Here is a 72,089-nt window from a genome sequence, read left to right as displayed (position 1 = left end):
AACATCAATATAGACATTGCTATGAAATTTGATTTTAAGTGTGATTAGCATTTAAATCAGTAGACTTGATGTAAGCAGATTACAATCTGCTGTGTGAATGGGCCACATACAATCATTAATGAATGAAACAATGAAATCCTCTGAGTAAAAAGAGAGTTCTGTCTCCAGCATGCCTAGGGGCAAGAACTGCAATCAATATCAACTCTTCAGGTCTCACTACCCTGCACTTGCCAGGTCCTGTACTTACACAAGCCAATTTCTTAATCTCTCTCTCTCTCTACCTCTATCTGTCTGTCTCTTTCTCTCCATGTACATAATTAAATGTTTTCAGTTGATAAAATAAAGGCTACAGGTATTACCTAAGGGGAACTTCTTGGGCATATTGACAAATGATGTACTTGATCTTTTCATTATAAAGTAGATATTCTTTACCATTACTATAACCTTAAGATATTAATAATTATCTTTGTCAAGTAACTGCACGTGTGATATAAACTGTAATATGAGGTTCAGTGACCCAGTGAAGAATCTGATATTCCTACCATTAAGGACTTAATCAGACTGATGAATTCTGCTAAATAATTAGTAATAAATTCCTCAAATGACTGAGTCTTGTATCCATGCTACAAACTATCTTTCTCAGTATGGAGGCGAGGATGGCACAAATTACAGATTCTTCCCTTTAGAGTTAATATTTTCAAATGTAATGTCTAAAAAGAAACAAACAAAAGAACTGAAAAGCTTAAATGCTTAGAATAATATCTGATTAATTTGAAAGTTCTATAACTACTTAATAAATGACACAGCTTTGCTAACTCCAAACCACTCTTGAGTACAAATATAATCTACATATGTTTTTATATTCAAAAAATATACAGTAGAAGATGGTCTATGAAAGGCAGATAATAGTCTCCTTAGGGTTTTTAGAAGCAGTGAAAGAAAATACATATATTTTATCTTCAATATTTTTTTAAAAAGCCAGTATATGACAAAAATATTTCAATAAAAATATTTTTACAAAGAATCTTCTTAGCAATATGCTTTGGTTTTGCTGATTGCTTTTTTTCCACAGTACATGAACCAATGTAAGAAAGTAACACATAAAACAATGTAATTTTAAATAAATATTTCTCTGTAGTTGTACTACAAAGTAATTGGTACAATAAAACTTTAGAGAAATTGTCAGTTTACACATCAGAACATGAAAGGTATTTTCCCATTTATTTAATTATACAGGGAAACATTTTTTCTTTAGACCAGACAATGACATTTTCTCTATTTTTCATGTTCTAAATTTACAAATGAACTAGACAAGAAAAAGATTTTTTTTCTTGGTTCTGTCAATGCTTCTGGCTCTGTTAATATCCTGGAACTATTAATTATAATAATATCAAGAAGATAGACAGATAATGGGCAGTGGTTTCCTTGGTGAGAAGAGGAGGAAGAGGAGGGTGAGAAGGAGAGGAATCATGGAGAAGAATGATAATGAAGCAAGCTTAAATGCTAAGCCTGGAGCATGCTTTAAATGTTACATATATGGTAATATTCATAAAAGCTCTTTGAAAAAAATTTTTACAATTAAGGGTATTTAATTTGGTTCTTTTTCCTTTTTTAAAAAAGTTTTATTAGTTCTTTGAGAACTTTATGCAATGTGTTTGGATCATATTCATCCCCTTCCCCAACCCCTCCATGATCCACTCCTCTTCAGCATCCACCCATTTTTCTACTTTATTTTTCTTACTCATTAAGTACAATTTGTGCTGCCTTTTGTGTTCTTGGTTTTGTGACCATCCAATGGAATGTGGTTGACTTACCAAGGGCTATCTTTTTAAAAAAAGACTGACTCCCTCTCCTGCAGCTTTCAATTGCCAATATTTCACCAACTAGGGGTGGGACTTCATACCTACCTACCCTCTCCAAGCTGGGATTTGATTTGATTTGAGCGTGCATAGGTCTTGGGTATGCTATCACAACTGCTGTGAATCTCTATGTGCATCTGCACTTTTATGTCCATAAGATGCAATTTTCTTGTCATTATCCACTATCTGGATCTTACATCCATACTATCCCCCTTTCTTCAACCATTTCTGAGCATTTATAAGAGGACATGTGATAAAAAGTTCCATTTAGGGCTGTACCTTGACCAGGTGTCTCTGTGTTAATCACCATCTACTGCAAATCAAAGCTTCTCTTATATGGATTGAGAGATGCATTAATATAAGAAGGTAATGATAACTCATGAGAAGTCAGTTTAATATGTCCATTCAGTAGAACAATAGTAGTAGGTTGTCTCTTAGGACCTATGATCTGTTTAGCCACAGGTTCTTGGCCATGATAATAATATCTGATTCTTAAAACCCTTACAGATTTCAGAATATTTTTATACTTACCCAGAATTTGAGAAAATACTAGAGGCATTTCCATATAGCACCTGCCATGCTTTCTCAATTATTACCATTTTGCATTCATGAAGTGTGAAGTTAGAATTAATGGGTCAGTGATGCTGTTATTATTTATCACAGTCTAAAGCTTCCCTTTTATTCTGTGTCTTTATATTGATGTCTGTTTCTTATCTTGTTTCTATATGATGAAATTCCTAATATATGTATTTTATAATTTTCCAGAAAGACTTCCCATAGTTGCTGGATACTTGTATTTTTTCTATTTATCTAAACTGTATTCTAGTAGTTTGTATTGTTATGTTCTCAAGGTCAGAGCTTCTTTCATTGGTCATGGACAGTCCATAGTGAGGCTGTTGAAGGCATTCTCCATTTCTGTTATGAGTGAGTTGCTTTCCAGGTATCTCTTTATCTTCATTTGTTCCTTTTTTTCTTCCCTTTTCCTCCTCCTTTCCCACTACTTCTCCTTCTCTCTTTGATGGACTTTTTGAAAATAAGGTCTTATTAGCTTAGATTGACTTTGAACTCTCAGCCATCCTCTGGCTTCAGCTCCTTAAGTGCCAGAGATACAGGAATGAGTGAACACGTTGAGTTTAACATTTCTGCTTTATACTTAATTCAAGATTTTATCACCTTGATTACCTTATGCATCTATTCTAGCATGGTGTCTACTTTTCATTTTTAATGTAATATTTTATTAATTCTTTGAGAATTGTGTACATGCACACAATGTATTTTGATCATATTCAACCCCCTTTCCTCCCCCTAATTCCTCCCAGATTAATCATCACTTCCATCTCTCCCAAATTTTGTCCATTTTGTTTGTTTGTTCATAACCTACTGATTCTAATTTGCGCTATCCCTGTAAGCATAACTTTGGGAACAATCACTGGAGTATGGTCAACATACTGGGAGCCACACCCTTAAAGAAAACTTACTGTCTCTCTCCCAAAAGCCATCAACTATCAGTAGCTCCTCAATTAATGAAGGATTGTGAGCCATGCTACCCATGATGGAATGTGACTGACTTGATCTTGTACAGGTGATATATACAACTATTATGCAGACATCAGTGCAGCAGTCCTGTGATGACCCAAAGATTTTGTTCTGGTCCTTATGACCTCTGACTCTTACCATCTTCCCTCATCCTCTTCTGCAATGGTCCTTGAGTGTTTATACTTTGCTAATAAAACTTGCAATAACTTATTCTTAGTTATTTCAAAATCCCTATCTGGCAATTCCAATGTGTTTTAATCTCATTTTTGTGTACACTTTGCCTATTCATAGTGTGGTTTTCTTGTCTTTTGTTGTGACTTTTAGTTTTTTGTTGAAAACTGGATATAACAGAATAGATAAAAGAAAAGAACTGATTCGGTAGTTTTGTTTGAGTTTGTTTGTTTGTTTATTTGTAGTTTTTATTTTATGTTACCATTAAGTATTAGGTAATATTTATAATATTTTTAGTGTGAAAATCTTTGATTTTCTTTTCCTCATCTTGTTTTTGAGTGACTCAAATACTACTAGCTGCTCTCTCAATCATAACCCACTGTCATTATACTAACAATAATTGCTAATGGCATCTATTACTGCATGACAAAGCTATTTTGTTATAAGTAATCATTTTTCATGAATAATAACAAATATGTAGTTGATGGAATCAGAATTATAATTTAATCCTATGGGTAAATCTCATGATTTTAGTTCATGTGGTCTCTAGCATATGAGGTTCAGAAACATGACTATGTATTTCCTCCATTTGAGACAGCAGTGACAATGGGAGCTGGAATCAAACAACTGCCATGCCCCACCACTGTTAAGGCCCTAGTAAACTAGGTTTCTTTAGAAGGTGGCCCCTTGCCTTGGGGGCTTCTCCACAGTATTTCAGAAACACATGTAAATGCTGGAGATAAAATCATGAAAGCATAACAATGACCTAGGACTAATGTCTGGAAATTTTTGCCTTTCAAGCTAGTAGCCATTCCTGCCCTATCCATTATGAGTGATCATTTTAGGGTGGCTACTAATTCTCTATCCCATTAGGTTATCGAGTTTATTGTGGTTGTGACTTGCCATATTTAGCTGTTTGTTGTGATGGTAGTTTGTGCTTCAACCTCAATTCTTGATAGATATAAGAAAAGTCATCAATTTTCATTGTGTTCACCTTAAAAACTGGAAGAGGGAGGGATGGTGTTTAGCTTTTGGAAAGAAGCCGGGCGGTGGTGGCCCACGCCTTTAATCCCAGCACTCGGGAGGCAGAGCCAGGTGGATTTCTGTGAGTTTGAGGCCAGCCTGGTCTCCAAAGCGAGTTCCAGGAAAGGCGCAAAGCTACACAGAGAAACCCTGTCTCGAAAAACCAAAAAAAGAAAAAAAAAAAAAGATAAAGAAAAGCTTTTGGAAAGATAGAGCTGAAAAATTCAAGTCTTGGTAGATCCTACTTGCATTTCATATACTACAGCTGAGACGTGTAGGTTTCTAAATTTTCAAGGTTCCTTGCTTACAAGGTGCAAGATAGACGATGAACTCTGTGTAATCTTAAAAATGAGGCAGTTTCTGTCATTTTAAGTTCTTTTTATTATTTTTAATCATGTGTATGTGTATGCTCTATGTATTTGTTTGTTTAAGTGAGTACAGGTGCTCAAGGAGCTGTTGCTGTCAGATACGCCTGAAAGTGGAGTAAGAGGAGATTGTGAGCTCCCCAATATAAATGCTGGGAATCAAACACAGATCCTCTGTAAAAGCCATATGAGCACTTAATTGCTGAGCCATCTCTCTACCCAAAAGGGGCATTTTATCAATCATCCTATTTTGTTGTTTTTACTATGAAAAGAAAGCCTCAGATGGAATTACAGAGATAGATGAATCTTTCCAAGTGTGAGTCTCTCTTTCATCACCTCACTGTCTGTAATCTTAATCAACTTCTCAGATTTTCTAAGAGCATCAACAGGTGTAAGCTCTAAGAAAAAAACGTTCTAAAATAAAGATTCTGACTATGTACAGCAACAGAAACCTGGGCAACATGTATGAGAATGATGTCTAAGAATACTGGATAAAGGAGAAAGGAATATATTCAACAGGGATGCATTTATTAACATCAATATACTAGCATAGAATTGTGTTTTCTCTTGAATATCTGTGTATCTACCTACACTGTGGCCCCAGACACTGTCACTAAATAAGACTTGCTCTGCGTGTTACCCATGGGGGAATCGGAGGTGTTCCCTTGTCTAGGCACACAGAGTCTAATGGTGAGAGGAGAACCAGCTCTTTTCCATTCTGAGTGGAAGCTCTGATTCTGAGGAACACATAAATCCTGGGATTATGCAATCTAAGGGGTGATATTCAGTTGCCTAAGTACAGGTGGGAATGGATACCGTAACTAGAGTGCAGCCCAAGTCCTCATCAGAGTATACTGACATACAGGGACATCTAGCACTAGCAGAATTGGAGGAGGTCCTATGATGGAAATATGTGAGCAAATGGCCAGTCTGTGCTAACTCAACAAAATTATAATGCCAGATCGTCGTTATCAAACAGCAAGGATTATCTTTGTACTGGAAGCTCTTTCATGTTCAAGTGAATGTGACAATTCATACATCGTCAAAAGCTTGGCTGACTTTATATTATATGCCACAAAGAACACACTTCTTCAATAGGCATTCACTTCTCTCTTCATGGCCCCGATAATCATTGTGTGTCAAAGTTACTTTATTACCTATTCCTTAATATATTTGCAGGTAATTTTTAAGCTACATTTAATAAACTACCAATAATAGTCAAGGAAATGTTACACTCTTGGATATCATCATTATTTTATATAACAAATAATGAAGCAAGATTACTTACATTGTATTCTAAACCTTTGATATCCTTATCAACTCACAGAAAATACAATTTTAACATAATGACTATCAAGTTTCATGATACCACAGGTCATTTTATTAAAAAGGAGTGCTGAAAAAAGATACTGGTAAAAAATTACTCCAATTTCAAATTTGTTAGCTGGAAAATAGAAAAGTAGATTGAAGACATATGGAAGGAATGTTGATGAACTCACTTTAACATCTGTATAAACATATTGATGCTATTATATTCTGATTATAATTGTGCTTTACATTTGTCATAGCAGAAGAGATGCAGATGTCTTATAAATGCAGTGATTTATAATACTCATGAAAAATAGAATGGAACAAGAAATTACTTGAAAAATAAAAATAATAATTTGTACTTGGATCAGAAGAAAAATGATAACTGAGCCTCTGTACTCTGACAACATTTTAGAAGCAAGATTATTATTTAAAAAATTCAATGAATGGTATCACCCACATCAAGATTAAATTCACGAATTAGGGGACGACAAGATGGTTAGGTCAGTTGCCATGCAAGCACAAAGAGCTGAGTCTGTCAGATCCCAGTACTCACTCCCATAAAAAGCCAGTGTGTCTGAATTCCATTGCTGGGCAGGCAGAGACAAAAGGATCCCTAACACTTGACAGCTAGATAGTTTTCCAGAATCAGCAAGCTCCAGGTTTGGTGAAAAACCCTCTATCACAAAATTAGGATGTAGATTCAGATGGCAGGGGAAGAGGAAAGGAAGTAGGGGGAGTTGGGGCAGGGGAAACCATAATCAGAATACACTGTATGAAAAAACATCTATTTTCAATAAACTAAAAATCCTTAAAAGTAAAATGCAGACAAATTTAAATAATATATGACAAATGATAGAGAAAGATACCTGATCTCCACACTTATGTAAAACCACATGTATGGGCATGCACGCACAGACACAGCTGTGTACATATGCATAAACATATACACATATATGCACTTAAAACACATGTGCATACACACATTTAAACTATCAAATACCAAGAGATTCTCAGCGGTAAGGAATCTGTGCTCCCCTGCCCAGCTTGTGCTGGGAATAGTTTATCTTGAGCTGGCTCAGATTTTGTTTATGCTGCCACAATTACTGAAAATTCATATATGTAACTGGCCTGTTGTGTCAAGAAAAATAGTGTGTACTTAAGGTTATCTGTCCCCTTTTCTATGAAAATCCCTAAACCTTGGGGGTGGGGAGGATGTGATAACAGTATCTTGTTTAGTGTTAAGCACTCTACAACTATGACTAAATGTTTTTAAGATTTACAAAAGTTTCCACTAAAAATCATGAGACCAGTGACTTTCTAATTTTAAGGAAGTTATTTGAAAAGGTTACTAATATGAAATCAATGGTTTAAACATTAACCTTCAAACATCTAAACTTGAGGTAAACCACAATGGAAATTTCAACTACTCATATAGTCTCAAATATGGACTCAACCATGGGTACCACAATCTTAGAAGTGATTCCTTAAAACTTGCTATTAGCATCCTTCAAGACATCTTGTCAAATAAAACCACCTGTCTATGGAATGTTTGTGTAAGAAGCAAGATTGGTGGTCTGGAGTGCAGGTCAATGGTAGAGTAAGCCCTTAGCATTTGGTAGGCCCTGGGCTTGATCCCCACCACTGACACCAAAACAAAGAAATGAATGAAATGGGGTTTTATTTGGTAACCTACACCTTTAATCTATTATCCCATTCTTTCAATTAATGGAACTGGGTACTTAGGGAAATACATTGGCCCTGATCCCATCTGTGAAATATCAAATATGCTCCTGATAGCTAGAGGAGTAAACTAAGGCAAATTTTTACCAGGACCCTACCTAGCACTGACAAGTCTAGAAATTCTCTATTTCTTTTCAGTATGTTTTTCTCTTTCCTATCTTTTAAATGCATTGCTTTCCTATGTGTCTGATGAATAATTAATGTTTACACTTAACATATATTTAACATCCCTTTACACAGCACAGTGAGAAACAACCATTTTTACCACCTAATAAGCAAATAATTTACAGTGATATGATGTCCTTTATAAAAAAAAATCTTTATCCACAGATAGAAAGTCAAACAGAAATAACCCATTCTGTTTAATCTCTCCTATCCTAAACCACTAGAAAGCCAGCCTTCGTTCCCTTCAAAAGGTTCAGCTCTGGGAGAAAGACCAGCCTCTTTGTTTAGACATAGTTTGGATCATTAAAGCCTACTAAACAGTGATTGGAAGTGCTTAGAATCTTTGGGGTTTTTTGTGGGGAAAAATAAGAAATAAATATGAATAAACATTTAAAAATAAAAAATAAATATAAACCTACAAAAACCGAAACAAAATATGAAAAAGCTGTTTGCTTGCTGTGGATGTTTTTCTGTATGCTATGAATATGTGTTGCTCTGATTAGTTGATAAATAAAGCTGTTTGGCCTATGGCAAGGCAGAGAGACATGAAGAGGAAAGAAAGAGAAAACAGAGGAGAAGCTGATAGCCACTGCCAAGAGAAGCAAAATGTAAAGGTATCAGTAAGCCACAAGCCATGTGGCAAAGTATGGATTTACAGAAATGAGTTAATTTAAGATATAAGAGCTAGTCAGTTATAAGCCTGAGCTAATGGCCATACAGCTCATAAATAATATAAGCCTTTGTGAGTTTACTTGGTGGGAGAGATTTGTCCTGACTGCTGGCCAGTGGGGATACAGGAAAACTTCCAACTACAGTTGCTTTATAGGCAGATTGTTAAAAATCATAGTGGCCAGATATGTCTTCATAGGGCAGAAGTCTCAATATGTAATGTGCTGTGGCCACATATCTAGAAGCTTGTATAAGTCTTTTGTCACCAGAACTGCAAGTAAACACTTCAACTCTTTATAAACTGAAAGATAAAACACAACTCACATTCAAGTGGAATAGTGAGGCTCTCTCAGGTATACTGCTGAGAATTGAAAGCCATATGTTATAGATACCAAGAACTCTGAGTATTTTTGAATATCCTATAAAGAGGAAAATCTGAATTCCTCCCACTACCATGTCATGATTACCATGTCAGTTATATTTCATATGTGTAGGAAGTCAATCTTAGATGTTTGAGTCTATTGAAATCTTACAGCTTTTAAATTTTTGTTGCAATGTAAGTCATAACTCCAAATGAAACTTAATTCTCTTACTCTCAATTACTACCCAACCATTTACCTGCTTCTGGAATAATTTGTGTTGGACATACCTTATAGTATCCATAATGCCTGCATAAAGTAAACAACAACTATCTCAAGAAACATCAAGGCTCCCAATTTTTCCTAAAAGAATTATTCTCTGGATTCAAATACATCTAGAACAAATGTAAATAGCCAAGTATTCGTACATTTCTGGAGTACATAAGTCTAGGTTAACTCAAGTTCCAAGTAGAATGATGCCAGGACAGGCTCACAAGGGAAGTGAGACTTCTACCACATTTGGAGAGGAAGGCAGTATCTCCATTACTTTCTTGTGGTGTTGTTAAATACTCAGACTGACCAACCTCAGAGAGAAAAGGCTTACTTTAACTCACAGTTCAAGGATGCAGTCCATCATGACCAGGAAGGCTCACCTAGTTTCACAATCCAAGAAAAGAAAAAAAAGAAGAAGAAATAAAGAAAGTGCTACTTTTAATTAGGAAGCTCTTAAGTCCTTTGCATTTATTAAAAAAATAAGTTCACTAATAGAATTATAAATGCTGGTCTATGATCATTCCCTAAATTGTGAAGCAATTACTGCTGGATGGAGGTGGTCCCTCAGGAAACATGAAATGCGCAGTTCACTTGCATTTAACTGATTTAAGGGAAAGAAAATAATAAAATGTTATCTATTAACAACTGAAAAAATAAATGTCCTTTACTGTTTGAGAGGACGTAACTCAGAATTCTTGATTTTGTTGTTGTGTTCCTCATCATCCGCTGCATCGTCCAGTCAGCCTGCTGTAACTAAAAGAGGTCAAGAACAGTGAGTACTGTGATACTGGAAGTAGAAGTCTCTGAGAAGTGTTCCTTCTCTCCTACAGTGAACAGATCAGGAACTGAGGAAGAGAATGAGAAGTCAGGCAGATAGCAGCAGGTCAAAGTCACTCTACCTAGTGAAGTTCAACATCACCATTGCCCTACTTAGGCCTGGATATGATAAACACCATGACTGAAAGCCACTTAGGGATATAAGGTTCATTTCAGCTTATAACTCCTCCTAAAGGGGAGTCAGGGCAGGAATTCAGGGAAAGAAGCTGGAGACAGCAACTGAAGCAGAAACTGTAGAGAAATGCTCTTTGCTGGCTTGCAACCCATGGCTTATTCAGCCTGCTTTCTTATATAGTTCAGGACCAAACGCCTAGGGTTGGCACCACCCAGAGAGGGCAGGGCTTTCCCATGTTAATAGTATTTAAGAAAATGACCCCATAGACTTGTTTAAAGACAGTTTCTCAATTGAAGTTCTCTCTTCCCAGATGACTCTAGTTTATGTCAAGTTAACAAAATAACTAGCTGCCACAACCACATTGAAATCGGCATGTGAAAGTCTGTTCTGCTCTTCCTTCCTCTACTTTATTCACCCCACTGCCACTATCCCTTCTCTCTCCTCTCTCCTCTCTCCTCTCTCTTCTCTCTCTCTCTCTCTCTCTCTCTCTCTCTCTCTCTCTCTCTCTCTCTCTCTCTCTCTTCCTCCCTCCCTCCCTCTCCTCTTCGTCTTCTGACATCCTTTGTTTCATTACACAAAAGAGTAAAAGTAGGAGAGAAGAGAAAAGAGAATGGAAGAACTAGATGACTAGATGGGTAAGAACTTGAGAGGAACAAACTGAGATGGGAAAGAACTAGATTGAAGGGCTAGAAAAGAGTACTGGAGATACGAGATGGAAGATGAGGAATAGTCAGATGGGAAAGCCCTACCTGGGTAAGAACGAGGTGAAAAGGACCTAGATAAGGCAGAATTAAGACGAGAGAATTAAGATAAAACTTAAGATGGAACAGTAGATAAACAGAGAGAAATCAGGCAAGAAAGGAGCTTGGCATGAGAACAGAACTGAAGCTGTGTATGTGTGGATGTTATGCCAGAGGAATTAAAGCAAGTGGACTATAAAAAAAAAAAAGAGTAAAAGTATAAAATGATGACATTTATAACATAGCTCTTCAGAGCAACTTTGGAGACAGTCTCACACATCGTTGCCAGCTACCAAACAACAAAGCAGTGATTCTTCTAGAGAATCTAAGGAAAACAGTCATGAATGAATATGCAAGGCAATAAAGAAAAGAAACTCATCCACAATTATAAGATATTGGCAACCTTCACAGTGTCTTACATCCTTTTCAGCCTAGTATCTTTTGTCTACAGCCACTCAACTTTGTGTGAAATAGCTGACCAATGTATCATCACCTGAAATTCAAGGGTGTCCCTGTAATTATTTTATTTTTATAATTTGTGGTCCTTTGGTTAAGAGCACTGGCTGGTTGCTTCTGCTTGTCACATGTGAACATGATGCCACTGTTTCTACCTGGCAGCCACGTAGATCACTCGTTGTACGTGAGCTTCAGTTTCCATGGAGATAGCTGCACAGCTTTGTCATTGTGCTTCCCCCAGTTTCCCATAAGATGAGCTTCCTCAGCTACAGCACGGCCTCTCTAGCCATCGGCACTCAAGGATCATTTTATCTTATTTCCAGACCATCACACCTTTTGATAGTTGGTCTGTTCTATGTGACTTATATGCACTCATGTCATATATGCCCAGCCATGATAACTGTCCTGCTTTCTTTGTTCAGTATCTGAGTCAATTAATCAAATAATCTCGGCTGCAATAAAGTCTAACCACTAACAAAGTACCTAAAAAATAGTTTCTGTTTTTGTAGTTTCCTTATTAGTGGCCATTGAAATGGAGTTTGTTTCCTAGCTACAGATTTCTAACTATACTTTAATTTATATTAATTACTTAATTCACATCTAATTCACAGGACCTGTATTATTGTTCTCTCTCTCTCTCTCTCTCTCTCTCTCTCTCTCTCTCTCTCTCTCTCATACACACACACACACACACACACACACACACATCCTGAAAATTATTTTAAAATATGAAATTTTCAAAACTTGGTGAAAACGCATTTGGCTTTTTTAAAATTATACATTTCTAATTCGCAGAGAAAAACTTTATTTTATTAGTTTAATTGATAAAGGTCTAGACACTTGCAGAGTTTAGAGGAACAAGAATGTTTTTGTTTATAGTATGCTTCCCATGTGAAGACATTTGCAGCTGGAAAGGAGAGTAGCTAACAGCTGTGACAGGAAGAGAAACACAGCAGTCACTCTGACCTATTCTCTCTCACAATACATAAAATCCAGTTTAATCCTAGGAGGTTATCTCCCAAATGCAATTGAATTTCTTTAAATATACTATCTATACCATGGTCCAAACTGCTGGAAAATCTCTTTTATACTACACCATTCCGTTTTTCATAGTGATCTCCCCAGTTAGCCTAGTGGAAAAAGTGCTTACCCCACCAGCATAAAGATAAGTGTCCAGAATCCCCCAAAATACATAAAAGCTGGTCAGGTTTGGAGGTTATGTACAATCTCAACTCTCATGATGTGCAAAGGGGATCCCTCTGGCAAACTGCCTAGCTAGACTAGCTGAGATTGGCTAGCTCCAAGTCCAGCTCCAGTGAAAGTGTCAGTCTTAGGAAATAAAGTGGAAAGCAATTGAGGAAGACAAATTATGTCAACTTTTCACATCAATGCCCTAATGGTACATACACATATGCACCTATGTATATGCAAATATGTAAACACGGGAGTGTGCACCACACATATACACATGAAGAAAGAAAAGATCTCTCTAATTTATCCATGACTCTCCAATGCATTTGTCACCAAACATAGAAGTTTAGTTTTTCTAAAATGAAAAATAGCTCTCATCTTGTTCTGCTCGAATTAGATCTAAACCTGCCTTGCATTAAAGATGTGAAATCTACAGCTTTCTGAGTGTTAGATATCACCTATTAGAATTGAATGGGAATGAAGCTATGACAAAATTGAGTTTAATTGGTCCCAACTCATCCATAATATACTCATAAGGCTATCTCAAATCTTACCTCTCACCTTTCATAAACACTTCAACCTCACTGTTCCTCCTTATTTCTTTCAAGATCTCCTGACCCCTGACACTGGCATTTCCCCAGGCTGATCATTTTCTTTGGAATTCATTCCCATTCTTCAGAATAAATTAAAATTAATTACCCAGATTAAAAAGGATTATATTTACATTTCTTCACTATAGCATGCAATGTATTTTTCACATTTATTTTTTCAATATATGTTTTTGTTATTTAAGATTAAAATATAATTACATCATCTTCCCTTACACTTTCCTCCATTCAGCGCTTCGTTTGTAAACACAACCCCTTGTTCTCTCTCAAATTTATAGTATCTTTTTCTTTCATCATTGTTAACACACACACACACACACACACACACACACACACACACACTCCCAAAACATTTGTTCAGTCTATATAATGTTACTTGTATATATATGATTTCTCTCAGCTGGCAATATGCTCTTATATAATCAGTTAAAGAAGGGAAGGAATTTTTTGTGAGACTACATCTCCTAGAAATGTTGAAGGAACTATACTCATGAATTCTCAATAATGTGGTTACCTGAACAAAATCAGGTCAAGGATATACCAACAGACATGCTAACATGGAAAGGGGAATATTTTCACATTTTTAATTGATTTTAGATCCACAGATGTCTGTTACATTTTTAAATAATTCTAAAGAACACATCTTCTGAAGTCTTCTCCCTTACTCTGTGTCTTACTGCCAAGTTTTCCATTCAGAAACAACTTTTTTCATCCTCTCCCCTTTATACTCTTCCTGAGACACTCCATATTCCAGCAAGTGTGTGTGTGTGTATGTGTGTGTGTGTGTGTGTGTGTGTGTGTGTGTGTGCATGTACATGTGAAGCACTGAATTTTTCTTTCTACCTACAACTGAAATCCTTTGTTTGGAAGTAAGTTTGCTATGCTCAAATGTTTATTTTGGTATAAATTCATCCTTTCCGAAATGTTAGCCCATGAGATCATGAAGCCTTTTGAATAGATGCCTTAACAGAAGGGTATTAACCAAAAGAGAATAAAATGGAGGAAGTAAGGTATAAACAGAAAACAAAAGCATGAAGGCTGTATGTGGCTTATTGCTGGAAAACTGGAAAACATCAATTGGTCTCTCTAGACAGAAACAGAGGTATTATGTTAGAAGAGAGGGTGAGAATCAGAATTGAATGGGAATGAAGTTATGACAAAACTGAGTTTAATTTTTCCCAACTCATCCATAATATACTCTTAAGGGTATTGCAGTAAATTGTGTGGTATGCACAATACAATTACAAATGAAAATGGGAAGCAAAAAAGGTCAATGATAATTATTAATAAAAATAATAAATAAAAGTCTATTATTGTGTGAAACAGTCAGCATGTGACCATTTACAGACCCTCCATTCCCAGTGATATTATTATCAGAGGTGGAACCCCACAATTATCCATGAACCATGCCAATAAGAATGACAATTAAGGAATGAGTGAAAATTAATTTGCTTGTCTATGGAAATTAACAAGAAGAAAGTGATGAAATTATATAGAGAGATAATTCAAAACTCGTTTCATGTGTAAACTTACTCAAAGATGAAGGGGAAAGCTGAAAGTTTTAATTTCTTTCCCCTTTAAATTCTGATATACAAAAGCAATATTCACGGTCAAAGGACAAATTATTAATGTCAGCCAGCCAGTTGGTCAGTTAGTTTTATCTGAATGTCCTGATTGCAATCTTGGAGAAATCCTTTTCTGCTTACTAAGTTTTGTCAGGGGTCTAGTTTCTGTTTTGTCAGCAATTCTGTCTTTTGTTTGTTTGTTTGTTCTTGAGATATGATCTCAATATAAGATTCAAGCTGTGTTCGATCCTGTGATTCTCACACCTGGTCTGCCTGTACTGAGATAACAGATATGCTTGAATCCTTGTAAGGTCTCACTCTTCCTCCTTCACCACAGGTCACTGTGAGGCTGTACCTGTGACAAATTCCATGACTGCTTCTCCTCTCTCTTGTTCTATTTCCAATAACGTGTCTAAAGTGAAACTGATTGTCATTTCCTCATCTGTCTGTCCAATTGGTGTTTACAAATAATTAACATTCTTGGACCAAATTTTAAAAAGCCTTTCATGAGATCTGATTCCCACTTATGTCTCCAGCTTGCTCATTTATTTCTCCCTACTTTCTCACTTTTTTGTTCCGGCTAACTTGCTTTGCATCCAGGTAGTCTCTCCCCACTTGTTTTTATGCCAGATTCCACAGGGTTCCCAGGCTCTTCCAGTGGGTACTGACTTGTACATTCACTGGACTTCAGCTTGGATGGAGAACTTTCATGAGCACTCAGAGATCACCGTGGTGTTCCTTCTCTGTGCTCTCATGGCATGCATCAACTCCTAATTATCTTTTACTTTGGAATGGTAACAATGTCACCAAAAGCTCCCAGGGCTTGGATCTTTGCAGTGACAGGATTTAGCTGAAGTCCTAACAGATGACAAGTTTCTTATTATTGTTTAAATAAAAATAGAAAAAAACACAAGCAGCTATATAAATTGGGTACTCACTTTATATCAGAACCAAAGATAACAAATATTGTGTGTATCTGTTAATATTTATTTTTCAAAGTATCTTTATGAAATAGATATTATCACATATGTTTATATAAGAAAAAACATGGGCACAGAGAATTAAATCGTTTGTCAGCATCAAATAACTAATGCTGACTTGAAGGCTGAACCCATGTCTCTTAGATACAGAATTCTATTCTAGTAGACTATATTATATCTTTTTTTTCACACAACTATATAAAACTTTGAGTTACACTAGTTTGACTCAACTCCAGGCAAGCTTGAAGACTCCAGGAAATATGCCAACTGCCACCTTAAATATGTACATTGACTGTAGAAAGCATTGAAGATAACCCAGAAGAAATACGGGATGCTTTTACATTGTCATCTTTTTTTTCTTAGCAGTGTTTCAATAATATACATTTTCTCCAATTAGTTATTTCAGGATTTTAAATGTTGAAATGTTTTAGCTTCATGGTACTGAATTGAGGAGCATACTTTTTAAAAATTTTTTTTTACACTTATTGTGTTAAGGACTAAAGACAAAAGTTTTGAGCTGACAGTTGTCAAAAATATGCTATATATATAAGTAAAGGAATGCATAAATATTACCAACTTGATTGGTAAATTTTATATTAATTGTTAAATCTTACAACTACTTTGCATTTCACAATACTAACATAAGGCTTAGAGATCAGATCTAGTCTATAAATCTAAGTCTATTTAATTTTCCATCTACAAGTTAGAGGGTGTGGTAGTTTGGATGTAATTGATCCCCAGAAGCTCACAGGGAGTGGCACTATTGAGAGGTGTGGCTTTGTTGAAGTAGGTGTGGCCTTATTGAAGGAAGTTTGTCACCATGGATGCAGGCTTTGTGGTCTCTTTTGCTTAACCTTCCCTCAGTTTCCCAATCCACTTCCTGTTGCATTCTGATCAAGATACAGACAGCATCATATTTGCCTGTGAGCTGTCATATTCCCTTACATGATGGACTGAATCTCTGAACTGTAAGCTGCCACTTCAATTACAAGGTTTCCTTTTATAAGATTTGCCATGATCATGGTGTTTCTTCACAACAATAGAAACTCTAAAAAAGACAGAACTAAGTACCAGGAGTCTGGTATTGTGATAAGCCAGACCATGTTTTTGTTTGGAGTAATACGGATTTTGGTACTTTGAGTTAAGAAAGTAGTGGAATCCTTTAAGAACTGCTTAATGGGCCATAAAAGTAGGAACATGAAAGACAGTGGTGCTGAGTGTGATTTGATGAACTGTGGGGAATTTCCTCAAGACTTTTCAGAGGAGAATTTTAGTATGTTGCCTGAAGATCATTCTTGTGATATTTTGGTGAAGAATGTGGCTAGGTTGTTGTTGTTTCTTTTGCCCTGTTGGAATAGTCTGCCTGAGATTAAAGTGAAGAGTTTTGTATTAATTCCATTGGCAGAAGAAATCTCAAAAGAGCCTAGGATAGACTGTTGTGTGGTTATTAGTCATAACTCCAATGAAGATTTATAATGAAAAGGAGCAAGGTGAGAAAATATAAAAATAAAATAAATGGAATGAGATCTACATGAACAGCCTGGACACGAGTGGGGGTAGTGAAGGGCGAGGGTCGAGGGAAAGAGAGCTTGGGTGAGTGGGAGATCCCAGCTGGATCAACAACAGAGAGGGAGAACAAGGAATAGGAGACCATGGTAAATGAAGACCACATGAGAATAGGAAGAAACAAAGTGCTAGAAAGGCCCACAGAAATCCACAAAGATACCCCCACAACAGACTGCTGGCAATGGTCGAGAGACAGTCCGAACTGACCTACTCTGGTAATGGGATGGCCAAACACCCTAATTGTCGTGCTAGAAACCTCATCCAACTACTGAGGGATCTGGATGCAGAGATCCATGACTAGGCCCCAGGTGGATCTCTGGGAGTCCAATTAGCGAGAATGAGGAGGGTTTATATGAGCGAAAATTGTTGAGACCAAGGTCGGATAAAGCACAGAGACAAATAGCCAAACAAATGGAAACACATGAAATATGAACCAATGGCTGAGGGGTCACCAACTGGATCAGGCCCTCTGAGTGGGTGAGACAGTTGATTGGCCTGATCTGTTTGGGAGGCATCCAGGCAGTGGCACCGGGTCCTGTGCTCATTGCATGAGTCGGCTGTTTGAAACCTGGGGCCTATGCAGGGTCCCTTGGCTCGGCCTGGGAGGAGGGGACTGGACCTACCTGGACTGAGTCCACCAGGTTGATCTCAGTCTGTGGGGAAGGCTTTGCCCTGGAGGAGATTGGAATGGGGGGCGGGCTGGGGGGAAGGTGAGGGGGGCGGGAGGGGGGAAAACAAGGGAATCTGTGGCTGATATGTAGAACTGAATTGTATTGCAAAATAAAAATTAAAAAAAATAAATAAAAAAAATAAATAAAATGTACAGATTGAGAAAAGGGGCACCTGGAAGTAGAAGAGAGCTAAAACAAATGTTAAAGGAGATAAAGTGATTAAGAAATAGAATAAAGGGAGTGGCGACCACAAGGCAAGATCCCATGCAGTTAAGTTTCCAACTTGTGAAGGGAATTTAAGAAAAGCTTAGAGCCAGGTGTGGTGGAACACACCTTTAATCCCAGCACTGGGAAGACAAAGCCTAACCGGTCTCTGAGTTTAAGGCCAGCTTGTCTAGAGATGCAGTTTCAGGACAACCAAGTTTAGGCAGTGAAGGACAAAAGGCTAATGAAGATTTAATTGTACAAGGGGCCATATTCCAGCCACAGTAATCAGCAGACCTTGGCAGCTTTGGCCATGTGGTTCTTGAATTATGGATAGAAGAAAGGGGCTATAGAGTTCGTCCCCAAGACTAAGGAAAGCTGCTGAGACCAGGCATGTGTCAGGGGTGTCCCTGAATGGAGGCCTTTTTGTGAAGCTGTGAATTTGACATCTGGATTGCCTTGGAGACTCCAAGATGTTGGAGATGCTAGAGCTGTAGGATACTTGCCAAGGAAAGCTACTAACAGGGAGTGGAACCATTCCAAGAGAAAAAAGTATGTTGCAGTCAACAGAGCTGAATGGAGTTGGAGATCTGAAGAGTGTTTCAGTATCAGGCAGGGAGAAGAAGAATTTAGAGTTGGCCCAGCTGGTTTTTGGTCTTGCTTTGGCCCAGTATTTTCTTGTTATGCTCCTTTCCCTATGTTGGGAATAGTAATGTATATCCTGTGTCATTATATGTTGGAAGTATATGATCTATTTTTTTTATTTTTATTTTATAGGCAATTTCATTTAAGAGATTGCATGAAACTCAGAAGAGACTTTGAACTTCAGATGTTGAAACATTGTTGAGACTGTGATAGACCATGGGGACTTCTAAAGTTGGACTAAATGCATTTTGCATTATGATATTGTTATAAGCTTATGGGGGCCAGTGAGTAGAATGTGGTAGTTTGAATGTAACTGGCCCGATAAGCTGATAGGGACTGACACTATTCGGAGGTGCAGCATTGTTGGAGTAGATGTGGCCTGGTTGAAGGAAATGACACTGTGGGGGCAGGATTTGAGGTAGGTCTCTTTTACTTAAGCTGTTCTTAGTGTCCCAGTACATTTCCTGTTGTCTTCTAATCAAGATATAGCCAGCACCATGTCGCCTTCATGCAGCCATACTACCCTCCATGATAATAGACTGAACCTCTGAAGTGTAACCTGCCATCTCAATTAAATGTTTTCTTTTATAAGAGTTGTTGTGGTCATGGGGAAATCAATTGATAAATAACTATTGGAAAAGAATCTGTAGAGTGAAATTTCAAGAAAATTGTGAAAAACTCATTTTAAAACACTATTCAAAATTCAGAGGAAAGATCCCCTATTGTGAGCGAGAGCTTCTGTCTATCCATGAGTCTTCAGTGTGTAAGGGTTTTAGAGGTAGAAAACAGCCTGTCAAACTCTGTCAGAAATGAGTATTAATAATATTCTCTCCAAGAAATAATACAACTAAAATTGTATTAAATTTACTATGGATCTCATGACTCTTATGACTCCTGTATTTTCTATTCTCCCGAATTTCAATTTTATATCTCATAAAGATTATTACAAAGGTAAAAGAAAATAAAGACAATTTCAGATATGTTTTAAGATATATCCTTTTGAGTCCTATGAATAAATTCATTGGGCAAAATTTTCCTCCAGAATTAACTACAACAAAATAATCTTAGTAATGGTGTCTATCACCTGTTAGTTCTTTTATGAATCAAAGGTGAAACTAAACATTTATATGCATTATTACATAAAACAGGATTCTCTCATGTGCTCATAAAGCACAGATCATCCTCATTTGGCACACAGGACGCTGAACATCCTATGTGAGTTCACAGAGCCTAGAACTAATGTATAAGTATTTCTACCAACTTGTAGAAACAACAAGTTTGATATTACTACCAAACTGATCAGACTTTCTTCCTTGGTACCTATAAGATTTTTGCTTTGCAAAAAAAAAGTCTTTTTATTTTTCAGAAGCCTTAGATGTCTCTGTAAATGCAACAAGAGAAAGGACTAAAGAGGCTTACTTTAAAATGTTTGACCTTAAATATACCTAGAAAATTAGTCCTACTCTGATGACAGCTGACACCTCCCTAGTGCTTAGAAGTCTCATTCTACTCCAAGAATACTAACACTCATATTTTGCATTCCTAACGAGAGCTGGACAGGGCAAGGAAAACAAAAAGTTCCTTATCACAAAACTTAAAGAAAGATAATAGGAGTGTCAAGCTCCAAAGACTTAACTCAGAAATTTGAGAAAGAGAACCTGACTTCCTTAAATAACACCCCAGGTTACCTCCTTTTCTAGCTCTAGTCCCACTTTAATTTGCACAATTTTAATTTAAATTCTAGCTTCGGGTCCTTTGGTTTAGAAGCCTAAGTGGAACAAATCTCTTAGCACTGATCATGCTAACAAATGTTCTATTTTGCCTTTCAGAAACATTATTGATTACACAGAAAAAAAATCTCTTCACCTTCACCAAACCATTTTATTTTCCACAATGTTTTCAAGGGGAAAAAGTGATAGCTGTGTTAGTATTGAAATTATGACCAGTAGATCACATTTACATTCATTAGAGAGTGAGCATTCATTATCTTAGAAAACATGTGTCCCATGAACAGAGACAAATTTCTTTTTTTTTTTTTTTTTCTGAGACAGGGTTTCTCTGTGTAGCTTTGCGCCTTTCCTGGATCTCGCTCTGTAGACCAGGCTGGCCTCGAACTCACAAAGATCCACCTGCCTCTGCCTCTCAAGTGCTGGGATTAAAGGCGTGCGCCACCACTGCCCGGCCAGAGACAAATTTCTAAACATTATTCTCCAAAGTTCAATGACAAAATAAAAGTCTATGACATATGAGAGATTGTGTGGCTTATGCAATATAAATATAACTAAATTAGAGTGCATCAAAAGGTTGTGGTGTTTTTGTTTATTTTGCTGTTGTTGTTGTTGGTACTCTAAGTTGTTCTTAAATTATTTACTTAATAATTTAGATGTTTTTCATGTTCAGTAATTTTAAGATTTAAGTGTGTGTGTGTGTATGTGTGTGTGTGTGTGTGTGTGTGTGTGTAACTGCATGCCCACACATCACTTGTGTGTAGTGTCTTATGGAGACTAGAAGAATGCATTGGATTCTGGGACTGAACCCACAGATGGTGGCTCTGGAAACTGAGCACAGACCTTATGCGGGAGAAATGAATGGGGATGTTGAGACTGTCAACTCAAGTTCATGATTGTGCTTTCTCTCCATGAGTGAGCTTCCCATACTTACTTCTAATTTTCCATTCCCACTGTAGACACTTTTGTATCATGAGAAAGGCAATAGTAACCTCTGTTGGAAGTGGTCAACCTTCTAGCTATGAACTGGTAAATTTAACCACTGTTTAAACAGGAAGAAAGTTTTATAACAACAGGTGTATGGTCATTGAGGACATTTTATATATATATATATATATATATATATATATATATATATATATATATATATATATATATATAAAACTAGATTTGAATCATAGGCTTTCTAGAGCCAGTTTAGCTTCTTGTCTTTTATTTAAGGGACTATGCTGAAGGACACATATGTAGTGTGTGTGTGTGTGTGTGTGTATGTGTGTAGATATGCATCTATCACACAAATGTAAAAGTTACGGGAAAACTTGGAGGAGTCAGTTCTCTCTTTCCAACTTTTGGGTTATGGGGAGCTAATCCAGGTTGTCAGGCTTAGCAGCAGGAACCTTTACCTGCTCAGTCATTCTGCCAGCAATCATACAACCTTTCTCAAGACTTCATTGTAATGATGACTACAGAATCATCCAGAGTCTCTGCCTTTTCATTGTCCAATTTCTGACCTTGTCATTATCCAACAATGCAAAGTTTTTATTTGCAGTTGGTTCACTTTTTTCCAAATTATTTTATTTACGTCTCTCTTTTCTTAGTCTCTGTAAAAACAAAACAAAACAAAAAAACACAAACAAACAAACAAACAAAAACCCAACCTGCCAGTTTTGAGTCACACCTACACTTTTTTCTCTTGACTTTCTCTTCGTTTCAAAGCAAGTACTTGGACTGCTGATAAAGAGAGTTTGCCAAAAGGCCAGTGACCTGAACATTTTTTTAGCAGCACAGCAATCACAATTTGCCAAAGGCACACAAAACTCAATGATTTACATGATGTGTCACTTGGGAGGGGCAGCTTCCTCAGCCTTACTGCAAACCCTTCTGTCTAAACTGGATGTTCCATACAGCGCCAACGCGGCAGTGAACACAAAGCTAAGGAAATGAGCATTATCCACAGATGGATGTCATCTGGGTCACACAGAACATTGGACAAAGTAAATTATTCTGTGTAGGAATTCAACTTAGACAGATTGAGCAAAATCTAATCAGTGTGTACTTAGCTCAATATCCTTCCAAGGTCCAAAAGCCTCCAACCCCAAATATCTGGTTATTTTCTGATATTAGATAATGAAAAAAAAAAACCAATTAGGAGAAGCTGTTGGGAGTTCCTTTATGTTTTCTGTTTCAAATGTGCAGTTTGTAACATGAGTTGCAACTGAGTCCTAAATGCCTCATAGTTATAGTTACATTTAGTATATGAATCAATGCAGCATTGGTATCTGAGTTGTGTTTTCCTTCCTCAAACCTAAGGAGCAATAACTACAACTCCTTTAATTTGAATCACTCTTAAAACTTTTGATTTACTTTGTGCACAGTTGTGCTATCTTCCTAGACATCTTCCTTTTTAGATTTAGTTGCAGATTCTACACTTGACTAAAAATCTTGCTTGAAAATCAATGTAAATATAAACCTCTTGTCTGGCAGAAAATGCCAAACAATTTGTTCTTATGTAGGACCTGCCTCACATCCCCATCACCACATAATAAATAATTCCATACTATTATTTACCATTTCAAATTTTAAATTAATTTAAATAACATTTTAAATACAAAAGCATGGACTAAAAAGAACCCAGAGAGCAGTCCAGTATGTGTAATAATTAACTCAACATAATTTTTATTATATAAAATAAATAAATGTAAACAAATATTCAGTCAACATATTCATTAACCAAATAATTTCTGTATCTCCTTCTGGAAGAGGCATAAATATGTACCTGGGCCTGTTGGCAGTAAAAATGTCAGTGCTGAATATAGGTTTGAGCAGATTAAAGTGAAACCACTTGGAAAACAATCTGTTACAAAATATTAAGTCAAGTATAAATTACGTAAGGTTATATGGAGTGTAGAGACTATGACTAATTCACTATCAAAGCAATTTAATGAGAGCATTTTTAGGCAGACACTTGATAAGATCCTTTTAGACATAGTATTTTAAGGCTCAATATATATCATATATATGATATATGGGCATATATAAACAGAGACTTGAAAACAGTCTAATAGTAGTACCTTTATTTAAGAAAATATAGTTAAAAATAAAATACAGCTGAAAAATATTTTATAACAGTTTCAAAATTCCAGTCTACCTGAAATCAAAGAAAGGTGCTGATCAGTTTAAATAATGCCAAATTGAGTAAGATTTTTTTTGTAACAGTGTTTAAATAAATATGGGGTGATGTGAATTTTACAGAACAATCACACTGGTTTTGTTTAATAGGATTTAATAAATCCCATCTATATTTTGTAATTTGAATCACTATGAACCAATTTCCAAACACATATATTAAGAATATTATAAAATTTTCAGAAACTCCAGTGTAAAACCATGAAATATTTAACAGGGGAAGAATGTACTTGCAAGCTTTTATGTATTTATTTACTTTATTATACTTTTTTTTGACAGAGTCTAGTCATGAAGTTCAGCCTGTCCTAGAAGTTGTAAATCGTCTTCAGATTCTCAAGAATTTGAGTATCAGGAAATGTACTAACACGTCCTGATGGTGATACACACACACACACACACACACACACACACACACACACACCAACAAATCTAATTACAGTATAGTCTTGGTCATCAGTTAACCAGCAAATCCTCTTACTAAGGAGAACCTCAGTATTTCTCTTAATAAAATGTTCATAAGGCCAAGGTTGACCATGAAGTCTAATTTGATATTCTAATTTTTACTCCACTTACATTTTGCCCTGATTCTCTTGAACTATGCTCACAGAGATTTGTCTAGGCCCAGATACAAGACATAAAATTAAATAGATTTATATCTGTTTGGAATATGTAATCACTCACTGTAATTTCAGCCATATTTGTAAAAGTGCCCCAAATAGTTTGTAATAAACATTGACCTGGATCAATTTTTTTCTATGCTGTAGATTTTTCTCCCAAATCTTAACTTGCTAAGAAAAAAATTACTGTTATATGAGTAGAGACTAATGTTTCTCAAATCTTATAAGTGGTTAGAAAGAATATATGTTTCCCTTGTTAATTTCAGAGAATTGACAAGTATTTTACCTATTTTCAGAAATTGCTTTGAGGATTCTATGACACCATGTGATATGAAAGGGGTTAAGCTCTTACTCAGTAGTTCTAGAACAGCAAGGAGAAAGTTTTAGGACACATATATTTTGATTTACAGTTAACACATGTCTTCCAATGTATAATCTTACCATGACCCTTGGACTGACATCACAGGGAATATTTAACACTAATATACAGCCAGAGAGCCACTGTGTAGTAAAAAGTTGGAAAGGACAACAGCCATGGAAGATGGCATGAGCTCCTTCAGAGGTGTCCTTTGTTAAGCAGGGTAGGAAACCACCCATCCTTCATCCATTACACTCAATTGGGTAACAAGTCAGTGGAAACTCATCTTAGATGAATATCCTTTGTTTTCAGGCCATATCACTCAATGCCCCTTGTCTACAATGTAAATAATCAATAAGCCTATATTCTTCACATTAAAAAAAGGAAGGAGCTCATTGACAAGGAGAAGGTTATCTGTCTATGTTCACCTACCCACTATTGCTCTGCACCAATACCGTGGGCTCCTACTCTGTGCTAGGTAATTTACAGGCTGGGAGCATGCATGTGTTGATAGACAAACATGGTTTCTCCCACCAAGAACACTTTATCACAAGGTCCCACCCCTAAATTAAGAGCTACAGGCAATCAGTGGCTACTGAGAAAGGGAGAATCATCTTCTCCGGGGATGAGCCCTCTGACAGATTATCCAGTCAAATAGTCAGCACTGAACACATAGAAATAGGAGAAACACTACAGGAACTCAATAGGATTTGTGTGTCTGTGTGTAACGTGTGCAAATGATATAAATATAATAGTCAAATACATCTCAAAAACTCATTTAATTGAAAATATTAAAAACAGAACACCTAATCACCTTTGGTGTGAAGCAGGTGTTGGACACAAACCAGTAAGTCAGTTAGTGTTTCTGTGAAGAATCACTTTGCTCCCATTCGAGGTCCTCACCCTGACAGCTCTACTTGAGGAACCTCCAGCACCAACTCCTGTTTCCTTTCTTGTGTCATTTAGTTTCCTCCTTAGAGAATCATCCTTTTCAGCTTACAATGAACAGTTCACCTTTCATCAACGATTTTTTTTTGTTACCTTACTCTTACTTCCCAGCAGACACAGCTTAAACCCTTTACTATTTGGCTCAGCAGAACTTTGAACTTTCTCTAAACCATCAAATGCCAGTTTTTTTCACATTGATTATGCCTTTGCTTCACCAAAGCATTTCTTCAATATGACTGACAATCTACATTCTCGTAACACCAAGGCTCAGTGTTCAGTCTTCTTACTAGACTTGCTAAGATGGAGCATATTAATTTCTCCTTCATATTATTTTTCATTTGCCTTAAGGATACTGAAGGGTAGTTTCATCTCACCTCATGGGACATTCATGCCCAGTATAACTGGATATTCATCTTCATCGTTCATATATTTTAAATTACAGGATGTGAAGTTTATAGCTTGCCCATCTATCTTTCTCTCTGAACTCATTCCTTTAGGCAACTCATAGCTTAGTATCCACCATTATACAAATGACTCCTTAATCTTTAGTCTTCATGCTATCTCTCTTCAACTATAGGTCATTAATTTTTTTCTTCCTTGGATCTCAATTTGCAATTTTAAATAAACCTATCTAAAAACTAAATGTCTAATATTCTCCCTCAAAACCATCTTCCACCTGTCCCATCTCAGCTGAAGATAACTCCATTATTCTATCTGTTCAGACTGGCACTTCTATCATCATCCTTAGGTCTGTTTCTTATTTACATATCATATGCAAGATATGCTCAAAACATTTTAAAATTCTGTCTAATTTTTTCATTGCTTTGCTAAATCCCTGGCATGATCCGTTATCAACCAGTTTAGATACTTAACTTAGAATAGCTTTGAACTTGTAGCCCCACTCTTCTCTTATATTCTTCCCCCAGTTTACTCTCATTGAAAACTCTACTTTTATATTTCATATAGAAAAATGTCAGAATTCTTCTTGTATCCTAAACAGTCTTTAGCAATCTGATTCTCTTGTACTGTTCTCATGTCATTTCCTATTATCATCTTCCAACTCATTCTTTCCAGACATACCCTCTTTACATACCCATGCTTGCATACCATCACACTCACTGTCCTTCATGCCTGCAGTTTTGTTTTAGAAAGGGATAATGTTTTCAGTCAAATATGAATTGTTTTCTCCCCTGTCCCCGTGTATTTTTATTAGCTTTGTCTGTTTGAGCAGCTACATCAAAACACCAGACAGCCAGAGAGATCAAAGTTCAGGGCATCTGCAAATTCCAAGTCTCATACTGGCTTATGTTCTGGTGCATAGATGCTGTCTTCTCAATTCAGCATAAGGAGCCAGTGAAGCTATCGCAGGCATACTTAATAAGGGCAGTGATTTCTATTTCTGAGGCCTGTCTTTACAACCTACTCTTTTCTCAAGAGCTTGAACATCACATTTGTGATTAGCTTTTTATCTGTAAATTCTAGGAGTATACATATATACATTCATATCATGTCAGAACTAACAGGCTGTACTGAGTAAAATGCAAGCTACATCAATGGATTAGCATTTTAAGATATTGCGTCAGATACTCCTGTTTATTCGCTCATTTTTAATTTTATCTATTTTACTTATTCATGTATTTTTAAATTATATTTTTTATATTGTATGTGTATGGGTGCTTTGTAGCACCAATGTAGGTGCTGGAAATAAATCGGGGTCCTCTGCAGGAGCAGTCAGTGCTCTTAACCACTGGCCCATCTCTCTAGCACTTCATTTATCATTGTGTGTGTGTGTGTGTGTGTGTGTGTGTGTGTGTGTGTGTGTGTGTGTGTTTGACATATATACATGTTTAGGTGGGTATGTACATCTGTGGAAGCCACAGGCTGACATTAAACATTTTCTCTTGTCACCCTCTACCTTACTTTTTGTGACAGGGTCACTTACTAAGCCTGTAGCTCACAAATTGTCTAGGCTGACTAGTAAATGAACTATAGGAATCCATCCATCTCTGTTCCTCCCACCTTTTAGGCAGCATTAGGATTACAGACAAAGGCCGCAACACCTGGTTTTTACCTAGATACTGGAGAACTCAGGCCCTCTTGCTGTGACTGTAGGCACTGGACTAAGAGAGCCATCTCCCCACTACTGCACAGGTTCTTCTTGCTGTGTTCAATACTCGTGGAATGTTAGAATTATTCATTGCTAATTACTAGAAATGGGAATCAAAATGATTCTGAAAGCTGTTTTCTTTCTATCATGGTACCCCAGGGTTCTTTTTTAGTTATTTAACACACAACCAAGTATAACAACGTGAGGTGATTCTAGCTGACACACCATCTGTTAACCTAATGTTTGGGGGCTATAAAGACGTCACTAATATATGACAAACTTTTTTCACTGCACCTATTTTTATTCTTTTGCCACTACTTTATCTAATAAAATAGAAGTTACTTTAACTGATTTTTCCTTTTTAAATAATCTCAGACCAATGTTAGGAGGCCATGGAAAAAAGCCTCACTTCTAGTTTCTTAATAATAGGAAAAACAATGTGGTACTGATCACATAAGTACTGCATTGGTGTGGGAAGATGAGGCGAGAATGTTGAAATGAGACAGCTGTGAAGACTACAGACAGTTTCATCATCTTTTAATCACTACCATTGGTTTGTAGTTTAGTAACTAAATCTTTTAACTCTGTGAACACTGGCAAATAACAGATCAATGCTGTCTCCTAATTTCCCTGACAATAAAGTAGGGATAACACTACCCAATTCATAGATTTGTTGTTATCATAGCATGAAATGGAATTGTACAAGGCATCTATTCACTGTTGGCATCTCACTGACACTGAGAAGTAGAAATTCTTATCATTATTGCCTATATTATTAATTTTCTCAAGTACAGATTGGGTGGTAATATTGTGAGGCAACACTCATCAGTCATGTCTCTCTTAGTCATTATGACTGCTTAATAAGTAATTAAACTCTTTGGCATGCCATCATCTTCATTTATTTCTTATTCTCAAGGAGGCTATTTACACAAGGCATTTCCATGTACTCGGTTTGGGCAGGTGTGGCTGTGGTTTACAAGTCACTCGATCACAATGACTATCATCTAAAAGTCTCTTTACTTCCTCCTAGCCCATGAAAGAACAAACATGTACTTCGTTGGCAACCTAGGAAAGGAAAGAGATTACACCCAAGAATCTTTCATACATGACTTTCGAGACAACAACTAAGATCCCACCAATCCATAAGATCAAACAAAATACAAAGAAGTTAGCTCTGGTGTTGTTTTGAGTGTCTGAGAATTTACAAGTACATACAGAGTAGGTAGGGAAATAGGTTATGGACTAATCACTGACCATTCAATGGTTGCGTACAATCCCTTCTCCTTTATATATACACTTGAGAATCAAGGCGAATACCTGGTACATGATGCAAAATTTAAATGAGCAGTAGTATTAACATTCTGAATTAGAATTCTTAAACATTTGAAGATGTAGAAGGTAGATTTTAATGTAACAAGAATAACGTACCAGAATCTTTCAAATGTAGAATGAGTTCGGTAGGATTCAGAAGAAACTCTAACAGCCATGTCTGCCACAGCATTCTCCTGGAAACCTGGCTGGGCCAATGAAGGAATGAAGAAAGGACAGACAATCCAGGGAAAGTTGGGTCATGCACACCAATTATGCAACAACCTGAAACCTCAGAAAATTTATTATTTACAGCACAGGAAGAGGCAGTAGCTGGTCTCTCAATAGGAGGTCTCCATCCTGGAAGAAGTTCCAGTTGCTAGTTTTTTCACACACTGGTCAATTGATACTAAATACTTATACAGGAACAGAGGCTTTGCCAAACATTGAGTCTCACCCAGAGTAAGTCTTTTCCAAGTCCTATAGGGCTGAGGCATTGGACTTTGTCAGTAATACACGTTCACTTAGGGCCTTATCCACCCCCTTACACCTTCACTAAGGGCTTCCTAAGCTCCCTAAAATAAGCCATTATTATTTTTTTCTTTCTTTTTGACTGGATCTTGATATGTATTGGCCTTAAATTTCAGTCCTTTTACCTCTCCCTTCTAAGTTCTACAATTATAGGCTATTATGACCATACCTAGCTCATGTTACTATTTTAAATGCTTAAAATGCATATTATTATATGTGTACAGGTTTTTGACTACATGGATGCCTGTACACCACATACATACTTAATGTCCACAGAGGCCAGAAGAGGGGGTAATATCAACCTGAAAATGGAGTTGCAAAAGGCTGTGAGCCACCAAGTGGTGTTGGGAATTAAAACTGGGTCCTCTGTCAGAGCAGCTGGGATTCTTAACTCCTGGGCCACATTATTATTATTATTATTATTATTATTATTATTATTATTATTATTATTTGATGTACACCCAGGAGGCCATATTAAAAGTTAAATTATATGCAAGCCCAGGTTGAAATGATTAATAAAAAGAGAGCTTACACAAAGAAGTGGAATCAAGACAGGCACAAATGGGTTCAGAGAGATGACTCATTGGTTAAGAGCACAGGCAGAAGCTATTCTTGAAGAGATCCTGGTGAAAGGAAAAATATCAGCTCAGAACTCCCAAGACCAAGTTTTCAGCACAAAAGAGATTTGGGCCAGAGAGACAGAAGATAGGGAATAAGAGACAAAGACAGGAGATAGGGGATGAGGGAGAAGAGGAAGGAAACAAGGGAGAAGGGGAAGGGGTGTTCGTCCTGGTAGACAAAGGACTGTCTCTGGATAGAAGAGACATACATAGCCCATAGGCAAATGATCGTTTATAAAGGTAAAATAGGAAACCTTGTGTTAGGATAAGGTGTTTAATTTTAATTGGCCATGTTAATTAGGTGAGCCAAAGGGGTCTTTTGATTGCTGGATTTCAATACTTTGACAGCTAGATCTTGGTAGTTAACCCTGGGAGGAGGAAGTGATCAAATAAGGGAATAGGCCTTGGGAAGTAGCTTTAGGAATGTAATCTAATGGTTTTTAGCAAGGCAGAGGGAATCTGAAAGGAGGGCAAGGCCTGCCAGGGCCACATGCTTTCGTGGACATGTTGGTTCCCACTTGGTCTGGTATCTAGCATCCACAAGGCAGATCATAAATATCTGTGACTCCAGTTCCAGAGTATTTGATGCCTCTTCTAGCCTCTGCAGGTACTTTATTCACATGTGAACATATGTATGAAGGCAAAACACTTATACACATAAAATAAAAATGTATACATTTCTCAAGTTATGCACAGGTAAGAATTACCCAAAGTAGATAATAAAAAATATCATAAGAAGGTGTCACTGAGAAGATGAATGCACACACTGAAAAATCATTTTTTAAATCTATGGATTTCATAGAAAACCAATAAAATACAAGGAAGACTCTGACTGAAATTAATTTAATTTGGTGGCAAAATTGGATCAGAGAAATTTTTTTTGCTGTAGTTCTAAGTAGTTGCAGAGTTGAGGACTTCAGGCTTAGTGAGTATAAAGGAAATCTGGCCTCTGAGAAATAAGCTCCCCTGAATGTAACCTTAGGTAGTAGAAAGATTAAGAATGGGCCTTGAATGCAAAGATAAAAGATTTGCATAAGTCATCTACATCAGCGCAGCTATTATCTGCAAGTGATTATTTCTTGCCAGCCAGTAATAATTTTATTTGCTTGGATTATCACACACAAGCTGGTGGGTTTTTTTATGAATATTTTTCATCTCATCAATGAGGAACTGGAAAGGAAATAATTCTTTTTTCCATTGAAAACACTTAGAAAAACATAACTTTGAGTTCATGGGGTCAATCTTAGTGAAATAGACAGAAAATTGTGTCCTTGATTTAATGTTCTCTCACTGTGAGAAATTAGCTAAACCATAACTGATTATATTCCATGGGGAGATTATCAGCAGTTCCTACAGACCTGCCCACTTTCTGTTGTTCTGATGTATAGACACACAGGTGAAATTTTAGCCAGGTATTTTATACACAAGCTCAGAGTACCTTTCTTTCTTTTTGTTTTTTATTTGTTTGGTTGGTTTGATTTGGTTTGGTTTTTTACATTTTCTTAACTTACATAGTGAATATACTTTCCAAAATTTAAGTCAATATCATAGTAAGAACAATACTACCTTAAGGAATAGCTCTTAACTTCCCCAAAATAACAGCATGTTATGATTACGAAGAATTCTTAGACAAACAGACTGAAATAGTTGGACTGAATGTGTACTCTATTTTTACATTTATTTACTTATTTATATATTTATTTATCTACATGTATAACATGCTGTGCAGAAGAGTTCTCTTCTTCTACTGTGCAGGTCTCTCTCAGAGACTAAACTCAAGTTGTCAGCCTTGGTATCAAATCTATTTACCTGCTCAGCCATATCACTGGTCTCTGTAGTATTGTTTTGGGTAGAGGTGGAAACAGGGTATCAGTAGGTAGATCAGGATGGCTTTGAACTCACCAGCCTCTTAGTAGAGTCAAGTGCTGAGATACAGCATGCTTTACAAAGCCTAGGTCTAGCTAAAATTCGTTTCCTCCTGAGTATGTTACTCAGATGTAAATACTTCAGTTTCTTTCACATGTACAATGTTGTTCTTTATCTGTTTCCTCTAACATTGAAACATTCTACCCTTCCAGGAAGCTCAATAATTAGGGAAGTAAACAACACAAAATTGCTTTAGGAAGTCCCTGAAATGGACCAGATTCAGTAGGCCTTTCTTGAAAGGACAGTCGATAAAAGCTGAGAGTACATCGCAGAGAAGCTAAGCTGCACCTAAGAAGAATTTGAGGCCAGACCAATCACCTGAAAGAAGCAGGAACCAGCAGAGCAGTCTGTAAGAGGTATAGAACAATTGCGTCACTTGGACAGTTTTCACCCATGTGTTTTTGGTGATGCAGCAGACTTTGAGTCAATTCTGCTCCTATAAGTAAGCTCAATAAAACTCATTGGTTCACCAAGTTAAACTTTGGTAGTAGCCATACTTGGATTTGTTGTGGGATAAAGTCCTAGTTAGGGTTACTATTGGTATGTTAAAACCTCATTACCAAAAGCAAGTTGGGGAGGAAAAGGCTTATTTGGTTTAGACTTCCCCATTGTAGTCCGTTGCTGAAGGAAGTCAGGGCTCATGCAGGACTGGAACCTGGAGGCAGGTGCTGATGCAGAAGCCATAGAGGAGTGCTGCTTACTGGCTTGTTCTTTTTAGCTTGCCTAACTGCTTTCTTATAAAACCCAGCACCACTAGCCCAGGGATGGCACTATCCACAATGATCTGGAACCTCCCACATCAATCCCTAATTAAGAAAATATCCTACAGGCTTCAGAGACATTTTCTTACTTGAGGTCCCTCCTCTCAAATGACTTCAGCTTATGTCAAGTTGACATAAAACTTTCAAGCATAGATCCCTGTCTGGGGTGAGTAGAAACCTTTGTTCCACCTCCCCAGGAAAAGTTTTGTCACACAACAAATGTATAGATTCATAAATGTGTTTCTATAAATAAAATCTTGTCCTATAAATGGCCCATATAATTATATTAGAGTTATTTTGGTTTCATTTAAAATGACCTATCATTAACTGTAGCTCTCATCACTTTGCTGAAAATATTTCACCCCTTGCCATTTAGCTATTTGTTGACGATGTCTGAATCCTAAGCTATCATGTGAGAAATGTAGATTGATTAGAATCATGAAGTCAACTGGAGCCCTGACTTTCTTATACATGAGCATTTCTTCACCATTTGGAATCCTCCTTTCCCCACTGCCCTGTTAGCTTGGACTTTTGTAGATGTTCACCTTTATGTGGCCACATTTAGTAATGTCTTTAATTTTCAATTGAATATAGATTTTGCTGTTTACCAACCATATTCTTTGCTTCATTTTATTATTCACTTAGAATCATTAGAGATTATTTCTTCCTGAAAGAAACTGAAGAATTTCTTTAAAAGACATTACCCCTCTTATGGGTATTTTAGAAGAGAAAGGGAACTATGCATAGGGCTCAGAAGTGAGAAAAACTACCAAGGGTTATACATCAACTCATAGTTTCTCAGAAAATTGCCAAACAAGAGGTTAGGACAGAAGACAAAATTTCCTGAACTTTCTAAGAATTTGCAATTTTTGTTAAAGATCTTATTTTATGTACAGTTTGGTGTACATCTAACACTTATTTGTACTTCCACCATTTTTCTCCCCAAGGGTCTAAGATGCTCTCATGACCATGTTTAGGTAAGGCTAACTTCATCCCCTGAAGTGGACATAGGTCTTCGGGAGGAATCATGAAGTTCATCACAGTAGTCCTTTGTTGGTGATTGATTTTACTTGAGCAGGTGGCAAATTTCCAATCAATGAATATTGATGAAAATTTACTTGAAGGGGGTGGTCAGGAATAATTCAGTGTATCTTTCAAATAATATGTAAGATATAAGCTGTATTTCTGTAGGCTGTCATGACTAGAGGTGCTGTCTTTCACTGTTGTAGCCACAAGAGGTTCCAGTCTTCAGTTAAAAGCTATGTAAAAGCCAGGCAGGAGCCAGCAGAAAAGTATAACCCTTAATCTCAGATTGAGGAGACTGTGTCAGAAAGATTGCCAATTAGAAACCTACGTGGGCTCCATCATGAGACTGAAGTCAATCTGGGCTAAGCACAAGTGCCTGTCTCAAATACCAATCAACCAGCCAAAGATATAACCAACTGAACAACTATAACAGCTACTTACATGACACAAAAAAATGGCAGACTTATAAACAACAATGCATTATCAAATTGATATCATTATCATGCCTAGAAGCATCTTTCTTTATATGAAAGAATATATTTTTCTTAAGCCTTTAAAATGGATTCTAAATAAAGTATATTGAACATCTTATAGATATGTTCTGCAGAATATCCTTAGGAAATTGCAAATATATAATCTCCTGAGGTGTTAAATCTTGTTTCAGGTACCACGTTACAAGTAATTGTTTCTCTGTGCATTTTCAAACAAATGAATCCTCTTGCCTATAACGTAGTTAACCATCTGCCTTTTATATGATTGTGAAGTTGTAGCTTAGCAGTAATATAAGCTATGAAGCTCCCCTGAATTTTACTGTTTGTTTCTCTTCCTGGTGCAAATGTGGAGAAAAAAAAATCAAATATGTCACTGTTCCCTTAGTAAGAAAGACAGAGACTAGCACTAAAATCAGCATGGGAGAGAGAATATTTTGTGAATTTTAATGGATGTCTAGATATGCTGTCCCTTGAGAGAAATAAGATGAATTTTTTTGTGTGCATAAAAACAAAGAATCCATGAATATTATTGAGCACTCTAGTTCCATAATTGTAAATAAAGTTTCTAAATCTATTTAGTGCCATTGTTGTATGGTCAACTTGGTATTACCTATAAATGGACAGAACTGCTTGAGAAATGATTATGGTTTGTGTAAAAAGTGTTATATTTATACAAACAATCATTTAAAAAACAAAGAATAAAAGTTATAAAATGTTTGTGTCAAGATGCCAATTAACAGATATGTGTCAACTGCAGTATGAGATTATCTGTTCAGCTCCCTGTTCCTAAACAGCCTCACAAGATGCGTTCTTTTCTCAGCTTCCAAAGGGGAAACAACCTCTCTCTTAAGAGGTATATGAAGAAGAGCTTCTGAGCTGAAAACCCAATGCAGTCACATGGCTATGAGAATGGGAAACATAGCAAAGGAAATGAGGACAGACAAAGAAAAGCAGAAGAAAGCAGAATGGGAAGTACATCTTCACTGTAGTTCTTTCTCCTATATCTTTTATATTTCAAACTTTCCTCTATCATGGAGAGAGTTGGTAGATGATAGATTATGGATATCCACACAGATAGATAGATGGTAGACATTCAGCTAAATGAGTTTAAAACAAATCCATTATAATAGCCTGCACAATTCCATTTCCTGCTGCTAACTAGATACCTATAGCTGTGGTTTTACCAATAAAGGAGGTTTATTATCTCACTATACTAGAGGATGAAACTCCAAGATTGGGTAGTTTCTCTGTTTAGCCTTTCATGAGGGACCTTGTCTTTTTTTCAACATTCTTGAAGACATGAGAGGAACACAGGATCTCACTATGAGACAGAAACTCAGGCACTAGAGGACTGGTTCCCTCTTTTATGATACCTTGCTCTAGTGAGAACTGACGTTGGAAGTGCAGCTTTAATACATTTAAAAGATGCTGCCTACAAAGACTTAATTTCTTCCCACTAATCCACCTCCCTCTTACAGTTCCCATTGCATCAGTACCACTATACCAAGGACCAGACTTCAATCACATAACCTTCAGACAAATCACTCAAATCTTACCGCTGCTCTAAGCAGTTTCTATTAGGAGATTATCTTAAAGTTTTTCAATTTATTTTTTCCTAAGAATTATACTTTGTCCCTCTTAGCCTACATGTATCAGGACACTTCTTCACTACATTTTACCCCAGGAGAGAACTTTCTGATCTCAATGTGTCACTCCCAGTATTTTGTAGTTCTTTATTATACCTCCCAAAGTTTCCATCCTATAAGTCAATTCTAGTTCAGTCATCACTATAGAAATATAAAACATTATATGACTATGTGAATATATCTATTTCTCAGCTGTCCTTCAACAAATTTATATTGACATTACACTTTGTAAGATACTTAAATTTTCTCACCATTGACCCAGTTGCCAGCCAGCAGGGAAGACTCCTGTGGGCAGGCTTCTCCACAAAACACACCATTGGACCCTGCAATCTAAAAGACCCCCACTCTACTGCAAATATACCTATCCCCTGCGACCACAGTGGCTTCCAGAGACAGGGAATCCACAAGCTGTCATTGGACTAAGAGGACCTAGGCCCTGGGACACAAGCAGTCCCTGAAAACCCCCATCAATCTCTGCGCCAGTTGCAGGCCAGTGGGAAAGACTCCTGCAAGCAGGCTCCCTTACCAAAACCCCCCATTTGAACCCGCAATCTGAAATACCCACACCATACTCCAAATCTACCCAGCCCCCTGCTACCCCAATAGCTTCTTGAGACACAGAATCCACCATCTCTCATTGGACCAAGAGTGGTTTCCTAAGACACAGAATCCACCAGTTCTCATTGGACCAAAAACCCTCATTGAATGAAGAGAAACTTCCCGAGACACAGAATCCACCAGTTCTGATTGGACAAAGAGCTTTGAGAAGACCAAGAGCAACTTCCTGAAACACAGAATCAGCCAGCTTGGATTGGACCAAGAACAGCTCCATGAGGCACAAAATCTACCAGCTCAAATTAGACCAAGAGCTAAGATCAGAACCAGAGTGGCTTCCTGAGACACAGACACAGCAAGCACAGATTGGACCAAGAGCAGCTCACTCAGACACAGGTTCCTCTTTCACTTATTGGAGGAAGAGATGGGAAGATGCCATTGTAAAAATACATACAACAACATAAAGAGCAATATGGCATCACCCGAACCTAGCATATGAAGATGATAGATGCCTTTAAAGAGGTAATGAAAAATTCCCTTAAAGAAATTGAGAAAAAGACAAATAAAACTTAGAATAAATCAATAAATCCCTTAAAGAAGCCAAGAAAACAATGAAAAAGCAATTAAATGTGTGAAGTAAACTTTTTTTTTTTGTTTTTTTTTTGTTTTTTTTTTGTTGTTGTTGTTGTTTTTGAAGACAGGGTTTCTCTGTGTAGCTTTGTGCCTTTCCTGGAACTCACTTGGTAGCCCAGGCTGGCCTCAAACTCACAAAGATCTGCCTGGCTCTGCCTCCCGAGTGCTGGGATTAAAGGTGTATGCCACCACCACCTGGCGAAGTAAACAGTTCATGACCTCACAATTGAAATAGAAACAATAAAGAAGAAACAAACCAAGGGAATGCTGAAAATAGAAAATCTGAGTAAATGAACAGGAACTACAGATGCAAGCATAACCAACAGAACACAAGAGACGGAAGAGAGAATCTCTGGTGTAGAGAGGATAGAATAGAGGAAATAGATTCATCAGTCAAAGAAAATATCAAAGCCAAAAAAGCCATAACACAAAATGTTCAGGAAATCTGGGACACCATTAAAAGGCCAAACAAGTATAATAAGGATAGAAGAAGGAGAAGAATACCAACTCAAAGGCACAGAAAATGTATTCAACAAAATCATGGAAGAAAACTTGCCCAACTTAAAGCAGGAAATGCCTGTGAAGATACAAGAAGCATATAGGACACCACACAGACTAGATCCCCCAAAGAAGTCCCCTCGCCACATAATAATTAAAACACTAAACATACAGAGTAAAGAGAGAATATTAAGAGCAGCAAAGGAAAAAGGCCAAGTCTCTTATGAAGGCAGACCCATCAGAATAATATCTGAATTCTTAATGGAGACTCTGAAAGCCAGAAGGTCCTGGACAGATATAATGCAGACACTAAGAGACCATGAATGCCAGCCTAGACTAATATACCCAGCAACACTTTCAATCACCATAGATGTAGTGAACAAGACAAACCAAACTTTAAACAATAACTATTTACAAACCCATCCTGATAGAAAGCACTAGAAGTAAAATTCCAACCTAAGGAGGTCAGATGCACCCATGAAAACATAGGCAATAAACCCCACAACAGTAAATCCCAAAGAAGAGAAATACACTAACTACCACTACTACTGAAACATAACAGGAATTAACAATCACTGGTCATTAATATCCTTTAATATCAATGGACTAAACCTACCTATAAAAAGACACAGGCTAACAGAATGGATACAAAATCAGGATCGATCTTTTGCTGCATACAAGAAACACACCTCAGCTTGAAAGACAGTTACTACTTCAGAGTAAAAGGCTAGGAAAAGACTTTCCAATAAAATGGACTTAAGAAGCAAGCTGGTGTAGCTATCCTAATATCTAACAAAATAAACTTCAAATTAAAATCAATCAAAAGAGATTGGGAAAGACATTACATATTCATCAAAGGAAATATCCGCTAAGATGAATTCTCAGTTCTGAACATTTATGTTCCAAATACAAGGGAATCCACATATGTAAAAGTAACATTACTAAAACTTGAACCACACATCAAACCCCACATATTAACAGTGGGAGACTTCAACAACCTACTCTCACCAATGGACAGGTCTGCCAGACTGAAACTTAACAGAGAAATAAGAGACATAACAAATGTTATAACTCAAATGGACTTAATAGATATCTACAGAACATTCCACCCTGACACAAAAGAATAAACCTTCTTCTCAGCACCCCATGGAACTTTCTCTAAAATCAACAACATACTAGGTCACAAAGCAAATCTCAACAGTTACTAAAAAATTGGAATAACCTCCTATATTTTATAGGACCAACATGGCTTAAAGTTAGATTTCAACAACAACAAAAACTACAGAATACCAACAATTGCATGGAAACTGATTAATGCTCAACTGAATCACCAATGGGACAAAGAAGAAAAAAAGAAAGAAATTAAAGACTTCCTAGAGATCAAGGAAGAAGAATGCATAACATACCCAAACTTATGGGACACTATGAAAGCAGTGCTAAGAGGAAAATTCATAGCACTAAATGTTCACATAAAGAAGGAGAAATCTCACACTAGTGACTTAACAGAACACCTAAAATCTCTATAACAAAAAGAAGCAAAGTCACCCAGGAGGACTGGATACCAGGAAATAATTCAATTGAGAGCTAAAATCAATAAAATAGAAACAAAAAGAACAATACAAAGAACTGATGAAACAAAGAGTTGGTTCTTTGATAAAATCAATGAGATAGACAAACCCTTATCCAAATTAACCAAAAGGAAGAGTAGAACATCCAAATTAACAAAATCAGAAATGAAAAGGGAGACATAACAACAGACAATGAGGAAATCCAGAGAATCATCAGGTCGTATTTCAAAAACCTGTATTCCACAAAATTGGAAAATCTAAAAGAAATGGACAATTTTCCAGAGGGGAGAGAGGAGAGAGGAGAGAGAAGAGAGGAGAGATTTAACCAAAGTTAAATCAAAACCAGATAAACAATTTAATAGACCAATAACACCTAAGGAAATAGAAACAGTTATTAAAAGTTTCCCAACCAGCCGGGCGGTGGTGGCGCACGCCTTTAATCCCAGCACTCGGGAGGCAGAGCCAGGCGGATCTCTGTGAGTTCGAGGCCAGCCTGGGCTACCAAGTGAGTCCCAGGAAAGGCGCAAAGCTACACAGAGAAACCCTGTCTCGAAAAACCAAAAAAAAAAAAAAAAAAAAAAAAAAAGTTTCCCAACCAAAAAAAAAAAAAAAAGCCAAAGACCAGATAGTTTCAGTGCAGAATTCTACCAGATTTTCAAAGAAGAGCTAATACCAACACTTTCAAAATGTTCCACATGATAGAAACATAAGGAATCTTATCAACCATCTTTTATGAGGCTACAGTTACTCTGATACCCAAACCACATAAATATTGAAGTAAGAAAGAGAATTACAGACCAATCCCCCTCATGAACATTGATGCAAATATACTCAATAAAACAGACTCCAAGAACACATCACAAACATTATCCACCACGACCAAGTATGCTTCATGCCAGAGATGTAAGGATGGTTCAACATACGAAAAAAATCTGTCAATGTAATACAACATATAAACAAGATGAAAGAAAAAAAAACACATGATCATCTCATTAAATGCTAAAAAACCCTTTGACAAAGTCCAACACCCCTTCATGATAAAGGTCTTCGAGAGATCAGAAACATAAGGAATATAGCTCAAAATAATAAAGGCAATTTACAACAAGCCAACAGCCAACATCAAATTAAATGGAGAGAAACTCAAAGGGATTCCACTAAAATCAGGAACGAGACAAGGCTGTCCACTTTCCCATATTTATTCAATATAGCACTTGATTCTAGCTAGAGCAGTAAGACAACAAAAGGAGATCAAAGGGATATAAATTGGAAAGGAAGAAATCAAACTTTCACTACTTGCTGATGATAAGTGATCCCCAAAATTCTACCAGGGAACTCCTACATCTGAAAAACACCTTCAGTAATGAGGTAGGATACAAGATTAATTCAAAAAAATCAATAGCCCTCCTATATACAAATGATAAATGAGCTGAGAAAGAAAACAGAAAAACATTATCCTTTACAAAAGCCACCAATAATATAAAATACCTTGGGATAATTCTAACTAAGCAAGTGAAAGACCTGTGTAGCTGGAGTTTTCTCCAGTCCTGCCCAGCACCACAGACCATACAACTGCTTATAAAGCTCATATTAATTAAACTGCGTGGCCATTAGCTCAGGCCTACCACTATCTAGCTCTTACACTTAAACTCAGTCCATTTTTGTTAATCTATATGTCACCACATGTTCTGTGGCTTTATCTGCTGCCTTTACATGCTGCTGCCTGGATGGCAGGCTGGTGTCTCCTCTTTTCCACCTTCCACTTCCCAAACTTCTCTCTTTGTCTCACCTATACTTCCTGCCTGCCTACTGGCCAATCAGCATTTTATTTATCAATCAATCATCCATGGCAGACCTGTATGGCAAGAAGTTTAAGTCTCTGAAGAAAGACATTGAAGAAGATAACAGAAAATGGAAAGATCTCCCATGCTAATGGATAGGTAGGATTAACTTAGTAAAAAAGGCAATCTTACCAAAAGCATTCTACAGATTCAATGCAATCACCACCAAAATTCCAACACAATTCTTCACAGATCTGAAAAGAACAATACTCTACTTCATATGGAAAAACAAAAAAACAAAGAAAGCTAAAACAATTCTTTATAATAAAGCCACCTCTGAAGGCATAACCATCCCTGACCTCAAGCTCTACTATAGAGCTATAATAATAAAAACAGCTTGGTATTGGCATAAAAACCAACATGTGGACCAATCAAATCAAATTGAAGACCGTGGCATTAACCCACACACCTATGAATACCTGATTTTTGACAAAGAAACCAAATATGTACAGTGGAAAAAAGAAAGCATCTTCAACAAATGGTGCTGGCATAAATGGATGTCAACATATATAAGATTGTAAATAGATCCATATCTATTACCATGCACAAAACTCAAGTCCAAGTGGATCAAAGACCTATATTTATATTTATATTTATATTTATATCTATATCTATATCTATATCTATATTTATATTTATATTTATATTTATATTTATATTTATATTTATATTTATATATATTTATATATATATAAAAAACTGGCTACATTGAACATGATAGAAAAGATAATAGGAAGTAGCCTTGAACACTTTGGCACAGGAGAATACTTCCTACATATAACACCAGTAGCACAGACACTGAAAGAAACAATTAACAAATGGGACCTCCTGAAACTGAGAAGCTCTGTAAGGCAAAGGACACAGTAAATAAGACAAATGATAACCTACAGGATTGGAAAAGATTGTCACCAATCCTACATCTGACAGAGGGCTGATCTCTAAAATATATAAATAATTTAGGAAACTAGACATCAATTTAATGAACAATCCAATTAAAAAAAATGGGCTATAGAGCTAAACAGAGAATTCTCAACAGAAGAAACTCAAATGGCTGAAAGACATTTAAAGAATTGCTCAACATCCTTAGTCATCAGAGAAATGCAAATCAAAATGACCCTGAGATACCATCTTATACCTTTTCAGAATGGCTAAGATCAAAAACACTGAAGACAGCTTATGTTGGAGAGGATGTGGAGCAAGGGGAACACTCCTCCACTGTTGGTGGAAGTACAAATGTGTACAACCACTTTGCAAATCAATATGGCAGTTTCTCAGAAAATTGGGAATCAGTCTTCCTGAAGAGCCAGCTATACCACTCTTGGGCATATACTCAATGAATGTTCAATCATAACACAAGGACACATGCTCAACTATGTTCATAGGAGCATTATTTGTAATAGCCAGAACCTGGAAACAACCTAGATGTCCCTCAAACAAAGAATGGATTAAGAAAATGTGGTACATATACACAATGGAGTACTACTCAGCAGTGAAAAACAATGACATCATGAAATTTGCAGGCAAATAGATGGAATTAGAAAATATGAACCTGAGTGAGGTAACCAAGACTCAGAAGGATAAATATGTTTACTCATAAGTGGATACTAGATGTAAAGCAAAGGATAACCAGACTACAACCCACAGCTCCAGGGGAGCTAGCTAACAAGGAGACCCAAAGAGGGATTCATGGATTTCCCTGGGAAGGGGAAATAGATGAAATCTCCATGAGTAAACTGGGGATGAGGAGTGGGCAATCGGTGTTAGGGGGTGGGGGATGAGAACATAAGGGAATGGAATATTCGAGCAGGAAAAGAGAAGGAATGGGAGAGCAATGAAAGGGATACCATGATAGAGGGAGACATTGTGGGGATAGGGGAAAAACTGGGTGCTAGGGAAGTTCCCAGAAATCCCCAAGGATGACCCCAGCTTAGACTACTAGCAGTAGTGGAGCAGGTACCTATACTAGCTTACCCCAGTAATCAGAACGATGAATACCTGAACTGTCACCATAAAGCCTTTCTCCAGTAACTAATGGAAGCAGATGCAGAGATCCACAGCCAAACACCAGGCTGAGCTCCAGGAGTTCAATCAAAGAGACAGAGGAGAGATTCTTTGAGCAAGGGCATCAAGATCATGATGGGGAAACCTACAGAGATAACCAAACCAAAATAGTGGGAATTCATGAAATTTAGATCAACAACTGTGGAGCCTGCATAGGACTGGACTAGGCCTCTGCAGAGCAGGACAGTTTTGTAACTTGATCTGCTTAAGGGGACCCTTGCAGTAGGCTCAGAATCCATCCCTGGTTCATGAGCAGGCTTTTTGGAGTTCACTATCTATGATGGGACACTTCACACAGCCTTGAGTCAGGGGGAGGCCCTTGGACGTACTTCCATTCAATGTACCTCCCCATGGGAGGCCTTGCCTTCTGATAGGAGGAAATGGGGGGTAAGCTGGTGGGGTGGCTGGAGGGGTGGGAGGAAGGAAGAGGGTGATCTTTGATTGGTATGTGAAATGAATAAAAAATTTTCTTAATAAAAAAGAAAATAAATAAGGTGATGAAATTTGAGAAAGTTTACTTCTTGACCCTGTATTTCATCTAATTTATCCACTCATTGTACAAATATTTAAAAAGAATTATTATTTTATTTTTTAGTTTTGAAAGTTTTTAAAATAATCTTGATGATAACCCAGGATGCCTCTCTCCTTGTGAATCCACAGAATGGAGGTTGAACAGCAGTCATTTCAATTCTGTTTCAGTCACTTATGAAGATGACGGGTTGTGACACTGCCAAACTGAACAGGCCCTGCAAGGTTAAGTTATGTCAGTGATGGGTCCTTCATTGAATCTGTAATGGCTCTATCAGGCTAAGATTATTGTAACGATGACCAAGTTGCCTCCAGTTGGAGCCTAGTTGCACTTTTCACCCAGTAACTCAACCAACCAATGCAGGAGCTGCTCTTTGTGTTAAGTCACTTCCAGCACAATTCATAGTGATTCTCAGCTCCAGTTCTTCATGCTTCTCTGGATGCATATGCAGCAGCTAGTGATGATGACAGGATGTCACTTTATGATTAGATTACAGATTGTAAAGGCTATGACTTCTAACCCAGTGACTCATTTTTGTTGTGTCATTGCTCATGTTTTTTAACTGAGCTGTCATGTAGTGCATAGCCCTTTGGACAGGTAGACAGATGAAGCAACCTATTCCAGCAGCCTGCAAGGAGCTGAGTCCTCCCAGTAAACCCAGCAGAAAATCCACTCCAGCTGTCAGAAAGAGGTTTGCCACATCAATAATTATAATGAGTACAATAATTAAAAATGGTACTGATATTATAAACTTTAAGAGCATCTGGAACTTGTGACATTTAAGTAAGGGAGTATCCCTTACTCTACTACGTAGAATATGTTCTTCACAAACATTGATTGAAATGACCTCATTATATAAACAACAGGAATCTGGTGCCTCAGCCATCGGTAAAAGGCTCTCCAGAGTCATACGACCTAAAGAAGTGAGGTCAGGTAAATAAGTTGAAGAAAAACTGTAGCTAGACTTTTTTTCTCTAGCTCCTGTCAGGCCCACAATTAGGACAAATCTCTCTCACCCGTCAGTCCCACAGCCACTCAGACCCAACCAAGTAAACACACAGAGACTTGTACTGCTTATAAACTGTATGGCCGTGGCATAGTCCCCTGTTGAAAACCCACTCATTATTGGCTTGTATTATCAGGATTCCAAAGTAAATATCTCGATTTCTTAACTGTGATTTGACTATGGCTTAGTGGTCTGTCTATACAGACAGCCCGTTTCTATTCAATTCTTAATTTTGTTTTTTCAGCTGCCAACTCCACTAACAATAATAACTAAACTAAGAAACAGGAAAAATTATCATAGCTCAAGGATGCAGAGAGCTTTTGTTTCCAGACATAGCTGCAGATATTCAAAAGGTATAGTCTCAAAACATCCCGTTCTTAATTCTATAAGGATTCAGACACCCAGACAAGGAGCAGACATCTTTGCCACAATGGAGAGTGTTACTAATTCTTACTATTTAATTCTATTTGTTCCTTTTTCTGGGGAAAAAATGTTATATTTATTGTAAATAAGTGAGATTTTTGGAAATTGCTGTGTAAATGGCCTAATAAGTGAAGAAGCTTGGTGAATCAATGAAAAAACAAAGAATCTGCTCATGGTATTGAATGCACTACACTATCACACCCTAGCAGCTTTAAAGCTCTGATTTAGTACATTTGACATAGAAAAGCTGATATAGTAAGATATGGAAATCATTGTTGCAACTCATCCCTCAGTAATTTTTTGTAGATGAAAACAAAGTGTGTATCAACCCAGAAAATAAATACTCTATGCATCAACTGTCACTTGGAATAAACAGTTAAATTCCACTAACATACGTTTCAATACATTATATAGCTTGCTTAGCATGGCAAGCACCCTCATTCCTCATGCTCTCTTCTCCAGTGTAGACAAGCTGCTGAAATTTCTACATTAAACAGTGTGTAGGCATTGGTGGATTGAAAACTAAGCAGAGATTCTGTGTTTAATAATACCAAAGTACCTTCTCGTTGTCTCTGTCTCTTTCTGAACAAATTTTGTCTGCCATTCATAAAGCTGTATTCAATAACTACGCGCTAATGGATATATATGCTACACAAGGCAACATTTGACTCTTTTCTGAGGAATATAGTTTTTTATGTAAATTCTCTGAGGCAGACATGACCCTGCTTTACTGATGAAGACTGCGACAAAGCAGATGCCACTTGACGAAGGGTCTAAGACTTGAATCCAAGTCCCTCTGAACCTTTGAGTTCATATTTCTGCCCCTTTGTGTTTGATGACATACATGTGTTACTAATTGTTTTCCACACTGTAAACTTCCTAGTCCCACACTTAGAGGCACAAATGGAGGAAGCCAGCCTGGCGAAGGTCTTGGATAATCACTCAGTTTCTACTATAGAGTCATGTCAGGAACACTTTACCCTCCCCTCTCCATGTCTTCATGCTGAAAACTGTATAACCAGCAGGCAGTTGTCCCAGTTTTGAAACTGTTAAACTACAAGAGTGGCAGGAAATGATGTTTATTAACAAAGCATGAATTCAGGAGAAGCAAGCAACACAGACCAAATGAGCACCATCCTATAATAGATTAGTAGATTCATTCTTTCTTCAGCTGTCTAAAAGTCTGAGTCCAAAAGGAATTGAGTACAGTGAGCACAAAGAGATAGAAGGCATGAGTCCTAATCTGCGAACTCACGACTCCCATACTGTGACATTATCTTTGTTGTGCATGGGCACAGGGGCTGAGGCTGTGTATGTGCATAGAAGACAGGCGTGGGTGAGAACAGTTTTCCCAGGCATTGAAGCTCTCCAGCTGCATCCATCTAAGCTCTTCCCACACGAAGCCTCAGCAAAGCACAGAATTAAAAGACATTTTCTTTGAAAGAAGATAGTGAATTATATCAGAAGTTGTGAATTAAGGCACTGTGCAATGAAGCCAAAAACAGCACTACACAGAGTTTGGTGTAGATTAGGAAAAAAATGAAGATTTGATTACACCTTCTGTTTTCTCTCAACCATCACTTACAGATTTCTTTGTGTCAATTGCTTTTTTCCGTTGTTCCTGGCAGTTGATTTGAATTAAGCATTACTAATTCCTACAGATAAGCATAGTAACCTATTGCACTAATGTGTTCTTTATATTCATACTTTTATTTTCCTTAAAGGGTGGCTAGTATTAAACTGGAAAAAAAGTAAAGGAACAAAAAGAAAGAAAGTATTAGGTAACATTCACTTTTTCTTAGGTAACATTAAAAATATTTTCCAGTTGTCAGAATAAAGATTCCCAATGTCTACTATTACTAAGGACACTAAATGCATGAGAAAACCTCACTGAAAACAAATAAATGCATCCCTTATATATAGTTTTAAAACTTTTTATCTAATTTTACATGATCACATTGAGAACACTACAGGAGATATACTATCTTAAGAAATTTTATGTGTCTAATTTAGTATTTCAAAACCAACACATGTGTATTTTATACTTACTTTGTATTATATCAACATTTTTATGTGCTGGGGGCAGGTGGGAGAATTTAGATATTCTTAAAGCTGATAGCCCACTGAGTGTGAACAGATAATAAACATGCCCATAAATACTTGATAACTTAAAATATCAAGAATAATACAGTTTTTAATATTGAATGTGCTATTACAAAATATTCTCGTGGGAAAAAATCATTTCGGTTTGAATTCTTAAGAAAAATGCCATTGAATTATAACTTGCAAACTTCAAAGGTCATTGAATTTTTATATTGCCTAAATAAATGCTATAGAATATTTTCCTGGCAGAAACTTAGAAGAACAAAGTTTTGCTACCAAGTGTCCTAACACTTGAAGTCATGGTATTGAAGCAAACTTCTTCATTTTAGCCCCTTTCCACCATTTAACAGCAACTTGGGCTGGCAGCTAACTCTATAACATAGGTACTTCTGTGGAATGATTATTCAAGTTAAAATAGCATGTTGTTACATAAAATTACATTTTATCCATGTTGTAGGTAGAGAAAGAATTTGTTTCTGTACATTGTGGAGTACAGAGTGGTGGAGATTATAAGGACCAAAACAGAAACAAATATTAAAAACAAACAACCAACAACAAACCTAACTGTGTAATAAGACAGTGGGGTATCCAAAAAGAAGTGTGGGATGTAGACAGAAGAAACCAAACAGGCTATCAGTGAGTTCTGTGGACTGAGAACAAGGTTGCTACAGGACATAGGTTCTTAATCAAAAACTTTATTTTTTTTAGATAGACAAGCAGAATAAAAGTGTGACACAGTATAATAGTGAAGGCAGTCTGATTTTACAGTTCAGTTCCTTAAATTCTGACTTTAAGAGAATTCTAAATTCTGATTCTTCTACTTCTCAGCATTGCATATTGATTAGAGATGTCCTTGACTGTGCTCGCCTCCAAAACACTGAGTTAAAAAAGTAAGGACTGTGGTAATAACAGAGATAGGCCATGGAGCTATTTCCATGATTTAATGATACAGTTTGTGGAAGGCACTTAGAACAGTAGCTACTGCGTAAGGATACATTATTCCATTTAAGGACCTTGGCTAAGTTCAAGAGCATAGCAGATTTAGAATGTTTGATAAAGGTGTATTGAAGTTAAACACAAAGTCTTGAACTTTTGGAACAGAATAGAGCTAGATTGTTCTTGAAGCAGGCATCTTATCAGGCTTGGGAAAAGAAAGAAAAACCATACAATTATTACCACAATCCCCAAAATACTTATGATATGAAGTAAGGAAACAAATGTGGTCGTAGCATTGGGATCTCCAGATGTAGTAGATTATTTATCATTTGTTCATGGCCTTCAGGTGGTAGTAGCAGAAAACCATGATATTTTTAGGCAGGAAGATTTTTTAACTGCTTTGTAATCCAGGAAGTGAGACGCAGGGTTTATCTTGACTCTGGTATATTGTCTACTTATTGCCATTCATGTCAATTCAGGTCCTTCACAAGATAGTCTGACAGTTCTCTTAGAAAACAATGGCAGTTACACTGTAGCACACATCTAGAAGCTAGGCTTTTTGACTTCTTATCTTATTAGTATTATCTTCTTAACTGGAGTTCAGAATTTGGCTAGGTAGTCTGAAGATGTAATGACAACTATTCCTTAGTTTCTATCATTTATTCTTTAATGCTTCATTTTATATGTAAACCTCAATGGAGTTGGGAATGCTCAGATAACTGGTAGAACATTTTTTACTATATCTGAGAAAGTTCTGACCAGATTAACATGGCAAATAAAGATCTACCCTTGCCAGTGTGGTTAGGACAATTCAGTCAGTTGAGGATTTAAATATAACAACAATAAAGACGGGACATCCATAACCTCCCTCTTTTGACCACTTATATCAGAGTTCCTGGTTCATAGGCCTTCAGCAGAGTTTGTGGATTAGACCCTGTGTGTCTTTGGTCAAGGCTTTCAAAGCCAGGAGGGTTGTACTACTGTTTTTCCTAGTTCTGCTTACAGATGGCAGGTTGTGAAATTTCTCTACCACCATAACAATATGGTCAGGTTCCTAGAGAATCTCATGTCTCCTTCATAATGGGTCTATTCTTCTGGAAAATGCTGGGTCACTTTCTCTCTAGCTGTGGATGTCTCCTAATAAGAATTCATCACAGTCAGAATCTCTCTATTACTAGATTCCTCTGCACCTGTGTATATCTATTTCCAAACATCCACCATCCACACCTAGTAGATTAGAGTCAAGTTCATAGTGTAATATAACAACATGATACATCCACTTTTTTCAAAAGATGAGTGTATTTTTTTCTGTTAGAGAGAAACTAAATTGTGTACTTAGCATGTGGATGATGTCCTGTGACTCACAAAACAGAGGAACTTGCTAGACAGAGATTTTTTTCTGATGACAAGTCCTAATCTCAGAATTCTCCCACTCTAACACTTCTATTTTAAGATTTTGTTTCTGTTTTGAAGTTTCAGAGTTAAAACTGAATGTGGTATTATAGAACAGGAAAGCCAGAGGGGCTTTTTTGAGTTTTTATTTTTTAATTTTGGTTCTTGTTGGAAGGTCTAGGAAATGACCCTGTTAGGTCAGCGCAGGTCTTCTCAACAGGTTCTTGAGAGCTTACAGGCCCGCGGGTCTTTCAACCACAAAACACCAGTTATATACATTCCTTTCTAATTTTCCAGGCCATTAGACATGGCCTCCAAGAGAACTACCAGGTTATTTGAGAGATATGTTCCTTCCCTAAAGAAGTTCATTGCTCATTTCTAAACAGATGGTCTAAAGCTGTAACTGTAGGTAAAGGGAAGGACTAGACAGAAGCCTACTTCAGTCTTATAGCTGTCTTTTAACAGTTGGATAATTCCTCGAAATTTGAAAAAGCATCATTTAAATACTTCAAGTGTCCACATAATGCTACTTTTTTACAACACAAGATTGTGATAACGATCCAGGATTTAGCTTTCTTCCAGAAAATTCAGTCCCCAAAGCATATATTAAACAGCAACTTTGAGCTTGCACATATTTGTTTTTGCCTCATTTTGACTATTGAAACTCAGTACATTTAAATTTTGGACTGTGATTTGCAGATGAAGAAGTTAGGACCATCACAATGGACAATTTCATACTATTTTAGGGCTTGATGTAGTGGCTAATACCTATTATGCTAGAAACTGTGAGGGTGAGGAAGGATGCCTGTCATGCTCATGAGGCCAACACATACTACACAGAAAGTTCTATATCAGTCTGGGCTATAGAGTAAAACAAATTTTGAAAAATAAAATTCAAGGCTATGAAGTGAATAGTAATTTTTTTTTGATTTTTTAAAATAAAACCTTATTTTTAGCAGCAAAAGAACAAAAAAAAATACTCTCAATATCATCCTAGAAGGTATTCCTGTATTTATCAACACCCCTGAAAATTATTTAGCAAGAAAGCATAAGAAAAGGATTTCAGATGTTTAATTAACAGCTAAAATTCCAACTCCTTGATTCAGAGCTCTGTATGGAGACAGCAATAGAAGTTGGTACAGGCCCTTATTCTCATTCTGAAAAGCTCCAGATTTCTCAGTGCTGTCTGTTGCTCTGTGGGCATATAAGTCTGTCTGTAGCTTCAGTTTCTTACCTCGAAAACAGCAAGTAGCTCATTTTCTCTGTTAAGGTTAGTTCAATATTAGTATTACTAGTACTATTTTGTAGTATTCTTTCCCATAAAAAAATAGAGATTTTTCACAAATATATATATATGTATATTCATATATTTCATATATATATATATATATGAAACACACATGTTTTGCAAGCATTATATAGCAGATCTTTAGAGCTATAAATGTGATTAGCAAGACGGCTCAGGAGATAAAGGTTCCTGCTGCCAATCCTCATCAGCTGAGTTCGATCCCTAGGACCCACATAACAGAAGAAGAGAACTAACTCCACAAATTTTGCTGGGATTTTGATGGGTATTGCATTGAATCTTTAGATTGCTTTTGGTAATATTGTCATTTTTACTACGTTAATTTTACTTATCCATGAGCATGGGAGATCTTTCCATTTTCTGACATCTTCTTCAATTTCTTTCTTCAGGGACTTAAAGTTCTTGTCATATAGGTCCTTTACTTGTTTAGTTAGAGTCACCCCAAGGTATTTTATATCATTTGTGGCTATTGTAAAGGGTGATGTATCTCCAATTTCTTTCTGAGCCCATTTATCATTTGTATATAGGAAGGCTACTGATTCTTTTGAGTTCATCTTGTATCCTGGACCTTGCTGACAATGTTTATAAGCTTTATGAGTTCCTTTGTTGAATTTTTGGGACTACTTATGTATACTATCATGTCATCTATAAATAGTGAAAGCTTGACTTCTTCCTTTCCAATTTGTATCCCCTTGATCTCCTTATGTTGTCTTATTGCTCTGGCTAGAACTTCAAGTATTATATTGAATAAGTATGGGGAGAGCAGAAACCCTTGTCTTGTTCCTGATTTTAGTGGAATCACTTTGAGTTTCTCTCCATTTACTTTGATGTTGGCTCTTGGCTTGCTGTAAATTGCCTTATTATTTTTAGGTATGTTCCCTATATTCCTGATCTCTCCAAGACCTTTATCATGAAGTGGTGTTGGATTTTTGTCAAAGGCATTTTCAGCATCTAGTGAGATGATCATGTGGTTTTTTTCTTTCAATTTGTTTATATGGTGTATTACATTGACAGACTTTTGTATGTTGAACCACCCTCGCATTGCTAGGATGAAGCCTACCTGATACTGGCATAAAAACCAACATGTAGACCAATGGAACCAAACTGAAGACCCCGACATTAATCTGCACACCTATGAACATATGATTTTCAACAAAGAAGCCAAAACTGTACAGTGGAAAAAAAGAAAGCATCTTCAACAAATGGTGCTGGCATAACTGGATGTCAACATGTAGAAGACTGCAAATAGATCCATATCTGTCACCATGCACAAAACTTAAGTCCAAGTGCATCAAAGACCTCAACATAGATCCAGTTACTCTGAACCTGATAGAAGAGAAAGTAAGAAGTAGTTTGGAATGCATTGGCAGCATGGAGATCACTTCCTAAATATAACACTAGTAGCACAGACACTGAGAGCAACAATTAATAAATGGGACCTCTTGAAACTGAGAAGCTTTTGTAGGGCAAAAAACATGGTCAATAAGACAAAACAACAGCCTACAGCATGGGAAAAGATCTTCACCAACCCCACATCTGACAAAGGGCTGGTATCCAGAATATATAAAGAACTCAAGAAATTAGACATCAAAATAACCAACAGTCCAATTAAACACTGGGCTACAGAGAATTCTCAGCAGAAGAAGCTCAAATGGCTGAAAGACATTTAAGTAATTGCTCAACATCCTTAATCATCTGGGAAATGCAAATCAAAATGACTCTGGGGGGCTGGAGAGATGGCTCAGCAGTTAAGAGCATTGATTGGCTGCTCTTCCAGAGGTCCTGAGTTCAATTTCCGGCAACCACAGGGTGGCCCATAACCATCTATAATGAGATCTGGCTCCCTCTTCTGGTCTGCAGGCATACATGCAGACAGAACACTGTATACATAATGAAAATGACTCTGAGATACCATCTTACACCCATCAGAATGGCTAAGACAAAAACACTGAAGACAGCTTATGCTGGAGGGGATATGGAGCAAGGTGAAAACTCCTCCACTGTTGGTGGGAATGCAAACTTGTACAGCCACTTTGGAAATCAATATGGTGCTTTCTTAGAAAATTAGGAATCAACCTCCCTCAAGACCACTCTTGGGCATATACCCAAGGAATGCTCAATCATACCCAAGAACACGTGCTCAACTATGTTCATGGCAGCATTATTTGTAATAGCCAGAACCTGAAAACAACCTAGATGCCCTTCAACTGAAGAATGGATAAAGAAAATGTGGTACATATACACAATGGAGTACTACTCAGCAGAGAAAAACAACGACATTATGAGGTTTGCAGGCAAATGGATGGAACTATAAAAAATCACCCTGAGTGAGGTAACCCAGACTCAGAGAGACAAACATGGTATGTACTCACTCATAAGTAGATACTAGATGTAAAGCAAAGGATAACCAGACTGCAACTCACAACTCCAGGGAAGGTACTTAGTAAAGAGGACTCTGAGAAAGACACAGAGATCACCCAACAACAGAGAAATGGATGAGATCTACATAAGCAAACTGGATGTAAGGGGGGGGGGGTAATGGAGTGTAAGGGTCAGGGAAAGAGAGCTTAGGTGAGAGGGAGGTCCCAGCTGGATCAGAAGCAGAGTGGGAGAACAGGAAGGGAGATACCATGATGGATGAAGACCCCAGGGGAATAGTGAAGAAGCAGAGTGCTAGAGAGGTCTCCAGAAATACACAAAGATACCTCCACTGTAGACTACTGTCAATGGTCGAGAGAGTGCCTGCTCTTGTGATTGGATGGCCAAATACCATTGCTATCATGATAGAACTTTCATCCAGTGTCTGATGGAAGCAGATGCAGAGATGCACAGCCAAGCCCCAGGTGGAGCTATGGGAGCCTAATCATCGAAAGAGAGGAGTGATTGCATGAGGGAGAGATATTGAGACCATGATTGGAAAAATCACAGGGACAAAGAGTCAAACTAGTGGAAACACATGAACTGCAAACCAATAGCTGAGGAACCTCCATGGAACTGGACCATGCCCTCTGGATAAGTGGACAGTTCATTAGCTTGAACTGTTTGGGAGGCCCCCAGGCACTGGAGCTGGGACCTGTCCTTGGTGCGTGGGCTGGCTTTTTGAAGCCTGGGGCCTATATTGGGACACTTTGCTCAGCCTTGGTGTAGGGAGGAGGGGACTGGACCTGCCTTGGCTGAGTCTACCAGGTTGGGCTGACTCTCCAAGGGAGACCTTGCCTTGGAGGAGGTAGGAATGGGGGGTGGATTGGGGAGAAGGGCTGGGGGGTGGGAGGAGGAAGGATGGGGGAATCTATGGCTGATATGTGAAATTAAGTTAATTATAAAATAAAAATATATATTTTAAAAAAAGATCCAGGCAGTGGTGGCACACACCTTTAATCCTAGCACTTGGCAGGCAGAGGTAGGCTGATCTCTGTGAAGTTGAGGCCAGCCTGGTCTACAAAGTGAGTTCCAGGACAGGCTCCAAAGCTACACAAAGAAACCCTGTCTCAAAAAAACAATGAAACAATATGGTGATATTTTATTTGTACTGAAATGTGATTTTATTTGTATGTTAATAAATAAAGTTGCCTGGGGGTCAGAGCTAGTAGTAAGCCATAGCGGAGCTGGGCGTTCATGGTGCACGTCTTTAATCCCAGCACTTGGTAGGCAGAGCTAGGTAGATCTCTGTGTGGTCAAGAATACAGTCAGCATTGGAGACACATGCCTTTAATCTCAATACCAACCATAGAAGACCTGGAGGTCTGTATAGACAGGCAGTGATGAGGCAGTCATGTGGTTGGGTTTACAACCAATGAGAAGGCAGAACAGAATGTCTATATAAAGACAAACACACTCAGGAAGTAGTCTCTCTTGGCTGAAGAGGATCGCTGAAGCAGGAAGGGTAAGGCTCTTAGCTCTGACCTCTTGGGCTTTTATCTTTACATTGGCTCTGTGTTTCTTAATTAATAAGATGGTTACTTCTACAAAACCACAAAAAGAAGACACAAGGAGTCTCAGAGGCACAGGCTAAGCAGGAACAAGTCCTGTTGTTTCTGGATTCAGACACCCCAACCTGGCAAGAGTCTCCCCAAACTAGCCCCAGATACTCATACACCAAGCTGAGAAGCTAAATTTAAATTGTGTGTGTGTGTGTGTGTGTGTGTGTGTGTGTGTGTGTGTGTGTATGTGTTTCCTGAAAATGAGAGGGGCCCATGACAGTAGAGGAAGATAGTTTTAAAGGGTGAGAAAAGGACAAAGAAGATGGTGAAGTGCATGTGACAGGAAAGCTGGAGGGAGAGCTGTATGGGGAGGAAGAGGAAAACAGGAGGAAATCAAGAGATTATTGAGAAGGGAGGTTGAATAATTACAAAGTATAGTGAATTTATGTAGAAACTGTTGTAATAAAAGCCATTAGTTTGTATGCTAATTTAATGTGGTTTTTTTTTTAATTATAGTTCTAAAATTGGGGTCTGGAGAGACTAAAAGTGGGAAATTTTCACAGGTAGCAATTTTAAAAAATCTCCTAATTTCTGAGTCAGAAGAGCACATAGAAAACACACCATTAAGTCCCCAGCCCCAGTATCTGAGAGCAAGCTCATACCTCCAGGCCTGTGGCAGAAACCATAGCCAAGAACATGTCCTAAGTGCATATAAATCTCACTCTTCCTTGGAGCAATGTTTCCAGTTCTGTTTCTCTCAGAAGCCATGCTCTCAGACAGGTGAGGTAAGCAAACATTAGCAGAGCAACCATGAATCACGGTGTACCACCCGGGTAAAGCAGACACTGGCAGTATCAGGCTCTATGTGATCCAAATTCTGCTTCTCGCTCTGAGCTGAGTTACCTTGAGTAAGTTCCAAAATCTATAAACTGCAATCTCTTCACAGACACAATGGAATTCATCACAGCTTCCAACTCCAGAGCTACTGACATGTACAACATGCAAGAGATGCAAGTGCAGTCCAGTGACAGAGCAGTTGCATAGCAAATATGAGGTGCCAGGTTCAATCCTCAGTCCAATCACGCACATTAAACCAATGAAAATAAACTATAATACTCTCACACTGGCCATATTCAACAGTTAACAGAATTAAATTCTGTGATAAATTTTTATGTGTTGATAGTTATTTGAATTGAGCCAGTTATTAGAAATTAGAGGCTTGGTTATTGCCCACTCTTTAAATGTTCATTTTCATTCATTTCTTCCCCCTTCACTAATCCTACTTACATAAGACACACAGACTCTTTGTTCTTCCTGCCATTTTCCTTTTTTTCCCAATTCTTTTCCTTCTCTCCCCCTCCTCTTCTTATTTTCACTTCTTCCTTGTTAGATGGAAAATATTTTTAGAGAAATTGAACTATGGCTAAAGACCACACCCCCGGGATGTGTCACTATCTCATGAGACTCACTACATCCTGGATAAACTGCTTAAGAGGAAAAAATGCAGCTATTCCTCACATACTTATAAAAAAATAAATATGAGTCTTTAGAGATTGCTTCCTGGTTAAGATCACTTGCTGTTCTTGAAGAGGTCCCAGGTTTGTTTAGTAGCACTCACGTGCTAGCTCACAACTATTTGTAAGTCCAGTTTCAGTGGATCTAATGCCTCTTCTGGCCTCCACAGGCCCCAGAAAGACACGTGGTACACAAACACAGACACAGGCAAAACACCCATACACATAAAGCAACACTAAAGAAATAAATCATTAAAAAAATAAAAAGCAAATATATGGTTAAAATTTATTTATTAAGCACTTTCTTAACTTGCTTATATACAGGCAATAATATCATTAACACTATTTATTATTGTATATTAACATGGTACCATTTATCCTTGCATCATGTTACATGATGTTATATGCCTCTTCCAAAGTCTTACCAAAGAAGGAGGTAATGGTAAAACTGAAACAATAAAAAAGTGTAATGTAATCTAGTTAGAGTGTGATGCTACACCCTATACAAGGTTAAGAACTTCAAGCTTGCCAGGTGTCAGTGGCACACACCTTTAATCCCAGCAATCAGGAGGCAGAGGCAGGCAGATCTCTGTGAGTTCGAGGCCAGACTGGTCTACAGAGCAAGATTCAGGACAGGCACCAAAACTACACAGAGAAACCTTGTCTCAAATAACCAAAAAAAAGAAGAGCTTCAAGCTTTGTCCCTCTTGTAAAACACACAAAACGATCAAAAGTCACCAACTTTTCTCTTCTTACATCACTAGAGAGATTCATCATCTATAGTCAGTGTAACTAAGCATTATGTTGGCACACATCCCGAAACCATTATTTGTACTTCCAAAGCAAATGCTACAACTGGGAAGCACTTGTCTAGACCAATGCACCAGAGTATTTGCTACTCTAACCTGCCTTGTCATTTACGGTGCACGTTCTGACACCTGGAATTATCTTTAAAGTCTTTACTTTCATTTTTTTTTTTGTTCCAGCATCCAGGCACAAAACTTGAAAGATACAAAATGGAAAAGGAGACATAAAAATTCATGAAGATGTGAACATGATCTTTGAATATATAAAACAGAATGGCCTCTCAAATGTCCTTATAATAGGTTCAATGCCACTTAAAATGATTGAGAGATACTATTTCATATCTGTCCCATTGGTAGAAATTGGCGAATTTCTGCAATTATACTGCACTGTTGGCAAAGGTCCATATACTCTAATAGTATATTTTTAGTAGCTTTGTATATTATTCAAAATTACCATTATTATTGTTAAATGAATAGTTTATGCTGTGAATCTCCCATAGAAGAGATGTCTTTAAACCATAGGGCTTGGGGTCTATGAGACTTTATGAGAAAAATGATGAAATTGGTGAAAGTTGTCTGTACTGTTCTTTGAAATACCTAACCCTTAGGCTTACATAAAGGCGCTCCCATCCGTAAACTCTGTGGGCACAAAAGACAGAAAAGTAGGTGGGGGACAGGTTGGAGTGATTTTCAGTGGAAGAAGAAAAGAGGATGAGGGTAATGTGTGAGGGTGAAATGACAAAATTCATTATATACATGTGTGAAACTGTAAAAGAATAGAAATAAAATTTAAAATTCCTGAACCTCCATTTTCTTTGTCAGCTATTCAGATGCTTCTTAAAAAAAAAATTATAGCATTTTATTATGAGTGTGTGTGTGTGTGTGTGTGTGTGTGTGTGTGTGTAGGTCACAGGATAACTTGTAGGAGGAGTGTATTATTTCATTCCACCTTCTGGGTCCCAGGGAGCAAACTCAGGTCATCAGGCTTGGGGCAAGTGCCTTTGCCTGCTGAGTCATTCTGCTCACCCTCTTCAAGTGATCCGGATGGATTGTGCTGGAGAACCATTGACAAAATTTTGCAAATTTACAGGGAAAGTAACCACCTAAAGCAGAAGTACTGAACAGTAAAACATCTATGTTTGAGATCACTATGGCATTCTTATTGGAAGTGGCTTTGTGTTTTCATCTTCCTGTCCTTTCTCTCTCCCCTCCCCTTGTTCCGTTTCCCTCTTCTGTCTCTCTCTCAGCTTTCTTCCAAATATTATCACATTTAGGCAGACAATAAGAATTATCCTTTGTTCCACAGTTTCTAGAAATGCATTATAATAACATATAAGATAGAAAAGTCATGCAGCAGGATCCCAACAACTGTCTTCCAATGCATTTTCAATACATTAATCACATTTCATTAAAAAAAATGTAACCAGTATGGAAAACTGTCCTGTGCATTTTAGCATAGACCTTCATGCATTAGATACTAGTGTCCTGTACACACACACACACACACACACACACACACACACACACACACACACACACTCCTGATTTGACAGTCAGAAATGAATCCAGACATTTACAAGTAGCCTTTTGGAAGCAATATGTCCCCTAGCTAGGAGCTGACTCGTCCATGTGATATGTTAAAGCATGCCTTATTGAAGAGCAATAAGCTGAGAATAAAAATAAATGTTAAACTTCACTCCAGTGAAGAAGGGGGGAAAACCTACCACCATTAATAACAACAACTACAAAACGATTTCATCACCATGGAGAGCTCTAGGCGTACAGGAGACTTGGCAGGGGTGGGGTGGCTTTTCACAACTGTATTTTCCATTTAAGTCATGGTGCTAATAAGATTGAACTATTGTCTTTACATAAAGGAATCAGCTAATGTTTTTTACCAAGAAGACTTTGTGTACTGAGGAAACAGTAGTGAGTGACTCATTCTTAGTCAATAAACCAGTATGCACTCAATTAATTTCAGCAAGATTTACTCTTCACCCTACTTGAAGTGACTGCCTCCAACTTTTAGTTAACACAAATATTTTGTATTTAATTATATTTGCCTTTTTCTCTCTCTTGTTTTCATTGATGTGTGTGTGTGTGTGTGTGTTTGTGTGTGTGTGTGTGTGTGTGTGTTTGAGACAGAATACTGTTAGGAATACTCAATTGACTTGGTATTCTCTAGGTATGCTAGGATTTCATCAAAGTTACAGAGACCTTTCTGTCCCAGTCTCTCAAGTTTAGGGTTGAAGTCAGGGGTCAACAAGTCTCTCTTACTCCCCTGTTAAGTTTATAGTAGGAAAATCATGGCACATACTCTCTTCGCTTTGTGCCTCTCATATCTAATAAAAGTGTTTATTATGTAGCAATAATGAATTATTTAGCATAAATATAATTATCAAATATATTTTCAAAAGAATATGGATTTTTTAGTGCATTTGAGCAGATCACAGTGTTGAGAAAACTAAAAAGGAAAGGAAGGGATAAGGGGATAAAGGGGGTATGAAAGGGAAGGAGAGAAAGAAAGAAAATGAAGTAGAAAATGCAGACCATTCATTGGAAAAGGAAATACAGCAATTCATTGTCAGACAAGCAAAATTAACCCCTCCAAAAGGGAGCTCACTTTGGAAATCTAGATTGGTGTTCACCATCACCAAATTATAATTCAAAACAAATCAAATCACTGGAAGTAGTCCTATTTTTAATTAAACATCATCTCTACACCTGGATCTGCTGTATACACTGTTTAGTTTGCTAATTATGTTGTGTGACGAGTAGAGCAAGCCATTTATACTCAATGATTTATTGACTTAAACAATAGAAGTTCTATGTTTTTGAAAACACATTGGGCATTCGCGAGACAAAAGAGATAATAACTCTGTTCAAAGCATCTTGGTTTCATTTGTTCTTTGCTCTCACATATACACTCACACAAAAGAAGCAATTTTGCTTCATTTTTACTGACAGGTCCACAGTATAGGCTAAATTACCTTCTTTGTTTCTGAGAAAAGAAATTTTCCAAGCATTGGAGGAATTTTTATTGCACAACTGATGAAAACCAAAATAATCTAGTACAGGAAACACCATGTGTCTCTCTACCTGCACCAATGGACTGTTCCAGACTGTCAACAGATTTTCAACAATAGAGGTCAGAGAAAACATTACTTTAACGTTTCTTTAACATGTAACATGTAGTAAGTGAAATGAATGATAAATGGTGCTGGTGGCAGCTGGTTACCTGTGGAAAGGTCATGGTCACAACAGAACCCAGTATTAGTTTCAGAGTTTTACTAGGAGGAAGGGGGTAGGGGAGCATATGCAGAGAGCAGAGGAAAGATAGTGGTGTGGGAGAGAGAGAGAGCAGAGAAGAGAGAGAGTCTAGGGTCTGTGTCCAGCTTTTTAAGGGCTCCCGGTGAAGCGGGCTTACAGAGCTACACCATGCATGCACTGATTGCGTGACCACACCATGCGCACATAGTCGCCAACGCACACTGATGACATATGACACATGACCCTTTACTTAACTCCTGAACTGTGCCTATGCAGTCATGTAGCTAGAGTAAGGGCAGAATTCTAACAGTAAGTTCAAAATTAGTTTTCTTTTGCTATATTCTATGTGATTTTTTTAAAAAATGTAAAACAGTTCTGGAAAGCACATTTACCTTCTCTGAAAATCATGTTGAAACTTAATTCTTAAATGGTAGGGGGGAAACAATGTCAGTTGTGTTTATTATTTCCTGCTTTATCCGAGTGACTAAATCAGGATTTAGGACAATAAAATCTGAGCTCCTCCCATAGCAGTAATTATCAACCTGTAGGTTGCAACCCTTTTCAGAGAGGTCACCTAAGACCATCAAAAACCACAGATATTTACGATTCATGACAGCAGCAAAATGACAGTGATAAAGTAGGAATGGAATAATTTTATGTTTGGGGGCACCACAACCTGAAGAACTGTATTAAAGGGTCACAGCATTAGGAAAGTTGAGCACCACTGTCCTCTGGAAAGGAGTTTACAAACTGAGACTATTTTCTTGAAACCTGTGGAAGGCAGGGAATTCTTGATTCCTCCAGGTCTACTCCTTCCTTCTTGGTAAGCTTGGTTGGTGGTATCTCATCTTTCTTTTTTTCCCCCTCCCATTCAACTATTTGCTTGTGTGTGGATGTTTCATTTTTATTTTACTTCATTTTGTTCTTTGTTTCATTTTCATATTTCGCTGTGTTTATTTGTGGTTTTTTTTTTTTGGTTTGGAAAGACTGACTTTAAAATTTCTATAAATCCTTAGAAATGGGTAGGAAAATATGTTGTCCTTATATATGTGTTATCTTAGTTAATTCTCTATTGTGATGACATAACACCATGATCAAGAGAAATTATAAAAGAAAGCATTTAATTTGGGGGTTCACAGGCTTATATATGTGCTGTCTTAGTTAATTCTCTATTGTGATGACATAAAACCATGATCAAGAGAAATTATAAAAGAAAACATTTAATTTGGAGGTTCAGTTTCTGAAGGTTAAAGCCATGACCATCATGTGAGGCATAAACATGGCAGCAAGCAGGTAGGCATGCTGTGCTAGGACAGTACCTGACAGCTCACATCAGGTCTACAAGCACAAGGCAGAGAGAGAGAGAGAGAGAGAGAGAGAGAGAGAGAGAGAGAGAGAGAGAGAGAGAGAGAGAGAGAACTAAGTAGGAATGGTGTGGGCTTTTGAAACCTTAAAACCTATCCCTGAGTGACACACTTCTAATAAGGCCACCTCTCCTAATCCTTCTCAAACAGGTCCACAATTTAGGAACCAAGAACTCAAAAATATGAGCCTATGAGGGAGGGAGTATCTTATTTAGGATTTCTGTTACTGTGACTGTGAAGAGACACCATGACCACAGGTACTTTTATAAAGGAAAACATTTAATTGGGGTGGCTCAGTTATAGTTCAGAGGTTGATTCAGTCCATTATCATCATGGCAGGAAGCATGGCAGTGTACAGGCAGACATAGTATTGTAGTGGGTAGCTGCTCCAGACTTTACCTGGAAGTACTACCCCCATTGAGGCTTTGGTAACTGTCATGCCTACAAAGCGGGGCTGATACAGGAGCCTTTAAGACCCGATATCGGGATGTGCTGGCTCTCTTGGTTCCTGAATCCTGGACACTGGAGGTAGATTGAGCAGAGTTCTCCAGAGAACACCACTGGACTGTGTTACACCTTTCCCAGACCCTGTAACCTATCCCTTTACTTGTGAGTTACCCCACAAAATAAACCTCCCTTTTAACTACATGGAGTTGCCTTAATACTACAACCAATATAGTACTGGTGAAGTAGCTGAGAGTCCTATATCTTGCAGACCACAGATATCCTGAGCATAGGAAACATAAAGCCTACCCCCACAGTAACACACTTCCTCTAACAAGACATATCCACTCCAACTAAGTCACACCTCATTGTAGTGCCACTCCCTGTAAACTTATGGGAACCAACTACATTCAAACTACCATAGGGGCCAGTCTCATTCAAACCACCATATATGCCTTACAGTTTCTTCAAGAAGGGAAAATAATAAGGCGATTTTCTTATGATTATAAGTATATTTCTTCTCTTCTTTATACATTATAAAATTTGTTTACACATGTGTGTGCAGATGAAAAATTGGCCAGCATTAGAAAACCACCTCAACATGATGTTTCCACAGTGCATCTGAAGTGGATGCATACACTATGCACATTTTTGCATTCTCACACACCCAAATAATATAGTCACCAGCTTATTACAAAATTAACAGTAAATAGTATACTGGTCAAACTATACACATAGGCATGTGTTTTGTTTTGTAATTATTACTTTAGAATTTCTGTCTCTTAACAAGCTTTCTATTGTGATAAATGACTATGACAATAAACAATCTGGGGATGAAAAGGTTTATTTCATTTTATAGCTTTTAAGGCCATCTTCCAGGTATGTCAGGGCAAGAAATCAAAACAGAAACCTGGAGGCAGAAGCTGATGCAGAGGCCATGGAGAGGTACTGCTTACTGGTTTACTTCTCATGACTTGCTCATCCTGCTTTCTTTTAGCACCCAAGACTACCTATCCAAAGGTGGCACCATCCACATTAGGGTGGGGCCTTCCCATCAATCATCAATCAAGACAGTGCCCTATAAACTTGCCTGTATGCCAATCCTCTGTGGGCGTTTTGTCCATTAACATTCCTTCTTCCTAGATGACTGTATCTTGTGTCAAGTTGACAAAGAAACTAGCCAGCATATTTATAAACTTATTTTTGGAAACTTAACCATTTTCTCTTTGTCATTTATTTATTTATTTATTTATTTATTTATTTATTTATTTATTTATTGTTATTTTGTCTTTGTTTTCCAGAGCTGAAGACCAAACCCAGGGCCTTGTGCTTGCTAGGCAAGTGCTCTACCAGTGAGCTAAATCCCCAACCCTATACTTTCAGGGATCATTTCTATAGTCCTTTATTTATTTATTTATTTATTTATTTATTTATTTATTTATTATGTTTATTCATTCATTCATTCGTTTTGACCAGGAATGAAGTCATACTTCACTGAATTATTTTCACAAATAATATAAAGAACTTTTTTCCCATGAGTTGGATAAATACATGAATAAACATATAAATAAATATTACCCCTTTTCAACCAATGCCCACATATCTATCTTCTTTTTTCATATACTAAAAGCTCTTTGGTAAAAAATTGAGCTCTTAGAATGCTTTCTTTTGACTTTTTTGTATCACAAAGAAAGAAATAAATGAAAACTTTCCCAGGAGGGAAATACTTGGAAGTAAAAACAGCATTTCTAATTCACAATGAATGAATCAAACACTCAGAGGTTTCCAGGCAATGGAGGATGCTATATAATCTTGTTTAATATACCATAGAGTGCTGCTTAATGCACAGAATATGTTCCCATTGAGTCACTTCCCACTTGGTTCCACTTCACAATTCAAACATAATTTTCTGGGTAATCCTCGTAGCACACCCATGTCTCTTATTCTTGTTCTAGTATATTACAAAAGATGAATTCCTTTGTAGCTGCTACTTTTTCATCATTATCACTCAAAAACAAAATGGCAATTCTTTCCTCCAATCTTCTTTATTTTTCTTCTTCATTTTCATTGCCTTTCTATTTATATGTATGTAAAATGACACAGTGGTTAGCACATTATAAACGTGTCTGTTTTAAATGGATATTGATTAAACCATGTAGTGATGTCTTATGCAGTCACATCACTTAAAAACACAACTTGTAATTTTAATTGGATGGTTTGAATATTCAGATTATTCCAGTACAGGGAATCAGGAAATCAGATTATTTTTCTTCCTCCTGATTTGTAAACTCATTTGCTATGAATTATAATGATGAGCTGTAGTATTCATTGACATTTCTAAGCTATATAAAATATTTTTATTAATCCTGTGAGAATTTCAAACAATGTAGTTTGGTCATATTCAGCACTCTCCCCCTATATCCTCCATGATCTATTTCTCCACTCCATACACACCCAACTTTGTGTACTTTATTGTATTTTACCTACTGAGTCCCATTCATTCTGCTTCTTAGGTGTATGACATCCTCTGGAACCTGGTAGATCTACTACAAGCCACACTATAAAGAAAAGCTAATTCTTTCACTCTAGGAAGCTATCAGTTACCCTTTTCTCCTTATTATGGGTGAGATTTCATGCTGATTTTCCTGCTCCATGCTGATATTTTGTCTTACTTGAGCTTGGACAGGTCTGGTGCATGTTGTCACAAAGCTTTGATTTCATATGTGCAACTTCCCTGTTGTGCCCAGAAACAACTTTTCTACCTCTTACTCTTGCAATATCTCTGCCCCTTCCCCTTCCATAGTGCTAATTTTATAAAATGTACATTGATTTCCATTTGTTCCTGAGATTCTTATGTTCTTAAATTCTTATGTATTTAGACTACAACAAACTAGTGTGCTGGTAAATTTTCCCTTGATTGTCAATAAAGAAAGAAAGTGAGAAAGAGAAATGGAGAAAGGGAATACGAGGAGAATGGTGTAAGGAAAGATAGGAGGGAAGTAATAAAAGAAGAAAGGAATGAAGGCGTAAAGGAAGGGAGGAAGGAACTCTGCCAGTCTGTGCCCATTGGCTCTGTATTGTGCCACCTCTTTAAGACTTTTCTGTTCCCTACTTCCCTGGACTCTCTCTTCTGTTTTCACATTCCCATTAGGACCTGTTATTTATTATGTGGCACTGTTTACCATGAGAGAGAAACACGAGGTACAATGAAACCCACAATAAGAGTTTATTAAGGAAAGGGAATAGGATGAAAAGGGTACATAGGCCTATGGAAATGACCAGTGCTGATAGGGGGCAGAGGAATAGGTGGAACCTGCTTTTATGGGTTCCCCACCCCCAGCATGTGCATATGGGCCTATGCAGCTACTCCACGCATGCTCATAGGTTACGTGGTCAGGCTGTGTGCAAATTACATATTCACAAAAAGCATGTATTACGTAGGACATAAGACCCTGGGATGACTAAATGTCTTGCCTGGCTGCTGGACAGTGCATGCGGTTATGTGGCTGGGGGAGTGGCTAGGAATCCTAATAGGACCTTCTCGCAATCTATCATTTCTTTGTAGAAACTTCTTTTTATTTAATTTGTTCCAAGTTGTCCATAATTTCTCCCAGAATAATTTTCATGAAGGGTGAATTAAATCTTGGTTGGGCAACACTAACATCTTGCCTTCTTACATTATCATCTTTGGCTACATAGTGAAGCTGCCTACCCACATGTGAAACACAGTGTCTGGAGACAGTGAAACCACCAACTAGACCATTCTATGTGTAGAAGAATAGTTTATTTGCCAAAACAAACTGCTGGGTTGTCTCTCATGGGCAGAGAAAAGCAGTCAGTAGGAAAAGCTTCCTGGGTTTTATGGAGACAGGTAGTGGCTGGAAGAGGGGTGAGGGCCAGAAAAGCCTGGAAGTTAACACTGGGACTTTGGAGACTGTTTGGGTTAATCAGGAATTAGATTCCCTTTGCCCTTTGTCAGGATAGTTGACCATTGCTGGTGGGTATGTAAACTAATGGATTTGCTAACAAACAGGAACTAGCTTCCTGAGATTCCTGAGGAATGCTGAGTTTCTGTTTCTGTTTACCTGATATTAGTCCTTCTGTTTACTCTTCAGACTCCTGCCTGGGCTGGGCCTGGGCCATCATTTAGGACATGGTCAACAGCACTGATATGAGGAAGGGGGCACTTTAGACATAACACAAAGTTTCATTTAATATGAGCTCTTCTTGCTCTTGGTAGAATAAGGGATGATTTTATAAAATAGGAGGCATGTTGGTCCCTAGCGCTCACAGACAGGCACTAGGGAAACCAGGAATGTTAAAAACACAGAGTTCTCTTTCCAAAGTGAGAGAACCAATGAGATTAATAGCCTGGTGACCTCTACACTATCGGTATAGTCACACCATCTCTCTCAGACTCTTATGTTGAGCTTGTTTACCTGGAAGCCTGATTCCATAGTTAATCTATAGAAACTTTCTTTAAAGAAGACGTCATTTGCACTTTATAGGAGCTTCAACATAATCATACCTTAAGCTGTGCACACTGGATTGAGCTAATTACCATTCAGATACTTTTTTTCCCCAAATTGTGCTGTGCTTAAATATGCCTAAAACAAATTGCCTTGGGGGCTGGCTCTCGAAAATTGAAACAACACTGGCTACTGAGTCATGATGAACCAAGAATTTTTTTCTTGCCTCTTGTGGATCTACATTCTGCTAGCTGTGGTGTTTGCAGAGAGCCCCAACATACACAATCCTGGGTAACATTTTGCTTCCTGCTATCATTTTATGAGACTCCGCATCTCATTCAAATATGTTTCAGTGACACTAAGTTGGTGCAGATTATAAAGTTGGTGCTTAAACACTACTGACAACTGAGAGAGGGAGAAGTCCTCCATACAGCTGGATGGTGGGAAATACCCCTCCATAAACACTTTCCTGGCTGTGAGAAGGCAAATGTGTATTCAGAACTGAGTAACAAGAGTATCTCTTGCTGTGGTGTGCTAGAGAAGGCATTAGCCAACATAGGTAGGAATAACAAGGCACTATTTCCTCTCACAACCAGGAAAGTATCTATCATGGGGATTTTTTTTAAGACAAAAGGAAAGTCTCCTTTTGTCTCTAAGTTCCAGTTTCTTCCATTAAATGGAAAAAGAATCCTAAGATGTATAGATACTAAATTATCACAATAATATCACATACCAATGCTCTTTGTGTATATATTAAACAATTTGTGTAGCAAATATTATTCCATTCATTTCACAGATGAACAAAGAGGCTGAGAAATCAGCACACCTGTTTAAGAAATAGATACCATGAAATAGGAGAGAGAGAATAAACACACAACTGCTAGTTTCAGCAGCCCACTGTTCTCACTTGACAAATGATCAAGCCATTGGACAAAAGATGATTCACTCAGGAAACACTGTACTCGAGGGAGTGACAAGAGCCTGTCTCCAGGAGAGAACAGTGGATATCTTTATAGTTATTGACCTTTTCACCAAGAATGGGGGTCAAGAATAGAATCCATTTTCTTCAGATATATTCATTGATTGCCCAATACACACTAACAACTCTTATGAGCTCTGTGGATAGAAATAACATTTTCAGGCTTAAGAAATAGCAAACACAAAGGGCTTGTTGTTGAGAGGGACAGTCTCCTGAACACAGTCTTTGACATCTTTTCATCTTTATAGGAATTGCCCTGTTCATCTCTATAGGAATCGCCTTGTTCCTCAAAAACTTTCTATGCAAGAAAAGAGAGTGACAGAGACAGACAGAGACAGAGACAGAGACACACACACAGAGATAGAGATAGATAGATAGATAGATAGATAGATACATACATACATACATACATACATACATACATACATACATACATGGATACATAGAAAGATATCACAGTTTCACTGTATACTCTGGGTTTGTTGTCCACTGTGAGAATATCTAGTTTCAGAATCACACTTTTCTCTTTATTCTATTTAAGTTAGGTTTGTCATGTAGTACCTGACCAACCCAGTACTGTAATTCTTCCTGCAGGGAGGCAACAGGACCCATATTCTGCAGCCTGAAAGGGGTGCATACAGCTCATTGATCTTTGAGGCCATCAGCATAGTAAATTGGGGAACCTAATCATTCACCACCAAAATTCCTAAGTCTCTTGGAGGATAATGTTTGCTGGAGAGGACCAGCACTTACAGTTTAGGCTGAACTTGTCTTGTTTCTTCTCCCCGTGAACAAACCTTTCCCATCTAGTGAAGATTTGCCAGTATGGAAGATTGCTGTACATTGGAAGGGAGTGGGGGTGGGGCAATTAATCAGAAGCCACATTAAGATGTATTTGGAAGAATGCAGTAAAGTGCATGTGCATTGCTCCAAGTGTGTTAGCAGATTATATCTGAGTTGTTTTAAAGCAAGAAGTAGTCCTATGCTGTGGAATTTATAATGATGATCATGGCTATGTACACAGGGGTGCAAATGAAAAGGCACAGCTTCAGGAGGCTGTCCCTTAGTTTTAACAGCAGGAGTTTTGTTTTCTCTATTGATTCCAGAATAGCAATTGGAATTGGACCACTCTACAAAAGCAGCATGGATGTGCTGTGCATACAAATACAATTATAACTATGCTTTAAGGAGCACTTATATATTTTAGGTGCTGTCCTAAATACCATATGTGAATTATGTTAATCAGCTTGTTCTCTCTCTGAAGATGACGTTATTAATACCACATTTGACTTAGGAGAAATCCAAGACACAACGGGGTCATGCAGTTCTTCCATATTCCAACTAATTAATTATTTAAAGCAACAAATGATTAAAACATAAAAAAATAGCTCCAGAGTCTGGCTTTTTCTTTTGTTTTGCTTTTTTAAGGTTGGCAGTTGTCAATGGTGGACATTTGTGAAGAAAGAAGTTTTAATGTATAAATGTGTAAAAGGTGATCTTTATCGCTTCTTCTGATTCTGAATCTAATCATTCCAATTGCACTACAGATTGGAACAAAAAACAAAAAACAAAATAAAAACAAAAACAAAAAAAATCCCCAAACTACAGGATATCTGAATGTTCTGACTTATTTATCTTGGGCAAGAAATTGTTATTCATTAAAGCAAGTAGACTATAAATTTTACTTCATTTTTGGCTAATTTAAGAATGTTTGCAAATTTTAAAATTGTTTGATAAATACAACTGAAATATACAACTAATCCCACACATTGCCATTTGGGGTGCAAGATGTTCTTTATTAGTTTATTTTTATTTTTTTACTAATACAGTTGCTGAAGAGAACAGAAGAGTTCATGCTCCAGGGACGGCTTCTGCTCCCACTTTATCATCTCCGGTTGGACCAGCATATTTCTCCTGTGTCTGTCTTTGATTCTTGGGAAATATTATATCACCCACATCTTCAAGAGCTGATTAAGAGGAGAAGGAGACATCAACTTGTCATAGCCAGGCTAGCAGTCTTTAGCTTAACTTTCTAGTGCATAAGCTCCTTAGAGAAATGAAGCTTCACTATGGGGTCCCTCTTTGCTCTTACATCATTCTACTCTGCCACCTCAGAGGCTCCAAAATACTTCAACGACATACCCGTATGTTAACATTTTAATAAAATTCACCATTCAATGTATCCTAAGCATTGTGCATCCTGGAACCAGAAGTTTTATTTCCCTGGCTGTCTGCAGCCAAACAATATTGGTTGAGCAATAATTACCCAAAAGCAAATAATGAATGAATAGCTGAAAAACTAATGAGGCAGAATGCAGAAGCCAAACACTGCTGCAGGTGATTCAGTACTAGAGAAGCTGCTTTAGATCTAAGTACTTAACAGGGAATAACTGAAATAATTTGGTCAATAAGAGTAGAAAAAGCAGATAAATACAGGAAGGATTTCTCCAAATATCTCACTCTATGTTTGATGGGAATGTGTGTGGATATCATACATTCAATAAGGCTCCTAATGTACGAAAGACTACTAATTATCTTTGCTAAAGCTACATAACCCAGATTCTACCATACTCATTGAAAATTAGTACATAAATACTAACAAATTAGCACATGCTGAGAACTTTATAAATTCCATAAGAATTATTAAATAAGATTTGCAAATCAAGGATCTCATGACTATACAGACAAGATAGTGATGTTATACATTAATTAACATTTGAGTATATGTACATTTGGAATCTAATGAGGTCTAAACTCATCAGTATTTACTTTGATCAGTAAGGATTCAATCTCATTGTCAACAGGACCTCAGCCAAAACTATCAAGATAGAAAAATCCTCATTCCTAAATTTATGTCATAAAACTTAATGTGCTGGGAGTTAGAGACTGAGTATTTTACTGTGATATTAAGTTGAGCAAATCATATTTTTCAAGTACAAGATAGATTGCTGAATAGAAATTCAGGAAGCATCTCTTTACTACAATACTATTGGCATATTGTTGATTTTTCTTTTTGAAATTCACAATTTAAGACAGTGAATACAAAATGTAAACTTTACATTGTTTATCAGTTTCTCATGTTTAACCACATCACAACTATCATGAATAGTTCAGGAAGATTTTTATTTTCCCATACAACACCTAAAACACATTATAAATATTTCAACTATAATTCCATTCTAATGTGCTATTATTTTCCACAATTTATATCATAAAAATGACATGGGTATAATATGTTAACTTTTGTGTGTTATGTAGATTGTGGAGCTAAAATTTTAAGAAAAAAATGCATCAGATTTTTCTCAAGCATAAAAGGTGATTTTAATTTAGTTTATTTTCAGTTTATGTGTGGAGAATTAAATTCCTTTTTCTTGTATAAAGCAAGTGACACAGATCCAAATCATTGGCTTTGAATTTGTCTTTGTCTACAGTATCTTCAGTTCCCAAATTTACCTATCTTGCAATGAATTATTCACAGGTCTGTGATAGCAAAACTCTTATAAATTTCAAAATTAAATTTTAATTAATTGCATTACAAATGGAAAAAATAGTCTGCATACAAGTCAAAAATACAAAATCAAAGAATTTTCTGAGAATGAACATACATTAATAGCACTAGCACTCACATTAGCTAACAGAACATTCTTCACACACCAAGTCCTTCTTTCAACCACTTCAGCGGCTAAACTCAATCCCTTCTGTAAACATGACAGTACAGAACAAAGGTGCTTTAAGAGACAAGATTCTGGGTTGGAGGGGTGGCTCAGCAGTTCATAGTACTTGTTGCTGTCTACAGAGGACCTGGGTATAGTTCTTAGCCCTCATATAGTGGTGCACATCCATCTTTCACTCAAATTTCAGGGAGATTCCATTCCCTCTTATGACCTTCTCAGGCACCAGGCATATACATGGCACATAGACATACATGTAAGAAAAACACCAACATTCAGAAAGTGATAATAAATAAATCTAATATAAATTTAAACAGAATTCAAAGATAATTACCATTTTTATTAAAGACATGATAATTCCCCCCAAATATTTGCCTATATTTATTACTCTTCTTTTATAATTATCATATAAACTCATCATTCTGCATATTAATATTGTGTTTACTGATTTATCAACCCAAAGTGTTTTTATGTCTTATAATATCTCTATATATTCATGACAT

This window comes from Peromyscus eremicus, chromosome 3 (genome assembly GCF_949786415.1).
Source record: "Peromyscus eremicus chromosome 3, PerEre_H2_v1, whole genome shotgun sequence".
Lineage (NCBI taxonomy): Eukaryota > Metazoa > Chordata > Mammalia > Rodentia > Cricetidae > Peromyscus > Peromyscus eremicus.
This window is presented reverse-complemented; position numbering follows the sequence as displayed.